This window comes from Myxine glutinosa, chromosome 5, assembly GCF_964187855.1.
Source record: "Myxine glutinosa chromosome 5, kmMyxGlut1.1, whole genome shotgun sequence".
Classification (NCBI taxonomy): Eukaryota; Metazoa; Chordata; class Myxini; order Myxiniformes; family Myxinidae; genus Myxine; species Myxine glutinosa.
Genome location: NC_136265.1, coordinates 58,187,832 through 58,259,920, shown reverse-complemented (window position 1 = coordinate 58,259,920; position 72,089 = coordinate 58,187,832). Strand labels below are relative to the sequence as shown.

The following is a 72,089-nucleotide window of genomic DNA, read 5'->3' as shown; positions in this document are numbered from 1 at the left end:
TGCTCAGAATGCTTGTTCCCGTGAGGGTCCGTGCTGTGCACTGTGCACGTTCATAATCATAGTTTATGTTAGAATCACACCATGTACGGATCGTGCTCCATCGTACAAGATCGTGTTGATCTCCTGATGGGGTTCCATCGTACAAGATCGTGTCGATCTCCTGATGGGGTTTCCTCGTACAAGATCGTGTCGATGTCCTGATCTGGTTCCCTCGCACAAGATCGTGTCGATGTCCTCCTGATCTGGTTCCCTCGTTCAAGATTGTGTCGATATCCTGATGGGCGTCCCTCGTATAAGATCGTGTCGATGTCCTGATCTGGTTCCCTCGCACAAGATCGTGTCGATGTCCTGATCTGGTTCCCTCCTACAATATCGTGTCGATGTCCTGATCTGGTTCCCTCGTACTAGATCGTGTCGATGTCCTGATCTGGTTCCCTCGTACAAGATCGTGTCGATGTCCTGATATGGTTCCCTCGTACAAGATCGCATCGATGTCCTGATCTGGTCCCCTCGTACAAGATCGTGTCGATCTCCTGATCTGGTTCCCTCGTACAAGATCGTGTCGATGTCCTGATATGGTTCCCTCGTACTAGATCGTGTCGATGTCCTGATCTGGTTCCCTCGTACAAGATCGTGTCGATGTCCTGATATGGTTCCCTCGTACAAGATCGCATCGATGTCCTGATCTGGTCCCCTCGAACAAGATCGTGTCGATCTCCTGATCGGGTTCCCTTGTGCAATATTGTGGGGTCATAGTCAGGTTCACTATGTTTTTTCGTTCAAAATTTTGGTAGATTAGCAAAACTATACATTTCTGGAATAGTCAGAGCATGAGGAATCCAAAAATTAATGTTTACATTTGCGTAGACACCTTTGCGAAAATGACGCTCAGGACAGTGATGAAGATCTGTAAAAGCATATTCCTGAACGGTGTAGACCTCGCAGATCCTGTGTATAGGACTTATAGTTCAATCTGATGCTAACAAGGCTGCTTTCTTGCTTTATAAACCCAAACCTATAACTTCAAAGGACTTGCAATATCATGTATTATGCAATAGTTATATCACAAATATAAAGACAATGGTTTTCAATTACCTTTGTTTGTTGCTTTTTTATAATCCTGAGCACTATTTTGAGGCCTTTATTGGATTCCTTGACCCAGAAAACATAGGATTAGCATATTTAATTAACTTTCTAGGTTGACTAGAAGCCGAGATAGCGCAAAATATGTATTTTATGGCGGCCATTTTGAAAATCAAAAATGGCGGCCATGCAGGTGTCTGTGCAAATGCCAACATTGATTTTCGGATTCTCCATGCTCTGATGATTCCAAAAATGTACAGGTTTGCTAATCCCAAAATTTTGAACGAAATTATATTTGTTAACATAGTGAACCTGACTATCTTCATCACTGTCCTGAGTGTCATTTTCGCAAAGGTGTCTACGCAAATGTAAACATTAATTTTTGGATTCCTCATGCTCTGAGTATTCCAGAAATGTATAGTTTTGCTTATCTACCAAAATTTTGAACGAAATTATATTTGTTAACATAGTGAACCTGACTATCTTCATCACTGTCCTGAGTGTCATCTTCCCAAAGGTGTCTACGCAAATGTAAACATTAATTTTTGGATTCCTCATGCTCTGAGTATTCCAGAAATGTATAGTTTTGCTTATCTACCAAAATTTTGAACGAAATTATATTTGTTAACATAGTGAACCTGACTATCTCGTCTCATTGTACATTACAATATATTGAACACACTGTGTCACGTGTGCTGCGGATGACGTGATGACGTGATCACGCAGAGGGAGAGAACGCGACGTGGTTGGCTTGAGTTTGAATGGATTAAACGATCGCTCCAAATATGCTGGTTGGAGTTACGGTGTTTGTCTTGCTCCTTCATACTTCAGAATACAACAAATATCGTGTCCATCTCCTGTGCCGGTTAATCAATTCCGTTCGTTGTAATCGGAGGTCGAACAGACATTTTGATTCCTGAGCAGCTTCGTCAATCCTCTTGGTAAATGTGACGTAATGCGCGCGTCATAATTCTGCTTGTGGGTCCAAACACAAAACCACTGGAGCCAAACACCAGCTGGACTCAGTGAGAAAAGTGCTCGGTCATGCCGCTGTGTTGCGTTCCTGAGTGTGTAAATACATCAGAAACCAACCAAGAACTGTCTTTCTACCGATTTCCTGCTGATAAAAAACAAAGGCTGAAGTGGCAACGTACGACTACTACATACAACATACAACATACTACCACTACTACGACAACATACCACTACTGCAACATACTACATAATACTACTACAACATACTACTACTACAACATACTACTACTACTACTACAACATACTACCACTACTACTACAACATACCACTACTGCAACATACTACATAATACTACTACAACATACTACTACTACTGCTACAACATACTACAACTACAACATACTAATACTACAACATACTACATACTACTACACTTCCCCCCTCCCTCAATGCCATGGGCCTTAAACTTCCTGATAACATTGCGTACGGTGGACACAGGAACATCAAGCAAGGTCTCTGGAGATGGACTTGCAGCCTTGAGATCGTCCATGCTTGGCTACAATCTTGTGTCTGACCTCCTCAGACGATGCTCTGGTTTTGTTTCTTTTCTCCATACTCATTGCGGTACACACAGTGACACAAGACAGCATAATGATTCATTTTCTGTATTCAAACTGGTTGAATGAGTTTTTTTATATTGCATGCACCTGCAACTCACCACAGGTGAGTTCAATTCCAAAGAAAAGGAGAATTACCTGCTTGAAATCTAATTATTTCTAACAACTTCTAAAAGGTGCCAATAATATTGTCTGGGCCATTTTAGGATTTCTGTGTGGAATACGGTAAGATTTGGTACATTTTTCAGCTTTTTTGGTTTTGTTCCACTGCACACCAAAGAAATTCAAATGTGGATACCAAAATATTTTTTTATTTCAATAATTTCTCGAAGAAATGGTGCATTATTTGAAAAAAGTGCAAGGGTGCCAATATTTTTGGCCACGACTGTATCTGCGTAATCCATATTAAACATGTAGCTATTCTTTGTTGTTGTTCTTTGAGCATTGCCACTTCCATTTTCGAAGATGTCCTCGACGATCGTTTCAATCTGAAAAAATCTTACAAAAAATCAGACCTATGTATAGTACGCACCTCTAACTTTAAAAAGATTTTGGTGTTAAAAAAAAGTGCGCGTTATCGTCGAAGGTTTACGGTAATTTTTGTCATGACATCTTCTACCTTCCTCTTGCGGGTGAAAATTACAAAATTTGCACTTGGAACCAGAAATAACGAAGCCCCATTTTTTGGTCCATTGCTTGATCCTGAAAATGTCAGCCTGGATTGATTTGGCTGTGTAAGCTAGATTCCTGCCCTGGGCCCAGATTGCAATGCCGTTTGCAAACAGAGACAACCTGCACAGAGATTCTGAAGAAAAGGCAACATCATTGATCATTATGTAAAAAGACTACCCTGGGGGATGCCATTATCTATGAGAAATACGGAGGACGGGACGACCCCAACTCACACTTGAAAGGATCTGCCAGACAGAAAGTCCCGGATCCACCAATAGATTCTGCCCTTGATACCTAATTAGTGACTTGTCCAGAAGACCTTCCCTCCAGAGTGTCTCATTGGCCTTGTGGATGTCAAGGAACACTCCCAACAGCGACTTGTGATCGGTGAGATATTTCCTGATATCATTGGACTGATAAGCCTGGTGTTGGCTTAGCGGTTAGGGTGGCGGCTTGGGATCCTCGGATATTGGGTTCGAATCCTGGTCGATCGCTGAATTAACGCCACGGGGGGTTCACGCAGCCTGTCATCCATCTAAGGTCGGCAAATTGAGTACCAGCTTGCTGGGATGAATGATCACGGTGTGTACCCCGATTTAGAATCGGTACACCGTATCCCTGCGCATCGTAAGAGCGTGACCAAGGGTTGGCGTCAAGAAGGGCATCTGGCCATAAAAACTGCCTCAAACAGGGAACCATGATTGTCATGGGGCCTGCAAGGCTAACCCCCGCTCTAGCGGGGAAAATGGCCTTAAAACGATCATTCATTCATTCATTGGACAGTGAAGCTCCATGGCCTGTGGAGGAGTGACTCCTCCTGAATCCACTGTGGTACCGATGCAGCACGTTGTTTTTTTCCAAGAAGAAAATCAGCCATTTGTTCACCATAGTCTCCATCAGTTTGCTGATAACAAATGTGTACTTTTGTATGGTATGAGGATGGATGTGTGGGATCTTTACCTGGTTTGAGAATGGGGTTTGAAAGTGGAATGCTTCCAGGCACTGGGGAGAATTCCTGAAGACCAAACCTTATGGATGAGCACAATAACAGACGTCCAAGACCCTATTTTACATGTGCTTGAACATTGAATGAGTTAGGGAATCGGGGGCAGGAGCACTATTCTTGGACCTTGAGATGGCTTGCTTGAGTTCTCGCAGCGAGAAGTCCTGGTTAAGTGGGGAGCTAGCAGGACCAACATCACTGAGAATGGATTTTTGCTGGATGGCGAAATGAGACTTATCCTCCTTGGACTCCGAGTCAAATAGCATGTCTCCTACTAGATTGGAAAAATGGACTCCAAGGCCTTGTCCCGGTTCGAGTGGACTAACTCGTTACAGACAAGTTGGGGGATGGATCTCCCTCCACTTTTGCTTCCATACATGCTTTAGCCCTTCTCCGGACAGAGCGGAGAGAGGCGTCCTGATAAATGAGCAGAAGGAATGCCAAGAAGCTGTCTTGGCACGTTTAATTACCCACTGGGCTTGAGCTCTTCTCCTTTTGAACTCGACAGCATCTTGGGGCAGCAGAGATTTTTCTTACTCTTTTGAAGGTGGCCCTCCTGGCCCAGATGGCCTGCTTACATTCATCATTTCACCAGGGGACTTTAATTGTCTGACCGACCAAACTTTTACAAATAGGGATAGACCCATGAGCAATGTGGTGCATTGAAAACGTTAATTTTAATTTATATCAATATATATATTTTAATGGATATCACCCCAGACATGGCATACAGCCACTGTAGGTAAGGGGCTAAGAGAAGGTTAGAAAAAGATAAGGATAAAGCAATACAAAATAAAAATAAATAATAACAAGAACACATCTTGAGACACAGGAAGACACAATAACAAGAGACACAGGAAGTAGCAGAGGTTGGGTAAAATGCAATTGAACCTCAAAAATGGAGGAAGTATGAACTGACATTCCTCTTAAAACCATGTCGATCGTAGGATAATGGGAAGCATGTTGCAGGTAGTGAATTCCCGAGTGAAACAGCATGAAGGATAAAACTATCTGCATCGCCTTTCGTTCTGCATCTTGGATGGGCTATAGTGTATGTGTGTGCGGAGATGATGGCAAATCGAGCCTTACGTCCAAACACTCGAATGGCAGGAATCAAGTCAGAAAGTCCAACAGAACATTTGCCATGAAAATATCTGCAGAACAAACCAAGAGTGGCAATGGACCTACGGTCAGAGCGTGGTTGAAGAGTTGAGCACATCTCCACACCAATCCAAGTTGACTGCGTTTCTGGAGCCTATCAAGTAAAGATAAGTGGCAGGCTGGTGCTCCAGCTTGCCACATTTGGTTTTGCACCAAAAAATAAGGTTTTGGGCCCCCACAAGTAGAGTGCAGAAGGTACATACGATTATTGAATTTAAAAAAATATTTTCATTCACATCAGGGTATTTTGAGTGGGTCTCCCAGACCTCCCTTGATTTTTTGTTTAATTTAAAAAAATACAGATGCTGAGATCCATTTGGGGGTCCCCCTCCATTGGGGGCCCGGGGGGAATTTTCAAATATCTCCCCCCATCCCCCCTCCCCCCTTAGATACGCCACTGCCAACAGTACTCCATGAGGGGACGTATAGTTGCCTTCTACAGGTACAAAACAGCCTCAGGAGGTAAATACCTCTGTGCTCGATTAAAAACAACCAACTCGCTTGGAAGCACTCTTGGCAAAACCAGAAATGCACTTATCCCAACGGAGGTGAGAAGACATGTCAAGGCCAAGAAGCCGAAGCTCCGATGAATCTGTTAAGGTTGAAGACCCCATGTGCACAGAAGGGAAAGACCTGTTTCTGGAGCTATATATGGACAACAGTTTAGTTTTCTTTGCATTGAAGGTTACCAGCCAGTCGTGCCCCCATTTCAACACATTCTCTCAATTATTGTCCAGAGAAACACCAACCTCATTACGTGTGGCATTCAGTGAATCAGCAGATGTACAGTAGAGTGAGGAATCATCAGCATACATGGCTAGCTGAGATAGAACATTATCAGGAAGATCATTGCTTTCAACAAGGAAAAATGTGGGACCAAGGACAGAACCCTGTGGAACACCAGAATTGATGGAGCAAGTAGGAGAAGATTGACCCTCAAGTCCAACCTTAATCTTGCGATTTGTAATGAAAGCTGAGATGATTGAATATATCACTCCAGATGCACCATATGACTGAAACTTGTGAAGCAGCCCCTTGTGCCAAACTTTATCAAAGGCTTTTGAGACATCCAATGCAACTAATCGAGCTTCACCCTTGAGGTCCAATGCCTTGTTGAGATGAGCTGTAATTAAGGATAGCAGATCACCATCAGAGCGAGAATAGTGAAAGCCAAACTGGCAGTCACTGAGAAGTTCATTGTCCTCCAGATGGCTGAGAAGTTGTTCGTTGATGAAGTATTCAAATACCTTACTTATTACAGGAAGCCTGCTGATGGGGCAATAGTTAATTGGTTCAGAATGCTCACCGGCACCCTTGAAAATAGGGACAAAAGAAGCCACTTTCTCTGATGAAGGAAACACTGAAGCAGACAACACATGTTTATTGGCTTGTCAAGAATCGGTGACAGTTCGGGACGTCCACATGTCCCATCCCTCTCTGTACCCACCGTACCCAGTCATACCCAGCTGCTCCTGGACTCTGTGTCCTTTCCTCCTGACAAGGTGGAAAAGTTTCTGTCAACCCTCGACTCTGATTCTGCAACTGGACCTGACGGAATCAGCCCACGGGTCCTAAAATCCTGTTCTTCCGCTCTTTCACTCCCTCTCTCTGTTCTCTTCACCCTCTCTTTTGCTCAAGGTCATCTGCCATCTGCTTGGAAATCTGCCAACATCACTGCTTTGCACAAAAAAGGTGCAAAAACAGATCCCAGCAACTACAGACCAATCAGCCTTCTCCCAATTATCAGCAAAGTCATGGAATCCATCATTGCTTCAGATATGAAATCTTTCCTCTTCTCCAATGGCTTGATCTCTGATCATCAATTTGGTTTCAGACCTGGTCACTCTACTCTGGACATGCTGCTTCTGCTTTCTCAACAATGGATGGAGGTCCTCAATGCCAAACAGGAAATTAGAGCTGTCTCCCTTGACATATCACGTGCCTTCGATACAGTCTGGCACCCCGCTCTGCTCACCAAACTCTCCTCTTTTGGTATTCATGGAAATCTCCACGCATGGCTGGCGGACTTCCTCTCTAGTCATAGCCAACGTGTGGCCCTGAATGGGTTTCTCTCATCTCCTCTTCCTGTCCAGGCTGGAGTTCCCCAAGGCAGTGTTCTGGGCCCTGTGCTTTTTCTGGTCTTCATCAATGATCTCTCTGACTCTCTTGAAAATTCCCTCTATCTCTTTGCTGATGACTCTACTCTCTGTCGCTCCATTCCTCATCCCTCAGATCGGCAGTCTGCAGCCTCCTCACTCTCTGCAGACCTGGACAAAATCACAGACTGGTCAAACAAGTGGAACATGTCTTTCAATCCTGACAAATCTCACACTCTTACGATATCTCCCCGAAAAGACCGACTGGGCAACCCTCCCATCCACTTTCTGAATAATCCTCTCCAAGAAGTTCTGTCACTCAAGCTTTTGGGTCTCACTCTCTGCCATGATCTTTCCTGGGAAAACCACATTTCAAATCTGGCCTCCAAAGCCAGTAGCCGACTGGGCATCCTCCATTGTGCGATGTCCTTCCTTGGCACACCTGAGCTCCTCACCACATACAAGGCTTTCATCCGCAGCTCAATGGAATACTGCTCTCCCCTCTGGGCTGGTGCTCCTGCCTCACACCTAGCTCGTCTTCACGCTGTTGAAACCAAAGCATTCAGAATCATTGGAATCTCCCGCAATGAAGCTAACTCCAAGGGCCTCTCACTCACTCACCGCAGGCAGGTTGGTGGTCTTTCTGTCTTTTACCGACTCCTCTCCGGCCTTGCTCCTCCAGCTCTCTCTGGGCTCTGTCCCGCAAATATTCCAACAGGTCGCACAAGATCTGCCTGCAACCCTCTTATGGTTAAACTGCCAAAATCAAGACTCTCTGCTCACCTTCACTCCTTCATTCCTCTTTTCTCCCACCTCTGGAACAAACTCCCTCACTCTCTTCAATCCCACTCCACCCTCCAGGTCTTTGAAACAGCTGTTCACCACCATCTCTTATCTTCCCCCATCCAAAACCTTGATCTTTTCTACCCCCGCTAATTTCACCCCAATTCCACTTTTTTGAAATACCAACTTCTGTCCTGGAAGTCCTTGGTGTCCTTGTGTTTTATACTTCCCCCCCCCCCCCCCACTTCCCATGCCTCCTCCCCCCAAGCCCTCTCCCTCCCACACATCTCCCTGCTCTCGAATGTTGTGTTTGTGTGCTTTCCCTTCTCTCCCCATCTTGTCTTCCGCTCCCTCTTTTTATATATTTTGTTTGTCTGGTTGATTTGTTTGTGAAGTAAATGTTAGCTCTTTCACGAGCCTCGATTCAGTATACAAGAAAAAAACAAAAACAAAAAAAAAAAACATCTTCAACACAATCACAGGGATTCCATCAGGACCAGTCACTTTTGAGGCATCTGAAGTACGAATAATTCTGGCAACCCTCTTTGGAGTGATAACTGGAACAAGAATATCAGTGTCTGTTCGAGATGGAAAATCAGAAATAGGGTGTCCCCGATCATTGAGTGTTCAATTGGAAACAAAGCGGTTGATAGCACATGTGCACAAAGTGGTTTAAAGAATATTAAGGTGTCAATATTCTCGTGATTGAGCTCACATTTGACTACCTCGGAGCAACGCCTTGGAAAATTTGTCCATTTAGCCTTGGAAAGATTCCATGAGGGGGGCCCATCCATATCGTCTTGCTCCCTTTCCAATTTGAATTGGGTGACCACTGGCAGCTGGTCGCTACCCAAGCTGTCCGGAAGGACCTATCATTCACACCTTGCTGCCAGAGAAGCGGAGACAAAGGTGAGATTGAGGGTGGAGGACTGCCCAGAGGATGAATTCACAAATGTCCCGCTGCCATCATTTAAAAGCACCAAACCAAACTCATCAATTATGTTCTCAATACAAACCCCATTGCTGTCCATACATTTGGAACCCCGAAGAGGGTTGTGACTGTTAAAAGCATTGTATCAGAGTGTTGGCCCTTCACACCTGCGTAAAACCTCCTGTGGAGAATCGGAGTTCAGTGGCTCGCAAGGCTTGTAGAAATTAACAATGGTGAAGGTCTCGCTCGAGCAGGGAATTGCGATCACATTGCATTCCAATTCAACATATGATTGTCAGTTACGCTGTGAGAAATACCAAACCTGACAAACACCCCGCATCCACCTCCTACCCCACAAGATCTATCCTTGCAAATGAAAGTGTAACCAGGAATCCTAAATTGGATATGTCCTTTAAACCAGGTGTCTGGTATGATATCTGGTTATTTACATTGATATCTGTCTGTGATATCTATCTGGTATTAACACATATGATATCTGGTTTAACAGTGAGATCACTTAAGAATTTAATAAATTCGGCTCCATGGCCCGAGGCATATTCAGCGCCCCTCGGTCCTATCCCCAGCACCGATGCTGAGGCCGGTGATCCAGATCCGCCCCCGAAACAGATTCGCCCCCTTCGAAATAGATTCGCCCCCCCCCCCTGCCACGAAATAGACTCTCCCCCGTGACAAAATCGCCCCCTAATAATATATATGTACATGTTTCAGCAGATATTCAAACTTGGAAAAAAGTGTAACAATTGTCTGGCTCTTGGTGATTGTGGAAGAGTAAGTTCTTTTACAAATAATCTACAACTAGAGCAACTGAATAATGGTGTAAACTTGTTCAACTAAACAATAGAGGACGACCTTATGAATGTTATGACATGTTAAAATATAGTCAGGTTCACTATGTTTTTTCGTTCAAAATCATGGTAGATTAGCAAACCTATACATTTTTGGAAACGTTATTACATGGAAAATCAGACAATCAATGTTTACATTTGCCAATTCCGACCAATTCGATTCGACCAATCGACCAATTCCATTCGACCATTCGACCATTCGACCAATCGCTTCGATCGACCATTCGACCATTCGACCAATTCGATCGATTCGATTCGATTCATCGAATTCGATTCGATCGACCATTCGACCAATTCGATTTGCCAATCAATTTGACCGACCGTTGCTTGTGTGGAACGGACTGTGAAAACGATGCGGACTATATTGTCGGATACGACACACAGGACAGTGATGACGAACTCTAAATGGCATATTCTGTAATCGTGTATGTTTGATGCCATTGACTGCCTGTGTATATTTTGTCATTGACTGCCTGTGTAGATGTGAAGTTATACTGACTGCATGTGTATATATGATTTTGCTGACTGCCTGTGTATGTTTGGTGATATGAATTATTGTGACACATTTTGATGTTATTAACTGCCTGTACAAAATGATAACATGTATTTGATTATGCAACTTATCGCGAATATAAAGACAGTATTTTGCAATTCAAAACCTTTGATTCGTGTCTTACCATTCCCCATAGCACTAATTTGATACTTTCATTGGATTCCTTGTCCCTGAAAATATAGGTTTAGTATATTTTAAAAAGTTTTTAGGGTAATTAGAGGCAGAAATAGAACAAAATATGTATTTTACAGTGGCCATTTTGAAAATCCAAAATGGCCGCCATTCAGGTATCTCTCCAAATGTAAACATTGATTTTTAGTTTCCTTATGCTATAACCTTTCCAAAAATGTATAGGTTTGCTAATCTACCATGATTTTGAACGAAATATAATTTATTGACATAGTGAACCTGACTAATATCTTGATGATGCTGGTGGGGTTGCATGGGCGCCTCATATAAAAACGATATTATATCAGTGTGGATTTGGCTTTGTGTGGTTGTCACAAGAATTTGGAGATGTCAATGTTTGTTGCAACTTTTAGACAAAGACTTATGATAATCGTTTTTGAATGTGGTCAGCATCTGTTGATAACATATCTCAGAGTTTTACGATGAAGTCATTATTAAATGTTGAATCTCATTTATCTATCACTGTTCCTACTTATTTTAGAAATATTTCTTATTTCTTATTTCTGTTCTTATTCGTTCGTTCGTTCTTCGACCACGTGTTGCTCCCCCATTTCCCCAGATAGTTTTCACTGTTAAACTTTAAAATGTTTAAACTTTCCCCTGAAGTTCTGTATTCTGTCGTATATTATAACACCTTTTTCTTCTTCTTCTTTAAAAGGCTGCTTTCGACTTGCTCACCAAATCTATTCATCCCCAAAAAATTCCATCTCTTACAGTGCCTCTTTTCTACATTCCCGAAACTCACCTGCACTCCACCCCCCATCCAGCATCCTTAAACGTATTTTTGACTCGAAGGTCACAAGAAACTCATTTTGCAATAATTGTTCGTTTCCCATTAATCGTACACTTTCCAAAATCCAATCTCACCCCTCCCCTCCAAATCTTCCCCATCACCCCTCCCCTCCAAAACTTCCCCATCACCCCTCCCCTCCAAAACTTCCCCATCACCCCTCCCCTCCAAAACTTCCCCATCACCCCTCCCCTCCAAATCTTCCGCATCACTCATCCTTTTCAAATCTTCCCCCTTGCCCCGCCCCTCCAAATCCTCCCCATCACCCATCCCTTTCAAATCTCCCCCCTTGCCCCTTCTCTCCTAAACTCCCCCCACACCCCTCCCCTCCAAGACCCCCCCTCGCCCCTCCCCTCTTCAACTCCCCCCTCACCCCTCCCCTTCAAATCTCTCCCATCTCCCATCCCTTTCAAATCCCTGCCCTTGTCCCTTCCCTCCTAAACTCCCCCCTAACCTCTCACCTCATAAACTCCCCCCTCACCCCTCCCCTTCAAATCTCCCCACCCTCATTTCTTCTCCATTTCCCCCCTCACCCCTCCTCCTCAAAGCGTCCTCCCCGCTTCTTCCCCCTTCCAACTCTCACCTCCATCTCCCCCAACCTCCTGCTTCGCTCTTCCCCCTCCTCAAATAACACCTCATTGTGCCTCACCCAATCACCATCAAACCTTTTGTCCGCCCCATCCTTCCCTTTCTCAGAGCTATTCTGAAATATCGGACACACCTTCAACAGCTCTCCCTACCTCTTCCTCCTCTTCCACATCTTACTTTCCACATCTTCAACAACTAGGTACTCGTCCCCCCCTGTTCTGTATCCGATGCTCCCCCTTCCTCTTCATTAACGGCATGGACCTCAAACATCCGGGGCCTTCGTTCAAACTTAACTGATCTCTCCATACAGGTGGCTTCTGTCAAACCAGACGTGATCTGCTTCACAGAAATTTTCCTCCTTCATGATGTCTCTGATTCCTTAGTATCTCTCCCGGGTTACTCCCTCCTCCGGTATGATAGACCTGAGCCTCGTCCTGGAGGTGGGGTTGCTATCTTTATCAAAAACTCTCTTCCTCACTCGCCCTGCACTGCCCTCTCTCCACCTCACCCCCAAGAATACCTCTCGCTATGGCTTCCCCTTCGCTCCCACCTCTTGTTCATATGTGTGCTGTGCCGTCCACCAAACAGTGATGACTCCATCTACATCTCGCTGTCTGATAATATGGACCAACTTCTATCTACTCATCCCAACTCTCTCTTCCTCATACATATGTGGTGATTTAAATTGTCACCATGCTAGTTTGCTGGGTGTGGGTTACCTCTCTCACCAGCCATGGCTCCTCAGCAAAGGACTTCTGCGACTCACTGGGACTGACACAATCTGTCAATTTCCCGACCCGGATCTCAGTCAACGGAGCATCTTCTCTTCTGGACTTGGTTATGACAAACTTCCCTGAAAATGTCTGCTGCTCTTCTTCTGCTCCAATCGGCTCATCTGATCATGTGCTTGTTGAAGTGGACATCTCTCTGACCATTTTCAGGGAGCCTCCTCAGCGTTGATGAGTCTGGCATTTCACTCAGGCCAACTGGCACGGTCTTCAAGCATCATCTGGACTGGTCTCCCATCTCCACCACGGGGGAGGCGGCGTGGGAAGGGGGGAGAGGGTGGGAGAATTATAAACACAAGGACACCAAGGACTTCCAGGAAAAGTTGGTATTTCAAAAAAGAGGATTTGGGGTGAAATTAGCGGGGGTAGAAAATATCAAGATTTTGGAAGGGGGAAGATAGATCGTGGTGAACAGCTGTTTTGAAGACCTGGAGGGAGGAGTGGGATTGAAGGGAGTGGGGGAGTTTGTTCCAGAGGCGGGAGAAAAGAGGAATGAAAGAGTGAAGGTGAGCAGAGACTTTTGATTTTGGCAGTTTAAACATAAGAGGGTTGCAGGCAGATCTTGTGCGACCTTCAGGAATATTTGGGGGACAGAGCCCAGGGACAGCTGGAGGAGCAAGGCTGGAGAGGAGTCGGTAAAAGACAGAAAGACCACCAACCTGCCTGTGGTGAGTAAGTGAAAGGCCCTCGGAGGTAGCTTCATCACGGGAGATTCCAATGATTCTGAACGCTTTGGTTTCAACAGCATGAAGACGAGCTAGGTATGAGGCAGGAGCACCAGCCCAGAGGGGAGAGCAGTATTCCATTGCGCTGTGGATGAAAGCCTTGTATGTGTTGAGGAGCTCAGGTGTGCCAAGGAAGGACTTCGCACGACGGAGGATGCCCAGTTGGCGACTGGCTTTGGAGGCCAGATTTGAAATGTGGTTTTCCCAGGAAAGATCATGGCAAATAGTGAGACCCAAAAGCTTGAGTGACAGAACTTCTTGGAGAGGATTATTCAGAAAGTGGATGGGAGGGTTTGCCCAGTCGGTCTTTTCGGAGAGACATCGTAAGAGTGTGAGATTTGTCAGGATTGAAAGACATGTGCCGCTTGCTTGCCCAGTCAGTGATTTTGTCCAGGTCTGCAGAGAGTGAGGAGGCTGCAGACTGCCGATCTGAGGGAAGAATGGAGCGGCAGAGAGTGGATTCATCAGCAAAGAGATAGAGAGGATTATCAAGAGAGTCGGAGAGATCATTGATGAAGACCAGAAAAAGCACAGGGCCCAGAACACTGCCTTGGGGAACTCCAGCCTGAAGAGGAGATGAGAGAACCCCATTCAGGGCCACACGTTGACTACGATTATAGAGGAAGTCCGCCAGCCATGCGTGGAGATTTCCATGGATACCAAAGGAGGAGAGTTTGGTGGGCAGAGCGGGGTGCCAGACCATAACGAAGGCACGTGATATGTCGAGGGAGACAGCTCTAATTTCCTGTTTGGCATTGAGGACCTCCATCCATTGTTGAGACAGCAGAAGCAGCATGTCCAGAGTAGAGTGACCTGGTCTGAAACCAAATTGATGATCAGAGATAAAGCCATTGGAGAAGAGGAAAGATTTCATATCTGAAGCAATGATGGATTCAATGACTTTGCTGGTAATTGGGAGAAGGCTGATTGGTCTGTAGTTGCTAGGATCTGTTTTTGCACCTTCTTGTGTAAAGCGGTGATGTTGGCTAATTTCCAAGTAGATGGCAGTTGACCTTGAGCAAAACATCGGGTGAAGAGAACAGAGAGAGGGAGTGAAAGAGCAGAAGAACAGGATTTTAGAACCCGTGGGCTGATGCCGTCAGGTCCAGTTGCAGAATCAGAGTCGAGGGTTGACAGAAACTTTTCCACCTTGTCAGGAGGAAAGGACACAGTCCAGGAGCAGCTGAGTACGACTGGGTATGGTGGGTACAGAGATGGATGGGTTTGGGACACAAGATTTAGAGGCAAACACAGAGTTGAGACATTCAGCTTTTTCACGTGCGGAGTCAGCTGTGTAGCCATTTGAGGTAAGGGAGGGGATGGAGGGGGAACAAACACCAGAAACAGATTTGACCAGACTCCACCAGGATTTGGAAGAGGGAGACAGATAAGAGAGTTCACACACTTGTTTCAGGCTTCGTGAAAGGAAATGAGATTTCCTTCCGTTGGATTTACTTTCCATGAGACGAAGGCAAGTTGTTTCTGGGCAACAGCCTCACCACATGATTCTGTGTACCATGGATGGGAGGAAGGGTATGACACCTGAAGATGAGATGGGATAAATTTGTGCATGAGAGAGAGCAATTTACTTTGGAAGAATTCCCAGGATGAGTTGATGTCAGAGGTGGAGCTGAATGTCTCTGTGCTCTGTCCCCCAAATATTCCTGAAGGTCACACAAGATCTGCCGGCAACCCTCTTATTGTTAAACTGCCAAAATCATGACTCTCTGCTCACCTTTACTCTTTCATGCCTCTTTTCTCCTGCCTCTGGAACAAACTCCCCCACTCCCTTCAATCCCACTCCTCCCTCCAGGTCTTCAAAACAGCTGTTCACCACCATCTCTTATCTTGCCCCATCCAAAACCTTGATCTTTTCTACCCCCGCTAATTTCACCCCAAATCCTCTTTTTTGAAATACCAACTTTTCCTGGAAGTCCTTGGTGTCCTTGTGTTTATAATTCTTCCACCCCCTTCCCCCTTCCCACGCCGTCTCCCCCCAGCCCTCTCCCTCCCACACATTCCCGATGTCCCTCACAAATGTTGTGTTTATGTGCTTCCCCTTCTCTCCCCATTTTGTCTACTGCTCCCCTTTTTATATACTTTGTTTGTTTGTCTGTTTAATTTGTTTGTGTGATAAATGTTAGCTCTTTTACGAGCCTCGATTATGTATACATAAAAAGAAAAAAAAGAAAAAAAAAAGCATATTGCTCGTTTCAGATGTAGTAATTTTAAAGTACATGTCACATAAGTACATTCGATTTGAAGCTCGAGTGTCTCAGTGTTGCCATGCCATACATGATGTATTTAATACTGAACAAGAGTTCCATGTCCTTTTCATGTGCAAGTTTCATTCTGATATCCGTGTTAAATATATTGGTGTACTTGTATACAAGTGTAACTAATTTGAAAATTTCAACAGTATGATGTCAAGTAATGATATTATTGTTTTGAAGGGTCTCGGGACGTATTTATACGATGTACAGAAAAGGAAAAAACAGTTACTCATGTAAATGTGACATGTACAAACACTATATATTTTGAAATAGATGTATGTTTTATCCTCCGTTTCTATGTTAAAATCCTTCCTTCATTGCATCGTTCGTCCCATTCTGGGTGTCAGATTGCCCATTCTCTGTTTAGGACATTTTATAACGTGTGTTTTTCAAATTTAAGCACAAATGTAGTGGGTTGGGGCACAAAAATGCAGTGATATGGAAGTATGTTCTTCGCCATTTAAAATATAAGTGTCTGAGGTCAATTAGAATTTCGTCCAAAATGATAGATTGAATGCGTCCAAAATTGAGTAGGACGTTGCATGAAACTACTACACAAGGGGATGATTGCACTTTACCGGGTGCGCTTTTCTTAACCTTCTGACCCGAACGTAACCCTAAAACCCTCGGTAATCTGCTATCTACCCTGATACAAAAGACGTACATAACAATATTGGTGATATGAATGCACTTACCTTCAATAGGTGATTAGATTAGTTTGATTATAAGTTCAATCTTATGTACTTCAACTCTCCCGTGCTCTGTAATAATTTGTGTGATTTTATTTTAAATGGCGTCACAGCTTGTAATTGATTTTGCATGACAAATGTGGCACACACACACATGGCTAGAATAACACTTCAACATAACAAGTCATTCCTAAAGGAGTTAATATTCCTCATTAGTAGTGAAGCTATCTGTAGCTCTCTGCACTGACATGGTCCCAGTGAATAATGCACACACGTCATGATCAGAATATTTCGACAAACATTGTGTGATGAATATTTTGATAAATATTTGATCAGTTCATGCATAAGTATATATTTCACACACAAACATAATGTGGATCATATTCTCTTGAATGAAAAGGACATCGATTTCGACAAACTTAATACCCAGATATCTACATTCATGTGAAAAAGTAAGTACACCCCATGTAAAGTTTTGACTTTTTCAACATATTTCAACATACAGCTATTTGATCTTCATTTCAACAATATTGATAGTTAAAGGTGATATAATATAACAAATATCATGAAACATTTACATTTTGTAGTCCATTGTATAATTTAAATAAACATAAATGCAAATTTCGCATGTGGAAAAAGTAAGTACACCCCTACATTTATCACTGCTTCAAATACCTAAAATTCGAATCAGGAGCACCAGCTCAGGTGCAAATGATTAGAACATCGTTAGAGAGGATCTTGGAGGAATCTATCTTATTTAAACCTCAGACATTTAGTTTTGGTTTGCTCTTTGTTGTTGAAGTGTGCGGCATCCCCATGCCTAGATCAAAAGAGCTCTCTGAGGCCTTCAGAAAGAAGGTTATAGATGCCTACGAGTCTGGGAAGGGATTTAAAAAGATCTCCAAACAATTTGAAATCAATCATTCGACTGTCCGGGAGATCATCTACAAGTGGAGGAGATTCCAAACAACAGCCAACTTGTTCAGGCCAGGCCGCCACAGCAAGTTCAGCCCGGGAGCAGACTGCAAGATGCTGAAATAAGTCTCTAAGAACCCCAGAATGTCATCACAGGACTTACAGGTAGCTCTTGCCACTGTGTTGATGTCAAAGTGCATGAGTCTACCATTAGAAGGAGGCTGCACAAATTTGATCTACATGGGAGGTGTGCCAGGAGGAAACCTTTGCTGTCCAGAAAGAACATCAGGGCAAGACTAAAGTTTGCCAATGAACACCGAGGCAAAGAGCAGCACTTCTGGAACAATGTGCTCTGGGCAGATGAGTCAAAGGTAGTGCTATTTGGCCGCAGTATCAGAAGACATGTTTGGCGAAAACCAAAGATAGCAGTTGACCACAAGAACCTGATACCAACTGAAAAGCATGGTGGTGGAAATATTATGGTTTGGGGCAGCTTTGCTGCATCAGGGCCTGGGCAGCTCACCATCATAGAATCCACGATGAATTCTTCATTGTACCAGAGGGAGCTTGAGGATAATGTGAGGCCAACTGTCGGAAAGTTGAAGCTCAACCGAAGGTGGACCTTGCAACATGACAATGACCCTAAACATACCAGTAAATCCACCAAGGAATGGCTGAAAATAAAGAAATGGAGGGTTCTGGAATGGCCAAGTCAAAGCCCGGATCTAAATCCCATCGAGATGTTGTGGGGGGATTTGAAACGAGCTGTGCATGTAAGAAACCCCTCAAACATCGCACAGCTGAAAGAATTCTGCATGGAGGAGGGGGCAAAAATTTCTCCCAGTCGATGTCAGAGACTGGTAGACAGTTATAAGAAACGCCTACTTGAGGTTGTTTCTGCCAAAGGGGGCAATACCACCTACCTATTAGAGCGAAGGGTGTACTTACTTTTTCCACATGCGAAATTTGCATTTATGTTTATTTAAATTATACAATGGACTACAAAATGTAAATGTTTCATGATATTTGTTATATTATATCACCTTTATCTATCAATATTGTTGAAATGAAGATCAAATAGCTGTATGTTGAAATTTGTTGAAAAAGTCAAAATTTTACATGGGGTGTACTTACTTTTTCATGTGGCTGCATCTATATTATACAAAGTACTGAACGCTGGAAATTAATATATTATAGATGCCAACATTCAGTAATGATTTCGATGTGACACACACACACACACACACACACACACACACACACACACACACACACACACACACACACACACACACACATACACACACCATTACTATACTAACAGAAATTAATGATGTCAATCAATCCCCCCCCCCCGCTCCCTCCCCCTCCCCTTCCCACGCCTCCTGCCCCCAAGCCCTCTCCCTCCCACACTTCTCCCTGCTCTCAAATGTTGTGGTTGTGTGCTTCCCCTTCTCTCCCCATCTTGTCTTCCGCTCCCTCTTTTTGTATATTTTGTTTGTCTGGTTGATTTGTTTGTGAAATAAATGTTAGCTCTTTCACGAGCCTCGATTCAGTATACAAAAAAAAGAAGAAAAAAAGAAGTTTTTACATGGTAAAAACTTTCTACGAAGGTCTTATGGAAACTGACCATAATATACCAAACAATGATCGACATTTACTCGATCACTTAGTCCTCCTCAAAAGACTGCACCTTCAAACATTTGTGTAAAATGCAAATGGTAGTTTTTAGAACAAAAAAACAAACACGTTTCTCACAAGCCTCAATGTCCCAGATACCCATGGGTTCTATTTAATTCGCCTTAATGTAGGTACATGCAAGTATATCTGGCATCTGCCAAATGATTCAAACCTGATTCTCACACATGCTTCACTGATTCCGTAATTTAAACGTCAATAACACAATTAAAGTGTTCATGGTAGTTAGTCAGGTAAATCATGCATGTAAAGTCACTTTCACTCACAGGTGGGACGACACACAAGCGATCATATCTCATCCATCTTCTTTGGCCACGCCTGTCTTCAGTGTGTATGGTGATCGCTGTATTCAACAGGGAAGCAGCAGTGACTATTTCTACATCTGTTGCCCAGACAGAGTTTTTCTCCATACCACTGGATGGCAAATACTGGTATGGGTCATATCAGGATGTCCAGAGTATCCTTCAAAGTGATGTCGATATTTAGCATCAGCGAGAATGTCCACGACCTTCGATCTGATGACACCATTTTGGGATTCGCTTCCACAAATCTCCTTGGAGATGGCCCGAAAGAGACAGTTTCCGTCACCAACTATGTGATCTATTTTTTGGGACTGCCATCCAGGACACCTGGCTTTCAAACTGGCCATCGACCATGTGATTTTGGAATATCCAGTTTTTTGCAGTTGAATCTTCGCCACGAGGCATTCGTCGGGATGAACTGGATCTCTCGTTCTTCAATGTTTGTGATATTCACTTCTTGTGAGGATCGGGCGCATTTCCGAAGGCACTGATGAGGAGGATGGTTGTGATGTCGTTGGGGAGGATGGTTCCAATGGTTGGGATGGTGAACTCGGTCCATGATTCGGAGATGTCAAGGATGGCAGTGAGTCAGATGGAGATGTTGCAGAAGGAGTCGGCGCAGACTGGTGGATACTGGAAGAGATGGTGGCATCTGCTTTTTCTCCGTTGTACCATCTCTTGAGGTTCGCGGCGTTGTACTTCTCCTTCAGAACAGAAGACCCCTTCTGTAGATTATACAATCCTTTGCCAAGGACTTGGTGGATGACATAAGGTCCCTGGAAGCGGGCTGCTAGCTTATCACCCATCCGTGTCTCTCGTCAACGATTGACACAGGCAACCTGATAGCCGACCTAGAAAAAAAAAGAATTAGTTACCCATCTGTGTAAATATGTGTCGAAAGATTACCGTATGCATGCCCAAGATGTCAAACCAATCAGATACCTCATCACGATGTACATGTTAAAACATGTTATATTTCATTTATATAATTTGCAATAACTCAATTGTTCATATTCATCCGTTCACGACGGATCTGTTGCGAGATTTCCATTTCAACACAATGACTTACTGACGATTACATAGTTAGATTGCAAATTTCAATTATGCATTGCTTCCTGTTTACCTTAAGCATGGGACCACTGTGCTTGATATCATAACGTTGCTTCTGTTTGGCCTGGGCTGCTTCAATGTTGCTTCGGGCAGTAGCACGTCGACGTGGAATGGCATCAGCCAACTGCTTAATCCGGGTTGCGACAGTATCTGGGTCAGGTTGTGACGGCAGCGATGAGTCCTCTGCGTCAGTGGGGGTCTGCAGATCAACAGGTAATCGGGCCTTCTGACCATAGAGGAGTTCAAAAGGTGACATCTTCGTTGAGGCTTGTGGGTTTGTCCGGTAGGCAAATGCAATGGGCTGCAGGTACTTGTCCCAATCGTCACATTCGTCGTTGATAATCTTCATAAGCTGCGTTATCATAGTCTTATTGAAACATTCTGTCAAACCGTTCGTTTGTGGATGATAAGCAGTTGTCATTGCTTGGTCTGTATCAAGGATGTCACACAACTGCTTCACCAAAGAGTTACAAAATTCGCGACCTTGGTCGTGAAGGAGAACCTTACTTGCGCCGAACCTAAACACCAGTCCCATCAGAAAAGCATGAACACTGTCAGCAGATTTGTCGCTTAATGAATCAACCTCAACCCATCTGGTCAGATACTCAGTGGCAACGATGACATAACGCTTCTCGTCGGCCGTCTCCTTCAATGGTCCAATAAGGTCAACTCCCCAGCGATGGAAAAGGTCTTTTACCGGAACAGGGTGTGACATAGCAACATGAGGTCTGTTGTTGGTGTTCGCTTTTTGACATCTCTGGCATTTCTTACAAAATTCACGTATGTCGTTGGTCATCTTGTTCCACCAAAATCTCTCGCTGATCTTCACTATAGTTGCGTTCTGGCCAAAATGTCATCCCCCAACGAGGTCGGAGTGAAGGGATTCCATGACTTTCTGCTTCTCGTCATCTCCGATGACAACCTTCTGCTTCTTGCCATCTTTGCCTTTGTGGTACAGGACCCTGTCGATTGTCGTAAAAGATGCTGCCTTCTCTCTTAACCGCCGCTTATCTTCCTTGTCAAAATCAGTAGGATAGGTACCAGATTCAAGATAGTCTGTCAGATATGTCACCTCTGGAGCATCCATGGTGATGAAATAACTTGTGATAGCAGTGACTTCTCAAGCAAGGATGAGAGGACAGTGGTATGAATGATATTTAAATACTGTTGGGGGGTCCTTCCCTATCCTCTGGTCTCGGTAAACCTCTGAACACCGAGGAAGTCCCTGGCAGAAAGATGTGTTGTCCTTGGTTGAAAACAAGCCAATCAATAATGAGTCCACACCAAGGGTTACGAACAAACCACAATATATTATAAATCCCACACAGGAATCACGACCCCAATTAGTACAGCACTTCACCATATAATTCCTATCTGCAGGTGGCACCACCTTATCGGGTCCCTTAACCCCCAAACTCACGGCCCTTTCCCCAATGTCTCTGGACTCCTCCCAGGCGACGTCGATTCCCTCCAGCGATCGTGGAATCAATTTCCGATTCCAATCAGTGGAGGCGTAGACGATCGAACCAACCCGCAGGTCACGTGGTCCAATCCCCAGCACGATAGCGGTAGAATGGGTACCTCCCAAAGCCGATTTCTGGTACGTACACGGTTGCGGTTCAATCCGCGAGTCTCCTCAATAACCCTCCAAAAGCCACTGCCTTGTACAGCCGTCCCCGGCAAGCCACCGGAGAATTACGCCCGGCCGACACGACACAAAAACCTGGTCACTGCCGGTTGTGCGCTGGCGAAGATGGCGGACGGCTTTCTCTCGCACCCGGGTTTGGAGGTAAGGATACTCGGCAACCTCAGTGAGGATACCCGACTACGCAGGCTACGCAGCAATCCGGCGATCTCCTATCGCGTGGACTTCTTTTCCAAGGAGGCAAAGTTCCCTTGTACTGTACGTTTGACTGCTCGGTCTGGAGCTGCAATCAGAAACGTCGGCTCACGATCCTCTGCCGCTTCTTCCCTCCCCCCTCCTTCTCTTCCGGGTCACGATCCGATTTCCGGCGACATTTTACCAGCCACAATAAGCATCATCTAGAATCAACATTTTCTTTGCTGATGACTCCACTCTCTGCCGCTCCATTCCTCTTCACTCAGATCGGCAGTCTGCAGCCTCCTCACTCTCTGAAGACCTGGACAAAATCACAGACTGGTCAAACAAGTGGAACATGTCTTTCAATCCTGACAAATCTCACACTCTTACTATGTCTCTCCGAAAAGATCGACTGGACAACCCTCCCATCTACTTTCTCAACAATTCTCTCCAAGAATTTTTGTCGCTCAAGCTTTTGGGTCTCACTATCTGCCATGATCTTTCTTGGGAAAACCACATTTCCAAGCTGGCCTCCAAAGCCAGTCGCCGACTGGGCATCCTCCGTCGTGCGAAGTCCTTCCTAGGCACACCTGAGCTCCTCACCACATACAAGGCTTTCATCCGCAGCTCAATGGAATACTGTTCTCCCCTATGGGCTGGTGCTCCTGCCTCACACCTGGCTCGGCTTCACGCTGTTGAATCCAAAGCTTTCAGAATCATTGGAATCTCCCGCGATGAAGCTATCTCTGAGGGCCTTTCACTCACTCACCGCAGGCAGGTAGGTGGTCTTTCTGTCTTCTACCGACTCCTCTCCGGCCTTGCTCCCCCCGCTCTCTCTGTGCTCTGTCCCCCAAATATTCCTACAGGTCGCACAAGATCTGCCAGCAACCCTCTGATGGTTAAACTGCCGAAATCTCGGCTCTCTGCTCACCTTCACTCTTTCATTTCTCTTTTCTCCCGCCTCTGGAACAAACTCCCTCACTCTCTTCAATCCCACTCCACCCTCCAGGTCTTTAAAACAGCTGTTCACCACCATCTCTTATCTTCCCCCATCCAAAACCTTGATCTTTTCTATCCCCGATAATTTCACCCCAATGCCACTTTTTGAAATACCAACTTCTGACCTGGAAGTCCTTGGTGTCCTTGTGTTTTATACTTCTCCCACCCCCCAACCCCCCCACCCATTCCCACGCCTCCTCCCCCCGAGCCCTCTCCCTCCCACACATCTCCCTGCTCTCAAATGTTGTGCGCTCTCAAGTGTTTGTGTGCTTCCCATTCTCTTGTCTTCTGCTCCCTCTTTTTATATATTTTGTTTGTCTGGTTGATTTGTTTGTGAAGTAAATGTCATGGGGGGGGGGGGGGGGGGGGTTCTGGAATGTCAGCTCTTTCACGAGCCTCGATTCAGTATACAAATCCAAAACCTTGATCTTTTCTACCCCCCACTAATTCACCCCAGATCCACCATGTTTGAAATTCCAACTTCTTTCCTGGAAGTCCTGGCAGCGTCCATATGTTTTATACCTCTCCCACCCCACACCCCTTCCCATGCCTCCCCCCCAAAGCCCTCTCCCTCCCACAGATCTCTCGATGTCTCCATGTCTCGTTGTGTTTGTGTCCTTCCCCCTCTCTCCCCATCTTGTCTACCGCTCCCGATGTTATTTGTTTTATGTGTCTGTTTGTCTTTCTGTGTGATTAATGTTGGCTCTTTCACGAGCCTCGATCTTGTATACAAAAAAACCCAAAAAAAAACCATGATAACAAGAACCACCATAATTAGGGCCGGTATCCGTAACAATACTGAAATACAAAAAAGCCCCAAGCATGTCAGATTAATTAAATGGTAGTCATTTAAATACCTCTGCCCCTCTCCCACCTACATCAAACTTTCATGCACATATGCTGGGGCACAGTTTTAAGTGACATTGATTACCAGATTATCAACTGATTATCCGTTTCGGAGATCGTAATGTGTGCGTTTATCAGAATTTATTTCTTGTTCTTGAGTATGTAGTTTTCTTACTCATTGCACTGCGAACCAGTTAATCTAATCTAGTCTAACATTAATCTAAACGTATTTTCAAACCAGAAGGTCTCATTCTAAAGTCTAATCGTTTTGATTTATATTGTGTCCCTGTATTGTATACTACGACTATTAGTATGCACATTTTGAGTATTGTACTAAATATGTAACATATAATATGACGAATACCACTTCTGTTCATATCGATATTTAAAATTTCCATGTACGCGCGTTTTGTAATGTATGTCAGTATTTGTATCGTTATGGGAGAGCTATATAACACAACATAATAATTCCTATTCCTGTTTATCGATCATATACGTAAGTATGTGAATTGTTGAAACTAGGGCGTGCCCGTAAGTGCGTGATGTGACCGTACAATGAATGTATCGTCCCGACGCCGCAGCTCGGATGGCGCTGCAGTTAATCGGGCCTGTATCGGCAGAGTTATTATAAACGCGTACTACAATCGATCGTACCTTACAACAATCAACACAGATTGCAACGTCAAATAAATGAATACGCTCTCAAATGTGCCGTCCGAGGCAGCGTCTGCTCGCCACGTTCAGCATCAGTACGTCGTCACTATGACTATCCGTAAGTCCGGAAGTGACGTCCTCATTTGACTGTCCGGAAGGTCGCATATCGCAGTTACGATGAATCGCAAATTAGTTTTAATTAGTTTTAAAACATAGTTTAACGCCAACATAGCGCCAACATAGTTTGCCAACGTGAAATAAATGAATACGCTCTCAAATGTGCCGTCCGAGGCAGAGTCTGTTCGCCACGTTCGGCACACGTGATAGCTCGCTGCTCTCTGATTGGTTGAATCGTTTTTTGGACATAGCTCGGTAACTACTTCTCCGATTAATATGAAACCTTGAAAAGGCACATCCTCAGGTCCCCAGCAATATATCTGGCAAGTTTCAATTAGATCGGACCCGTGGTTGTCGAGAAACAGCGGTCACAGACAAACACACACACACACACACACATACACACAGAGATTACTGGAATTATAGATAGATGTGACAATTTCTAAAATAAAATATAGTTTAAAATAAATGTCACCCAGTGTTTATAAATATTTGAAATATCTCCATTAGCTTTTGCGTAAACTTCATTAAAACCGCCAACTCTGAGTTGGGATTGAGACCAAAACCACTTCGTCATTGTAAAGAAAGCAAACTTGTGTAATCTCATTTATTTACATCTTCTTCGAAATTTCATCCGCAAAAATAAGCACCACAAAAATGAATGGGTGATGCACATCATAACTTGCGGGGTTTATTCGAAAATTTTGATTTACGCTATCATGATGTATGATTACAACAATGTGATATTGATATTGTTACGGTCCGCAGATTAGATGTTATTTACCGAGCGGAGGTACCGCGGCCGAACAGTTTTTCCCCGACTCACCCGATTCACCCAGACGTTGGCCGTATCGCGCCACAGCTATTCAATAGGGAAACGACTAAGACGACGAATGCAAAGAGGAAGAAGAAGACGTACAGAAGAGTAACGGGGTTTATTATTTACACACACATCAGCAAAAAGAGCAGTCACGATTATTTACAGGGGACATGAAAAAGCAGGTAACACAGTGCAAATTACTAGCTTATACAGACTTGGTTTACTACCCAGGACAGCACGACAGAACAAATTCACGTACACGAATGGGGAACTTGCTGGCAGGAATGGCTGGAAAGGAGAGGAAGGTCCGGAGCTGGCAGCACGATCGGCGCGTTCGGCAGCCGCCGTCCTTTCGCGGCCCTGCTCCAAACTGCCGTCCAGGCCTCAAATGGCTGTCGAGTCTTGTTGCTGCTGTAGACACTACTGCTGCTGCTGCTGTAGACGCTGCCGCTGGCGAGCAAGGTGACGAATAGCAGGCTGTTGCGCTTCCCCGGATGATCTCTGCTTTTGGACCTCACAACTCAGCTCTTGTCGTAGCTCGTCTCAGATCTCCGCTCATCTCAGCCTTGGACCTTTTTGCAACTCTCTCGCAACTCTCTTTGTCATGTACCTCTCCACGCAGCTCAGCTCAGCCCTGGACCTTTTTGCAACTCAGCTCTCTTCTGACGACCCAGCTCTTTCCTTTTGCACCTCACCACGCAGCTCAGCTCAGCCTTTGACCTTTTTGCCACTCTCTTTGGGGAACGTCCCGCCGCGGGTTATATAGGCCCCGCCCCTCAACCTTTGCGAACCTCCTTGATCTTTCTCTCCACCCCCTCTCCAAGTCCAACCCCTTGTTCGTGGTTGGTTGAGTGGGGCTGACTCAATCCTCCCCTCTATGACGAGGTGGGGACCCGCCTTTCTTCCCCAACCCTGCCTCGTGGTCAATGGCGGCTTTGGAGGGGATGTAATTGCCAATCGACGAAAGGGGGAATGGAGGTTTTTGGGAATGGGAATGAAGGGAATCTATCTCTTTCACTTGGTGCAATGGAGTGTCATTCTAATGGAAGACAAGGCCTTACTCTAAAACACATAATAAAGATATAAGCTACTGAACAAGGGTCTTATAGTGTCCTGCAATGTGGTGTTTCATGGAATTAACTACCGGGACGCCCTTTTTACCTTTACACAACTCTGGAGGCAGGAGGGGCCACATCCAAACAATGTTACACAACAATTTGCCACAATACAATACACACAATCAAAAAAATGCAATCCTCATATTCGCAACAATATCAAATCTCAAGAAAAGAAAATATACACTCTAGCTATAGATTTCACGAGTCGTTTCTTCAAACATGGTCTGACACATGTAACGTCTTCACGGTGAGCATCAAAATCTATCAATAATTACTATATCAAGTGTTCAAGTATGTCTTTAAAAGATTGAGAATATGTGTGAGTCTGCACTCAATATGTGTGAGTCTTCAATAATTATATTGTAATTATATTTCAATTCGGAGTAACAGGTTCATGTTAAACAACTGAAATAATCATTATTTATATTTAAAAATCACGCAATGCCTTATCTGCTTTCTGTATACTAGGGCATTGCCCGTACGTGGGTGCCCGTTCCTTGCCAAAAAAAAAAAAAAACGCTACCCGTACGCTCTACCCCGCCCGTACGCCCGTAAACAAAAAAAACAACGCTCTTCGCTTCCGCCCTTCGCTCTGACTGAATTGGGAGAAATAATGCGCATAAGAAATCGAATTACGTACCGTAATGGCGGTCAGCTCGTAACGCGCTCAGCTCCGCTCGTCTCACATCGGCCACGCCTACGCAACAAAGCGTTCTGTGATTGGCTGCCGGAAGTGAAGTCGTCACTGTCCGGAAGTTCGCAAATCGCAGTTACGATGAATCGTTTTAATTTAATCGCAGTTTGAATTCGTTTTAAAACATAGTTTAACGGCAACATAGTTTTCCAACGTGAAATAAATGAATACGCTGTCAAATGTGCCGTCCGAGGCAGAGTCTGATCGCCACGTTCGGCACACGTGATAGCTCGCTGCTCTCTGATTGGTTGAAGCGTTTTTTGGACATAGCTCGGTAAGTACTTGTCCGATTAATTACAAACCTTGAAAAGGCACATCCTCGGGTCCCCAGCAATTTACCTGGCAAGTTTAAAGTATATCGGACCCGTGGTTGTCGAGAAACAGCGGTCACAGACACACAGACACACAGACACACAGACACACAGACACACAGACACACAGACACACAGAGATTGCTGGAATTATAGATAGATTATATAAATTGTGAGAATACGATAAATAATGCGCGTATTGAAACGCCAAGAGCTTATTTGTTGAGAAAATGCTCAGCAAATATGTTTTATTTAATGGAAATGTAAACGAGAATGGGGGGCGATTCTATTATGATGGGGGCGAGAAACGTATCCGCGGGGGGGGGGGGGGGGGGCGAGTTTATACCGGTGCAGATTCGCCGGGGGGGAGAGTTTATACGGGGACGGATTTATTTCGCGACACCGGCAAGCTGACCAAGCAGTTTTGGGGAACTTGAACTTTTGTTTTTATGCAAGCAGTGGAGGCTCTAGAGTTTAGACTGCCACAATGCAGCTCAGGGGAGCTTGCAACCTGATTAGAAAAATGTCAAGCAAACAAAATGAAATACAAACAATTTACTTCAAAGAATGCAAAACGATACAATAAGCAAATCATATAAGTGCGATGACGGACTTAATTTATGAATCATGACAGACTGAAACAAGAACGGCACTCAGTCGAGAGCATACCTCCGCCTGGTTGGCCATGTCACTCAGTGGTGAAGAATCACTGACAAAATTCAACAATTCTCATATCCGAATCCATATTCAGATCTTCACCAAAACCGATTCTATTTGTCCTTGTCAGACACCCTCCGGTCCACCAAGTTTCGTCCAAATCCGTCCACAACTTTTTGAGATATTCTGCAATGTATCGTTTTTGGCCCTGTCTCCCAATGATGAAAAATCGCTGCAAAAAATTCGAATAGCCTGATCCAAATCCGGTTCTTCACCAAAATATCATCATTTCGTCCTGGTAACATACGCTCCATCTCTGCCAAATTTCATCCGAATCCATCCACAACTTTGAGATATTTTGTTCATAAACAAACAGACAGACAGGGGTTAAAACATAACATCCATCCACCTTTGGTGGCAGAGGTAACAACTAACACAGGCCACATACATCCGATACGAAAGGCCGACACAACATCACACACACAGACCCTCTATCTAACCCAAGAAGGGAAAGGGAAGCAAAAGAAAAAAGAAAAAAAATATTCGCATGGAATTCAAATAAAATGAGATATGAGGATGGGAATGGAATGGGGTTCAGGCTTGTTTGAAGGTCAGATTCATCGATGCTCGTCAGAGCGGGGCTTGGTGGGAACAAAGTGAATGGACCAGTCATCACGCTCTGCGATTCCTTTCTCCAACCTCCTTCATGCAACACATCAAATCCCTCAGCTCAGGAAGTTCATCGAGTTCGACTCCCTCGTAAAGCACACGTCGAGCCCGTTCACAGCATGAGGCACCGATTGTCCCCGCAGAGACCCAAAGAAGTGCCCTTTTCCACGGAATAACCCCTTTTCCTTTTTGTCCACCTGCTTCTTGCACACTGCATCCTTCAGAACGTTCGTAGAGATGCAGTCCCTCACACCAACATGCTTAAGCCGTTCACGCCACGAGCAAGGATTCTCTTTGTAACGTGCCGCCAAGACCCGCTCTTCTTCGTCCTCTTCTTCTGCCTATCTCCTCCCACACGTTCTTGCTTCAAAGAAAAAGAGTTGAATCCTTTCCAAAGCTGTTTTGTGTTCCACCACCAACAGTCAAAATCACGTGGAGTAAAGGGAGTGGATATGGGGTAAACCTTTAGAAAAAGTAAAAATAATTACGAAAAGGTCCTATTTGGGATCCACAGTTGACCTGGCATTTCTTGCGCAATCCACCCAAAACAACACCAATCGTCGTCTGTGCATGCTTTGTAAACGATTGACAGTCCCACAAATGTAACAATATGAATCATGAAACGACGTCACCCCGACGAGATGTTATCATTCCTCAATACAGGACAAGGGTTGTTGTGACCATATAGTCAGGTTCACTATGTCAATAAATTCTATTTCGTTCAAAATCATGGTAGATTAGCAAACCTATACATTTTTGGAAAGGTTATCGCATAAGGAAACTAAAAATCAATGTTTACATTTGGAGAGATACCTGTATGGAGGCCATTTTGGATTTTCAAAATGGCCACTGTAAAATACATATTTTGTTCTATTTCTGCCTCTAATTACCCTAAAAACTTTTAAAAATATACTAAACCTATATTTTCAGGGACAAGGAATCCAATGAAAGTATCAAATTAGTGTTATGGGGAATGGTAAGACACGAATCAAAGGTTTTGAATTGCAAAATACTGTCTTTATATTCGCGATAAGTTGCATAATCAAATACATGTTATCATTTTGTACAGGCAGTTAATAACATCAAAATGTGTCACAATAATTCATATCACCAAACATACACAGGCAGTCAGCAAAATCAGATATACACAAGCAGTCAGTATAACTTCACATCTACACAGGCAGTCAATGACAAAATATACACAGGCAGTCAATGGCATCAAACATACACGATTACAGAATATGCCATTTAGAGTTCGTCATCACTGTCCTGTGTGTCGTATCCGACAATATAGTCCGCATCGTTTTCACAGTCCGTTCCACACAAGCAAAGGTCGGTCAAATTGATTGGCAAATCGAATTGGTCGAATGGTCGAGCGAATCGAATTCGATGAATCGAATCGAATCGAATCGATCGAATTGGTCGAATGGTCGAATGGTCGATCGAAGCGATTGGTCGAATGGAATTGGTCGATTGGTCGAATCGAATTGGTCGGAATTGGCAAATGTAAACATTGATTTTCAGATTTTCCATGTAATAACGTTTCCAAAAATGTATAGGTTTGCTAATCTACCATGATTTTGAACGAAAAAACATAGTGAACCTGACTAATAAACCAACTCCACACATCCTTCCACAAATGTTTCACGCGGGAGAGCCGGCTGGCTTCCCCCCACATCCCCATCATGGCACGGCTGTTCTCAACACTGCACTGAACAGTTCAATTAATTTTAACACAGTGTAGTTTCTACCACATTATAACTTTCACCATGTGATTGACGACTTAAATGGTATTTATTTTGTAACATCCTCGCATCCAGTCGTGTGTATCTTCTTTTTGTTATAAAAGAGCAAACGTATATGGTTACGTCGCTCTGCATGTGTTCAGATGCGACTAAAACGTCTTCTTCTTCTTCTTCAAATAAAATTACCACCCTCTTGATTAACCCTCTTAATTGCGTGAAGACTGCTGAGAACCCTCAGACCTTTGATGACCCTTTAATTTCCCCAAGACCCTTCAGACCACCAAAACCCCTGAAGACCCAAAACACCCCGAAGACCCAAAACATCCCGAACACCCAAAACACCCCGAAGACCCAAAACACCCCGAAGACCCAAAACACCCCGAAGACCCAAAACACCCCAAAGACCCAAAACTCCCCGAAGACCCAAAAGACCCCGAGACCCAAAACACCCCAAAGACCCAAAAGACCCCGAAGACCCAAAACACACCGAAGACCCAAAACTCCCCGAAGACCCAAAACTCCCCGAAGACCCAAAACTCCCCGAAGACCCAAAACACCCCAAAGACCCAAAACACCCCAAAAACCCAATACACCCCGAAGACCCAAAACACCCCGAAGACCCAAAACACACCAAAGACCCAAAATACCCGAAGACCCAAAACACCCCGAAGACCCAAAACACCCCGAAGACCAAAAATACCCGGATGACCCAAAAAGTCCCAAAGACCCTTAAAGACACCGAAGACCCTTAAGACCCAAAAGCCTCTGAAGACCCAGAAGACCCAAAACACCTCAAAGACCCAAAATACCATTGAAGGCCCAGAGGATCCAAAAGATCCTGAAGACCTAAATGGCCCTGAAGACCCAAAACATCATGAAACCCAAAAGACACCGAAATGGTCAAAGATGCCCACCCCTCTGAAACGACGTGTGGTGAGGTGCGCGGAGCGCGCCGAGTCACGCTAGTATGTATAATCACGCAAGCGTAATATATAAAACAAAGTGTGTGTATGTGTGGTGTCCAAATGTAAGTGTTAAATTTAACTTCCACGCCCCGCACGACACTCCGACAAGCTAAGATGACTAATAAACAAGGGATCTCGGAAAGTCAGACCTGATGGGATACAAGATACTGACACAGACAGAGCAGCGCCGACTCGGACGTGCGTTCTCGAGCTTGCCCCGCAAGAGACCTCCCCTTCCCCCGATGCTGAAATAATCAGAATCACTACAATTTAACACAGGTGGAGGCTAATGAACTTGGTGTGTGATTTTGAAGGTGCTTGGTTACACCTGAGCGAATTTATAATTGCTATTATATGGGGGTGGACACTTATCCAACTAAGAAATTCTAGTTTTGTATTTTTTATTAATTTTCTGAAATTTGCATAATTTGTTTTTCACTTGGAAGTTGTGGGTTGCGATATGTAAATAAATTGGAAAACGTCTGATTTAATGCAATTTAATTCCAGGCTAAAGAGCAACATAAGGTGAAAAACTTTGAAAGGGGGTGTAGACTTTCTATACAATATTCTGATAATGACTGTTGAGAAATGCTCCTTAAAATTGAGTTCGAGTGTGATGTTTTATTTTCAGATTTTATTGTGGCTGTGAAGGTGGAGTCCGAGTGGCTGGACCAGTCTTCCTCGTTCGACAAAGGTTTGAACGACAACAATCTTCATGTTGTAGTTCTTTTTAGTTATTTTTTACGATAAAATGAGAACGCTATGTTTTTTTTTTTGCCAATTGAAGTTTCTGGTTGATGCGAATCAGGGGGCAGTCATAATTGCTTTATGAGTGACTGTTGGGCAGTGTATTGGTTCAATGCAATGTTCATGTGAATTATTATTGATCATTTATTATTATTAATGATTTTGTGTTGTTGAGATGGTGTTGATTGCAAAAGTTAGAGTAAAAAATGGAAGGGTATATTGTAGTTGGATTTGCAAACCATGGAATTATTTATTTATTTTTAAATTTAACTTTATTTTTGTTTGTTTGTTTTTCCTGCAATGTCAAGGCTCATGAAAGAGCGAGAACACTGAACAGATGAAGACGCAGCAGTATATAGAGGGGGGAAACACCAACAGCAGGGTTGAAGGAAAAAATAGAGCAAGACCTGGACAAATAATGGGTGTGGAGAGGAATGGGGGGCAGGAGAGGATGCATGGAGTGGACAAGATGGATACAGAAGCAAACTGTCATGAAGGAAAAACTGGAAGTTTGGAGGGAGATGGGGTTGTGGATGGCCGGTTGGTTGCGGGTTGGGGGGTCAGGAGGTTAGCCGGTGTGGAAAATATCATGGTTTTGGATGGGGTATGATCTGAGATGGTGGTGAACAGCTGTCTTGAAGACTTGGAGAGGACAATGCGATTGAAGAAAATGTGGAAGTTGGTTCCAGAGGTGGGGAAAAAAGAACAAACTAGAATGGCACTCAGCAGAGAGCATACCTCCGCCTTGTTGGCCATATCACTCAATGGTGAAGAATCACTTAAAAATAATTTTTTAAATCATATCTGAATCCATATTCAGGTCTTCACCAAAATCGAATCGATTCTTCCTTGTCACACATGCACACCCTGTCCACCAAGTTTCGTCCAAATCCATCCATAACATTTTGAGATATTCTGCAATGTATAGTTTTTGGCCCTATCTCCCAATGGTGAAGCAACACTGAAAAAAATTAAATCATTCTCATATCCGAATCCATGTTTAGAACTTCACCAAAATCGAATTGATCCTTGTCACACATCCAACGGCTCCACCAAGTTTCGTCCAAATCCGTCCACTCCTTTTTGAGATATCCTACTTTGTATCGTTTCTGGCCCCACCTCCCAATGGTGAAGAATCACTTAAAAAATTCTAGTAGCCGAATCTGGATCTTCACCTAAATCTAATCATTTCGTCCTTGTGACATACGCTACGTCGCTACATCTCTGCCAAATTTCGTCCGAATCCATCCACAATTTTTTGAGATATTTTGTTCACAAACAAACAAACAAACAAGCAGACAGGGGTGAAAACATAACCTCCATGCACCCTTGGTGGTGGAGATAATGAGCAGGGGTGAATCATGATCTTGATTAATGTAGTTTCACCAGCAGGGGGTTTATGGTGGACTGCGTGTACCCTGCAGAAACCTGGGGGGAACAAAGCACGGAAAGAGCAGAGGGTGCAAGACCAGAAAGGAGACCCTAGAAGACAGAGAGACGACCAAGCTGTCTGCGATTGGAAAGCGATAGGCACACTGACTCATCTTCGTCACAGTAGATTCCAATAATATTGAAGGTCTTGGTTCTATTGGCGTCAAGCTTAGCAAGGTGTGAGGCAGGGGCACCGATTTCCCAGGGGGAGAGCAGTACTCCATCAAGCCTCAGATGAAGGCCGAGTTTGTGGATATGAGTGCAGGTGTGCCAAGAAAGGATGTTGCATGATGCAGGAAGCCCAATCGGCTGCTGGCTTTGGAAACCAACTTTGAAATGTGGTTTGCCCACTGACAATCATGCCTGAAAGTGAGACACAGGAATATGAATGACTTATTTACACCACTTGACTTTTTCACATTTTCTTGTGTTTCACCTTGAATTCAAAATTGATTAAATGGAGATATCTTTTGTCACTGATCTGCACATAAAACCCCTCAATGTCAAAGTGCAATTTTTGGGGGAATTTTTTTTATAAACAAATTAAAAATGAAAACTTTAAATGTCTTGCATCAATAAGTATTCTTGGGAAAATGCCAGGGGCATAGAAAAGGCCCCTTTATGTAGTATGCTCCATGTGGCAAAGTACATTATAGAAAAGAAGGGACATTCCATAGCTTGTAGAAAATGCCAAACAAAACAAAATAAGGGGCATTCAAAAATCTTGTGTGCATGCTGGACTCCCTGTGTGTTCTGAGGAGGAACCAAGTAATGCTCTGGAAAAGTTCATATTAGGGTGTGCCCTACATCTGGCAAATAAAATTCATTTACTTCTTCATGCAGGTGTATGAATCAAATTAGCACCTCTTTGTATGAACTGGTGTCTATTTACTTCTGTCATGTCTCTGTTTATACAAGTGCACATTCGCATAAATAAATTTAAAACAATTAACAGACATTTGAACACAAATAATCATAAAAATTCCGGAAGCGGTCAAAGTTGGTGGTAAGGCTTCTTCCTCTTCCTGAACGTCATCATACTTTACTCAGAAACGTGATCAACTTTGATTGATCAACATTCAGCAGCACATATTCAACGAAAAGGTAAAATGATGATTTGACATTTGTGATGGATTCTGATTTGGATGTAAATGCTTTTCCATTATATTTGCCCTCATTTCAAATATGTTCATGTGTCTTTTCGCTTTGCATCGCGGGGTACTCATGCAAGTACCACATATGAAGGGGCCTTTTCTGTGCTGCCGGCATTTTTCCCAAGAATGTCCCTTCTTTTCTATAGTTTGCCACATGGCACATACCAGATAAAGGGGCCTTTTTATGCCCCTGGCATTTTTCACAAGATATATTTTAAATACGAACAAAATGCATTTGTTCATTGTACAAGACTTTATTCAAGACAAAACAAAAGACTTGAAGAAGGAAGGGGAAAAAAAGATTCAACCCAGATGGGATTTTAACCGACAATCCGAGCTTGGGAGTCTGATGCTTTATCCATTAGGCCATTGAGCAAGCATGTTCGAATTTTTTTTTAAATATATTGTTATGTCGGAGGGTAAAGGAATATCTAGGGCCAGGTAGATCTGTGTAGGTAACATGCTTCGACTGTCGCGATAGGGAATCTACCCTGTAATTTCTATGTGTAGTCCGGTTTGTCGGGATAAGCTGTATTGATGTCCCTGCTACGATGGAGCAGGGCGTGCTAAATAGTACAGGGATTATGGAAAAGATTCCTTTGTTCATCGTCCCCTCTGTTGTCAAACCTGTGTCCCTTATGGCAACGCACTCATTTAATCACTTAGATAGGTCCTCAGTGCACTCATTAAATAATTCCCCTCCCTTACCACAACGACTTTGGAAAACGGGCAGGAAGCCAGGCCGGGGCACCGCCAATGGGGCCGCAACCAGCCACACCACCAGCTGGCCTCGCAATCAGCCTCGTGGCAGGATAGCCACGCCCAGGGAGCGGGTAATTGGTTGGAGCGGGAGGCACTCGACAAATGGGAGAAAGCCAGCAAGTGCGAACGTTCTGGAGGTCGAGTGACGAGGCTCTGGTTGGAGAAAGAAAGACCTGACGTCACAGGGCGAACAGTAAAACTGCCGGCTCGCCGGGATTGCGCTCTCATCTCTGCTGGCCTGGGCTGATTCGTGTCCTTCCTTCCTCCCGTGCTTTTGGTGCTGGTGCTGCTTTTGGTCTCGGTGCTTTTGGTGCTGGGAGCGAACGGACCTCGTGGGCAGTCGATGAGGGGCCTGGAGTGGGGTGTTGGCTCGGGCCTGGTGGAGCGCGTGGGCGAAGCGGACGGGGGATTTCCTCGCGCCGGAACTTGGAGCCATGTTGAATGGTGGACAAGACTGCAGACAGTTAAGACGCACCACATTTCACACGTACATGACGGACAGTTATTTTTGCAATTCATTCCCCTGTCTCGTATTTGGAAGACAGTGTGCAGGATCCCGATTTAGGACATTTTATTACCGGCGCGTATTTCCCTCTCCCGTGATTCCTTGTAAATAAACTCTTGCACAATTTTCCCTTTCCATTCAACATCTTGTGTTCGTTGAGTTAATTCCCCTGCAGGATCGGAGCTGCGGTTGGATCGCTATCGGTAAGTGCTTCCGCCTCTTCCTCTTCACTTCTGCCTCCCGTGGTTTGTAGCCGAATCCGTATTTGGTCGTCGCCTCAATTAAAGCTGTTTGGTCATTCGCGAGCCCTGGTATTAACCGGCGGGTATTCGCACGACAACTGGTAGTCATGAGTGGGATAGAACCATGTTATAAATTTGGTGTCAAGAGTGCGGAGAATTTGGAAAGAAAATTTTCGTAGTCTGAGGCGATAAATTTGCATCATCGCTCGGTGCGCGGGACGCGAACAGGGCGTCAGTTAAAATTTAAATTTTATACCTGGTAAAAGCCGCGTGGGAAAGCGACCTCTTCTTAACGGATGGAGGAGGTGGGCAATATGGAAGAAAGGATGAAAGATGTGGGAAGCATTTGGGGTGAGTCAGATGTAGATGGGGGGGGGGGGGGGTTGAGCATAGTGATGGAACTTCCCCCGCCGTAGGGATGGCCCCCATAGACAACCAGGCCTTAATGCAATTTATGGCGCGATTGGAAAATAAAATTGATGGAATGAAATGTGAATTGAAGGGAGAGATGGGAGAAATGAACAATAAAATGGAGGCTCAGAGTGAGTAAATGGAGGGAATGAAAAATGAATTGAAGGGCTTCCACCTGATCCCGATAAACCTCCAGCCCAGCATGTGGGAAACATCCTCCATTTACCTCTTGGCACTCCCCATCTTCCTGTAGGCATTCCCCATTCACCTCTAAATTAGCAGTCTCCCGTTTTAATTTGCTTGCCATTCTCGGTGCAATTCCCAATTTGAGTTCCCCCCATTTCCGATTCAAATTCTGCCACCCTTGGCTCCTCCTGGGCCCCATTGGCACCGTTCATCCGTCCTTCCTCCAATTCCTTCGTCCATCCTTCAATTTTGTTTTCCATTCCCTTCATGTCCCCCTTCAATTCATTTTTCATTCCCTCCATTTGCTCACTCTGAGCCTCCATTTTATTGTTCATTTCTCCCATCTCTCCCTTCAATTCGCATTTCATTCCATCAATTTTATTTTCCAATCGCGCCATAAATTGCATTAAGGCCTGGTTGTCTATGGGGCCCGTCACTACAGCGGGGGAAGTTACATCACTATGCTCAACCCCCCCATCTACAGTCACGTGAAAAAGTAAGTACACTCCATGTAAAGTTTTAACTTTTTCAACATATTTCAACATACAGCTATTTGATCTTCATTTCAACAATATTGATGGATAAAGGTGATATAATATAACAAATATCATGAAACATTTACATTTTGTAGTCCATTGCATAATTTAAATAAACATAAATACAAATTTTGCATGTGGAAAAAGTAAGTACACCCTTGGCTCTAATCAGTGGTATTGCCCCCTTTGGCAGAAACAACCTCAAGTAGGCGTTTCTTATAACTGTCGACCAGTCTCTGACATCGACTGGGAGAATTTTTTGCCCACTCCTCCATGCAGAATTCTTTCAGGTGTTCGATGTTTGAGGAGTTTCTTGCATGCATAGCTCGTTTCAAATCCCCCCACAACATCTCGATGGAATTTAGACCCGGGCTTTGACTTGGCCATTCCAGAACCCTCCATTTCTTTCTTTTCAGCCATGCCTTGGTGGATTTACTGGTATGTTTAGGGTCATCGTCATGTTGCAAGGTCCACCTTCGGTTGAGCTTCAACTTTCCGACAGATGGCCTCACATTATCCTCAAGCACCCTCTGGTACAATGAGGAATTCATAGTGGATTCTTTGATGGTGAGCTGCCCAGGCCCTGATTCAGCAAAGCTGCCGCAAACCATAATATTTCCCCCACCATGCTTTACAGTTGGTATCAGGTTCTTGTGGTCAAATGCTGTCTTTAGTTTTCGCCAAACATGTCTTCTGGTACTGTGGCCAAATAGCTCCACCTTTGACTCATCTGTCCAGAGCACATTGCTCCAGACGTGCTGGTCTTTGCCTCGGTGTTCATTGGCAAACTTTAGTCTTCCCCTGATGTTCTTTCTGGACAGCAAAGGTTTCCTCCTGGAACACCTCCCATGTAGATCAAATTTGTGCAGCCTCTTTCTCATGGTAGACACGTGCACTTTGACATCAACAGTGGCAAGAGCTACCTGTGGGTCCCGTGATGACATTCTGGGGTTATTAGACTTCTTTCAGCATCTTGCGGTCTGCTCTCGGGCTGAACTTGCTGGGGCGGCCTGGCCTGAACAAGTTGGCAGTTGTTTGGAATCTTCTCCACTTGTAGATGATCTTCCGGACAGTCAAATGATTGATTTCAAATTGTTTGGAGATCTTTTTAAATCCCTTCCCAGACTCATAGGCATCTATAGCCTTCTTTCTGAAGGCCTCAGAGAGCTCTTTTGATCTAGGCATGGTGATGCTGCACACTTCAACAACAAAGAGCAAACCAAACTGAATGTCAGAGGTTTAAATAAGACAGGTTCCTCCAAGATCCTCTCTAAAGATGTTCTAATCATTTGCACCTGAGCTGGTGCACCTGATTCAAATTTTAGGTATTTGAAGTAGTGATAAATGTAGGTGTGTACTTACTTTTTCCACATGCGAAATTTGCATTTATGTTTGTTTAAATTATACAATGGACTACAAAATGTAAATGTTTCATGATATTTGTTATATAAAATCACCTTTGCCGGTCAATATTGTTGAAATGAACATCAAATAGCTGTATGTTGAAATATGTTGAAAAAGTCAAAACTTTACATGGGGTGTACTTACTTTTTCACGTGACTGCACACCCGACTCACCCCAAATGCTTCCCGCATCTTCCATCCTTTCTTCCATATTTCCCACCTCCTCCATCCGTTAGGAAGAGGTTGCTTTCCCACGCGGTTTTTACCAGGAATAAAATTTAAATTTTAACTGACGCCCTGTTTGCGTCCCGCACACCGATCGACGATGCAAATTTATCGCCTCCGACTACGAAAATTTTGTTTCCAAATTCTCCACACTCTTGACACCAAATTTATAACAGCGTTCTATCCCACTCCTGACTACCAATTGTCGTGCGAATACCCTCCGGTAAATACCAGGGCTCGCGAATGACCAACCGGCTTTAATTGAGGCGAGGACCAAATATGGATTCGGCCATAAACCGCGGGAGGAAGAAGTGAAGAGGAAGAGGCGGAAGCGCTTACCTATAGCGATCCAACCACAGCTCCGATCCAGCAGGGGAATTAACTCAACGATCACAACATGTTGAATGGAAAGGGAAAATAATGCAAGGATTTATTTACAAGGAATCTTGGGACAGGGAAATACGCGCCAGTAATAAAATGTCCTAAATCGGGATCCCGCACACCGACTTCCAAATACGAGACAGGGGAATGAATTGCAAAAATAACTGTCCGCTGTGGACGTGTGAAATGTGGTGCGTCTTAACTGTGTGCAGTCTTGTTCACCATCCAACGCGGCTCCAAGCTCCGGCGCGAGGAAACCCTCCGTCCGCTTCGCCCATGCGCTCTGCCAGGCCTGAGCCAACGCCCCACTCCAGGCTCCTCGTCAACCGCCCATGAGGTGAGTTTGCTCCCAGCACCAAAAGCACCAAGAAGGACCGAGCACCGCTCCAAGCACCAACGCCGGGCTAGCGATCTCCACACGAGGTGGATCTCCAACACGAGACACAAAGAGACAGGAACGGCAAGAGCGTGGGAGGAAGGAAGGACACGAATCAGACCAGGCCAGCAGAGAAGAGAGCGCAATCCCGGCGAGCTGGCAGTTTTACTGCTCGCCCTGTGACGTCCGGCCTTTCTTTCTCCAACCGGAGCCTCGTCTCTCGACCTCTAGAACGTTCGCACCTGCTGGCTTTCTCCCATTTGTCGAGTGCCTCCCGCTCCAACCAATCCCCCGCTCCCTGGGCGTGGCTATCCTGCCACGAGGCTGGTTGCTAGGCCAGCTGGTGGTGTGGCTGGTTGCGGCCCCATTGGCGGTGCCCCGGCCTGGCCGCCTGCCCATTTTCCAAAGTCTTTGTGGTAAGGGAGGGGAATTATTTAATGAGTGCACTGAGGACCTATCTAAGTGTTCAAATGAGTGCGTTGCCATAAGGGACACAGGTTTGACGACAGAGGGGACGACGAACAAAGGAATCTTATCCATAATCCCTGTACCATTTGGCACGCCCTGCTCCCTCGTAGCGGGGACATCAATACAGCTCATCCCGACAAACCGGACTACACATAGAACTTATTATAGGGTAGATTCCCTGTCGCGACAGTCGAAGCATGTTACCTATACAGATCTACCTGGCCCTAGATATTCCTTTACCCTCCGACATAACAATATTAAAGGGGTATAAAGTGTGTATACACTGTATATTTCGTTACATTTATTTTTCTATATATCTTTATTATATTCTCCGGAGGTGATTCTGTCTGTTGAACATCTGTCCGGGGGTGTGGCTTCCTTCTTTGAGAGAGTAGCTCCACCCATTCTGGAAGAGGCTTCAAAAACAAATATCCACCATTTTATTTACTCACATAGCTTTGAAGCCTGTTTTGTTCGGCCCATGGTGTCTTGCTCTCTCTCACAGTTTTATTTCAACTCTAATTCGATATCTCATTTCATTTTTCACAGTCGCTAACATGGTTTTGGACTCGGTTGAAAAAAACCGGAATAAAATCCGATTAAAGTTTCCGTTTATAGAACGAAATGCATTTTCAAAGGCCTATAACATAAAGTCCATTGACACTCTCTCACACCTTTATCTCCACTATAACTCACCATCTGATTTCATTTTTATCGATGGTTTTAGATTCGGTGTCAGCAATAATTGATAACATTCACGCACACCTGGGGAATTGCCGAGATATATGAAAAAAAAATCACGGCACGGGCTGTCATACACCGCTTAAAATAACCGACGGGAAAATGGCGAGATATTTTCAAAATTTGTGGTGGACTTTTCCATTTGATGACAGTCGTCACGATGAAATATTTAATTTATACGTCATCACAATAATGTGGAGAAAGGGGTGAAGCTTTGTTCACGTATCATCACAGACAGCAAATTGCCGAGATATCTATCTATAATTCCATTAATCTCTGTGTGTATGTGTGTATGTGTGTATGTGTGTTTGTATGTTTGTCTGTGACCGCTGTTTCTCGACAACCACGGGTCCGATATACTTTAAACTTGCCAGGTATATTGCTGGGGACCCGAGGATGTGCCTTTTCAAGGTTTGAAATTAATCGGACAAGTACTTACCGAGCTATGGCGATTTAGCCGTTCGCCGTTCGCTTTGGCGTTGCGAATGGACCAAACCATTGCATGTAAATAGAGGGGGGGGGGGGGGTTCTGTGGTCGTTGCGAATGGACCAAACCATTCATGTAAATAGAGGGGGGGGGGGGGGGGGGTTCTGTGGTCGTTACTGCCACGTGGTTTCAAAGTTTTTTTTTGTTGTTGTTGTTTGCACGCATGTTTTTTTGCACCCACGTACGGGCACGCCCTAGGATGTTTACACACACACACCCCTACACAAATTTTTTTTTTTTTTTTTTTTTGGCAAGGAACGGGCACCCACGTACGGGCACGTCCTAGCTTATATATAGTACGGGCATGCGTTACCGAGCTATGGCGATTTATTTACCCGTACTCGCAAGCCGTTCGCTATGGCTTTGCGAATGGACCAAACCATTTCATGTAAATAGAGGGGGGGGGGGGGTTCTGTGGTCGTTACTGCCACGTGGTTTCAAAGTTTTTTTTTGTTGTTGTTGTTTGCACGCATGTTTTTTTGCACCCACGTACGGGCACGCCCTAGTATTAAATAATTGCGGCTTTTCACGGAACGATATATCTTACACCGCCCAAGTACAAAGACAGGAAATTGCCGAGATTTATGAAGAAATCGCGTCGGACGTTTCCATCGTCACGATGAAATGTTTAACTTATACGTAGTCAACAATGTTGGGAGAGGGGCGAAGCTTCGTTCACGTATCGCCACAGACGGCAAATTGCCGAGATTGTGTGTGTGTGTGTGTGTGTGTGTGTACATGTGTGTGTGTGTATATATGCATGTGTATATATGTGTGTGTATGTGCATATGTGTATATGTGTGGATGTGTATATGTGTGTGTGTGTATGTGTGACCCACTCCCATGTGTGTGTGTGTGTGACCCACTACCCCATGTGTGTGTGTGACCCACTACCCCATGTGTGTGTGTGACCCACTCCCGCGTGTGTGTGTGTGTGTGTGTGTGTGTGTGTGTGTGTGTGTGTGTGTGTGTGTGTGCACGCGTGTCGAAGAGAGACACAGAAATGTGAGTAACAGAAATGAAAAAAAGAGGTGTGTGTGTGTGTTTGTGTGACACACTCCCCCTCCCCCCCCCCACCCCCCCTCCCCGTGTGTGTGACCCACTCCCCTGTGGGTGATCCACTCCCTGGTGCAGTGTGCATGATGGGGGCGGGGAGGGAGAGGATTTGAGCTCTTGAAGTCACATTTTACATGAGATGTAATCACACATTTCAAACTGTATTTCCCATTTGCACGCACATGCATTCACATGTTATCAGAAGTAAATACATTGTGGAGATTACATCATTTTTGGTCTCTAATAAATTGCCAGTAATCATTTTGTAAAACGGAATGTGCAGCATCAAACTCAAGATGTCCAAATATCACACACATCCATGCCCGTGGGATTCCCACGGGTGACCCCACTAGTCATATTATAACAGAGCAAACGTATATGGTTATGTATGGACCAAAAGGTCTTCTTCTTCAAAATAAATTATTAACACCCTCTTCACCCTCTTAATTACGTTTAGACTACTGAGACCCTCAGACTTTTGATGACCCTTTAATTCCCCCAAGACCCTTAATACCACCAAGACCCCTGAAGACCCAAAATACCCTGAAAGACCCATAATGCCCTCAAAGACCCCAAATACCCTGAAGACCCAAAACACCCCAAAGACCAAAAATACCCTTGAAAGCCCTGGGGATCAAAAAGACCCTGAAGACCCAAATGGCCCCGAATACACAAAAGACCCCAAAGACCCAAAATACCCAAAATACGCCGAAGACGCAAAACACCCCGAAGACCCAAAACACCCCCGAAGACCCAAAACATCCCAAAGACCCAAAACACCATGAAGACCACAAAGACCCTTGAAGACCCTGAAGACCCCGAAGACTCAAAACACCCCAAAGCCCCAAAACACCATGAAGACCCAAAAGACACTGAAATGGTCAAAGATTCCCATCCCTCTGAAACGACACGTGGTGAGGCACGCGGAGCGCGCCGAGTCACGCTTGTATATAAAAATATTTAATGAAGCAAAAACTATAACACTCAGGTGGAATTTGTTTCGAACACCATTAACGAGACCTATTGGCCAATGTATATTCCAAGTTCGAGCTAGTTTTAATGTGGAGCCCTTGAGATATGAGTGCCAACATATTTTGGGTGGACGGACGGGTGGACGGATGAACAGACACCAACGTGATTTCGACGGTTTTCAAAATAACACTCAAGAATGCGGAAACAAGCCGTTGATGAAATTTGGAACCCATTACCTGGATGTATAAAACAATTTCTAGTGTTTAAAGTTCCCAAGAGCATAATGAGCTCCATCATTGGGAAATGCAAGAATATAAGATTGGAGAACCCCAACCTCGCCCTCTCCCAGGGAGCGCAACTGTTTCTCCGGTTTTGATCGGATTAAAAAAGTCTGATGTGTATGTTTGCAAGTTTGTAGCAGATGCTCCATAAGCCTTAGAAACTTGAAAAATATAAAGTTCAGTTTTAATGTGATGTTTTTCTTTTCAGAATTGATTGTGAAAGTGAAGGTGGAATCTGAGTTTGAGGATGACTCACGATCTCAAGAGAAAGGTCTGAACCACAACAACATTCTGCTTGTTCCAGTTACAGAAAGTCATGTGTGTGTGTGTGTGTGTGTGTGTGTGTGCATTGCACAGGAGGTTGTGAGAGATGCTGTTGCACTTGTCTTTTAAGGCCACATGGTGACTTTTGGCCATGTTAAAATGACCCAGCTCATTAATAACGGATTCCTCTCTGCATATTGAAGCATCACTATATTTGTTTGAGATGTTCAGGGTAAACGTGTGTTTCAGAGGAGGAATTAATCTGTAAAACTATTCGGGTCAAATACATCATCATTCACAATGCATGTTCCTCTTGAACCAAACCAAATAAGGAGAGAGGCTAGATGCTAGAGCTTCGTCACTGCCACGCATTCGTAAATCCCCACAATTCCCACCTCAAGCAAAGTTAAAATATAGCAAAAAGCAAGGTGTTGACACCTGGAAAAGTATTGCCTCTCTACTCACAGTACCTCTCTGAATGGATAAACCAGCCAACTTGCGTATTTATTTCGTAAATTAACATTTTAAAGAGTCTCACCATCCCGAATGACATGCCCACGAGAGATGGCAAACAGGAGCATGTACACTGGGCATTCGCCAACAGGCCTCGCCATGCCTTGATTCTTCTTCATATTGCCAATGAACACTTTTCAGAGAAAAGCAGAGTATTGTTTCTCCGAGAGGGCTGGTACCCCTTTGTCCTTCGTCTCTTTTCCAGATATTACAGACAGAAAAGTTATGAAAGTCATTCTGTGTTGGGGGACATGGAGAACAATGGATGGATTCAACAGAATGTTCATCAAAGTATGTTAACCACCATAGGAAGCAAGGAGAAACTGATGCCACAACCATTAACACATGGTGGGAGCAAGCCTCTGATTGCGACACACTGTCCAGAATGATCGGAGCAACCTCTGAAAAGATCGTTTGTGTGTGATCAGTAAATGTCTGATTCATTTGGGGAGATGCGCAATTCCTCTATTTTTGAATCTTTCCTGTTCAATCTTATTGAGCATATTTGGGGCCAATCTTCAATCTAATTTGAGTGAAATATATGTCAATTTTGTAAAGTTGGTGCGAATTAATGATGATTTTTGTGACTTGTCTTTGCAGGGAAACAAACGAAACTGGTTTCTTGTTCAAACTGTTCCCAGTGGTTTGACACGGAAGTTTTCAATCGGCCCCCGACTCGGAGTGTTTGTCAAGAAACTGACGAACCTGGCGGCGTGTCTTTCACACGCAGATGTAAGCGTTGTACAGAGCCCCTCAAGAATATCCGAGGAAATGAGAGACAACACAAGTGTTCCTTGTGTGACAAATCATTTATAACATTGTCATCTTTAAAACGACATCAAGCAATCCACACGGGCAAGAAGCCGTACAAGTGTTCGTTTTGCAGCAAGGCATTTTCTGATTCATCACATTTGCGTCAACATCAAAAACGTCACACAGGAGAGAAGCCGGACAAGTGTTCGTTTTGCAGCAAGGCATTTGCTGATTCGTCATATGTCCGTCAACATGAAAAGATTCACACAGGAGAAAAGCCCCATCAGTGTTCTTTATGCAGCAAGGCTTTTACTACTTCATCACTTTTGCGTCGACATCAAACGATTCACACAGGAGAAAAGCCCCATCAGTGTTCTTTATGCAGCAAGGCTTTTACTATTTCATCACTTTTGCGTCGACATCAAATGATTCACACAGGAGAAAAGCCCCATCAGTGTTCTTTATGCAGCAAGGCTTTTACGACTTCATCACTTTTGCGTCGACATCAAACGATTCACACAGTAGAAAAGCCCCATCAGTGTTCTGTATGCAGCAAGGCTTTTGGCACTTCATCATACTTGCGTCTACATCAAATGATTCACACAGGAGAACAGCCCTATCAGTGTTCTTTATGCAGCAAGGCTTTTATTACTCCATCACAGTTGCGTCAACATCAAACGATTCACACAGGAGAAAAGCCCCATCAGTGTTCTTTATGCAGCAAGGCTTTTACGACGTCATCATACTTGCGTCTACATCAAACGATTCACACAGGAGAAAAGCCCCATCAGTGTTCTTTATGCAGCAAGGCTTTTACGACGTCATCATACTTGCGTCAACATCAAACGATTCACACAGGAGAAAAGCCCTATCAGTGTTCTTTATGCAGCAAGGCTTTTATTACTCCATCACTTTTGCGTCGACATCAAACGATTCACACAGGAGAAAAGCCCCATCAGTGTTCCTTATGCAGCAAGGCTTTTGCTACTTCATCATACTTGCGTCTCCATCAAACGATTCACACAGGAGAAAAGCCCTATCAGTGTTCTTTATGCAGCAAGGCTTTTATTACTCCATCACATTTGCGTCAACATCAAACGGTTCACACAGGAGAAAAGCCCCATCAGTGTTCTTTATGCAGCAAGGCTTTTATAAGTCCAGCACGTTTGCGTCAACATCAAACGATTCACACAGGAGAAAAGCCACATCAGTGTTCTTTATGCAGCAAGGCTTTTACGACTTATTCATACTTGCTTCAACATCAGAAACATTCACACAGGAGACCAATAGTAAGAACAGCAAATGATAACGAGGAGAAAGATTAGGCAAACAGCAGAGGAAGAAGAGGAAGGTGACAAAAAATTAAAAATGAGCCGCAACAACTGGAATAAGATCAAAATAGAGGGATGAGGTGAAAGACCATGACTCCCTGGAATAGAAAAACAACAAACGGAGAAAGTTTTTTTTTTCACTTTTTTTTCTTTTCTTATTTTGGATACGGGATCGAGGCTCGTGAAAGACCTAACATTAATCACACAAAAAAATCAAAGAGACACGTAAAACATATAATAAGGGGAGTGGTAGACATGATGGGGAGAGAGGGGTAAGCACACAAATACAACATTTGAGAGCAGGGATATCGGGAGATCTGTGGGAGGTTGAGGACTTGTGGGGAGGAGGCGTGTAAAAGGGGGGGGGAGAAGCATAAAACACTTGGACACTGCAAGGACTTCCAGGAAAGAAGTTGGTATTTCAAAAAAGTGGATCTCGGGTGAATTTGCAGGGGTAGAAAAGATCAAGGTTTTGGATGGGTGAAGATAAGAGATGGTGGTGAACAGCTGTTTTAAAGACCTGGAGGGAGGGGAGGGATTGAAGAGAGTGAGGGAGTTTGTTCCAGAGGCGGGAAAAAAGAGGAATGAAGGAGTGAAGGTGAGCAGAGACTCTTGATTTTGGCAGTTTAACCAGAAGAGGGATGCTGGCAGATCTTGTGCGACCTGTGGGAATATTTGGGGGACAGAGCACAGAGAGAGTTGGGGGAGCAAAGCCGGGGAGGAGTCGGTAGAAGACAGAAAGACCACCAACCTAACCTGCCTGTGGTGAGTGAGTGAAAGGCCCTCGGAGTTAGCTTCATCGCGGGAGATTCCAAAGATTCTGAAAGTTTTGGTTTCAACAGCCCTTCAGAACCATTTAGAATTAAACAGTGTGTTAGAAAGTTTTGTCTACTTTATTTTTAACGGACGGATGGAAGGAAAGACATCGGCTGATATTGAAATGGCTTCACAGCTTAAAATGAACACTGAAATATATGTGATATGAATGAAAAATATGTGAAAGATATGTATTTGTAAATGACGATCCGAAAGATTTGTGACATTAAACGACCCAAAACCAATTATATTCCTCTTTTCTTCTTTTCCTCACCCTTCTCTTCCCATTATAAGGGATGAGGTCCAACCAAGCTGCCTCGACCACAATACTCCACCTCTTCCTCCTGCCCTCAACCATCTTTTTCCACTCTCCAACCACCCCACCTCATTGATATCCCTGCTGACACAATCCTCCCATCTCAAACAGCCAATCTCTTCATTCCTCCTACTTTACTCCCTTAACATACCCGCTCTCTTTGCCATTCTCTCTTCCTCCGTACACATCAAGTGTCCAGTGCACTTCAGCCGGCTTTTCATCAATCTCTCCGTCAAGCTCAACTGCACACCAATCTCCTTCCTCAGTTCATCCACCCACCTTCTGTCCACCCTCTTCACTTCTGCAATCAATTTTCATGATATCTTTAGGGCTGCCATCAAGCCTCCACCCTTCTCCACGCATTCGCACCCACCAGAAATCCTGCCTCCAACTTTCCATCCAACTTTCCGAAACTGCCTCCAACCTACCATCACCGGTCTCTGTTGCCCCCAGATACTCAAACCAATTTCCCTGTCTGATCTCCTTCACCTCTCACCTGATACTGATTTATTTATTCTGCTGCCTGACCCACATCACCTGAGTCTTTGCATTGCTTCAGCCCATGCTTCCCAAATGCCCCTTTCCACTCCCCCAGTACTTCCTACATCACCCGTCTTATCTTATTGCATCTCCATTGCACATTCACTCCACCAACATAACTTCTGCTTCCAGCAATCCTATCCATCTCAGTGTCGCCATCACCATGGTTCTCAGGACAGTGTCATAGGCCATTTGCAGGTCCACAAATCCCAATGCCAATTAACCTTGCACCTCCAACTTCTTCTTCCTCAGCGATGTCAGCATGAACATCCCATGCGTTGTCCCTCTTCCCTTTCTCAACCCCTGCTGCTCTTTGCCGATCTCCAACTCCACACTTCTTTTTTTCTTTTTTTTTGTATACAGAGTCGAGGCTTGTGAAAGAGCTAGCATTTATCAAACAAACAAATCAAACAAACAAGCAAACAAAGTATTGAAGGAACTGCGCTCCAACCCGAGTCAAAAGAATTGACGCGACCAAAGACGGAATTCGCCCGAGTTGCTTTATTGAAACAAAACAGCTCAGGTATTCTCACAAGCCCGTTTATCGGGCAGCAATATATATACACATTTATGTCGGGAAGTTTGCCCGGTAAAAGCTATACCGGGCATGCCCGTGTGTCAAGGGCGAGCCTTGGAAAGGCGAGTCTGGACCTGCCTGGGCGTGTTTGGCTGCGGCCTGGCAAGTCGAGGCTGGGCGTGCCCGGGCGCTCTGGACGAGCACTGGAAAAGCGAGAGCGGGCATGCCCGCACGCTCTGGGCGAGCCCTGGAAAGGCGATAGCGGGCATGCCCGGACGCTCTGGGCGAGCCCTGAAAAGGCGAGAGCGGGCATGCCCGGGAAAGACGAGACCGGGCGTGCCCGGGAGGTTCGGGCGTGCCCGGGAACAGTGAGTCCGGGCATGCCCGGGAGAGGCGCGTCTGGCCGTGTTCTGGCCGGTGCAAGGCGATTGTGTGCATCCAGCGGTAACCGCCACACACGCCCCTCCAGAATCGACCTGCACCAGCAGGGTCAATTTAAGGGGGGTCCGGATGACCCGGCCGAAGCGACCCCTGGAGGGTCGTGGGGAGGGGTCCGACGTGGTGGTGGGTGGTCGAGCGGGGGGAACTGTGGACGGGGGGTGGCCTCGCCGCGGAGGAAGGGCCAACCGTGGTGGTCGGTCGACATCCATGTGCGCCGGTTTGAGGCGGTCCACAGAAATCCGGTCCGGCCGGCCGCCGAAGTCGACGATGAAAGACTTGTCGCCCCGTCGCAGGACCCGGAAGGGCCCATCGTACGGCGGCCGGAGTGGCCCCCGGTGCGCGTCATGACGCACAAAGACGTACTCCGCTGTGCGAAGCGCCGGGGGGACGTAGGACTGGGGGCCACCGTGGCGGGACGTCGGCACGGGGGCAAATCGTCGGGCGGCCTCCTGGAGGTCCGAGCGCTGGCGAGCGGCGGACCAGGGACTGGTAGCGTCGGGCACGAATTCGCCCGGGACGCGGAGCGGCTGGCCGTAGACGAGCTCGGCGGCGGACGCCTGGAGGTCTTCCTTGGGGGCCGTGCGAAGGCCCAAAAGGACCCACGGCAGCCGGTCGGCCCAACCGTCGTCCTGAAGGCCGGCCATGAGTGCGGCCTTCATGGAACGGTGAAACCGCTCACACAACCCGTTGGCTTGGGGGTGGTAGGCCGTGGTGCGGTGCAGCGTGACCCCCAACGAACGGACCACCGTGCCCCAAAGCTCAGACGTGAACTGTGAGCCGCGGTCGGACGAGATGTCCGCTGGTGCGCCGAAGCGCGCGACCCAGGTGGCGATGAACGCCTGCGCCACGTCGGCGGTGGTGGTGGAGGCGAGGGGCACGGCCTCCGGCCACCTGGTGGTCCTGTCCACCATGGTGAGCAGGTGGGTGAACCCCCGCGAGGGGGGCAGGGGACCCACCAGGTCCACGTGGACGTGGTCGAAACGCCGTTCAGGCACGGCGATGCCCGGGAGAGGGCTCACCGAGCAACGAGAGCATATAGTCCATGCGCTCGGACGGGTGCGTGTCGCCGAGCTCGGGCAGAGCGAGCAGGCGCCGTGCGCATGCTGCCGGTGAGAGGGCGAAAGCGTCGAGGAGGAGTGTCTTCAGCGCGTCGTATTTGTCAGCAGCCGGCGGGTGCTCGAGGAGGCTCAAGGCGCGGGCCGCGGTGGCGGAACCGAGCGCCGCCACAACATGGTAGCAGCGTGTGTCGTCCGCGGTGATGCCTCGCAGGGCGAACTGAGAGTCCGCCTGAGCGAACCAAACAGCCGCGTGAGCCTCCCAGAAGGTAGGCAGTTTAAGCGTCACTGCCGTATCCATGTCGGTAGGTCACCAATGAAGGAACTGCGCTCCAACGCGAGTCGAAAGAATTGACGCGACCAAAGACGGAATTCGTCCGAGTTGCTTTATTGAAACAAAACAGCTCAGGTATTCTCACAAGCCCGTTTATCGGGCAGCAATATATATACACATTTATGTCGGGAAGTTTGCCCGGCAAAAGCTATACCGGGCATGCCCGGGTGTCAAGGGCGAGCCTTGGAAAGGCGAGTCTGGACCTGCCCGGGCGTGTTTGGCTGCGGCCTGGCAAGTCGAGGCTGGGCGTGCCTGGGCGCTCTGGACGAGCACTGGAAAAGCGAGAGCGGGCATGCCCGGACGCTCTGGGCGAGCCCTGGAAAGGCGATAGCGGGCATGCCCGGACGCTCTGGGCGAGCCCTGGAAAGGCGATAGCGGGCATGCCCGGACGCTCTGGGCGAGCCCTGAAAAAGCGATAGCGGGCATGCCCGGACGCTCTGGGCGAGCCCTGGAAAGGCGAGAGCTGGCATGCCCGGGAAAGACGAGAACGGGCGTGCCCGGGAGGTTCGGGCGTGCCCGGGAACAGTGAGTCCGGGCATGCCCGGGAGAGGCGCGTCTGGCCGTGTTCTGGTCGATGCAAGGCGATTGTGTGCATCCAGCGGTAACAGCTACAGTATATAAAAAGGGGAGCAGTCGACAAGATGGGGAGGGAAGGGGAGGAAGCACACAAACACAACATTTGAGAGCAGGGACATCGGGAGATGTGTTGGAGGGAGAGGGCCTGTGGGGGCGGGGGGGGGGCAGGATAGGTATAAAACGCAAGGACACCAAGAACTTCCAGGAAAGAAGTCGGCACTTAAAAAAGTGGATTTGGGGTGAAATTATCGGGGGTAGAAAAGATCAAGGTTTTGGATTGGGGAAGATAAGAGATGGTGGTGAACAGCCGTTTTAAAGACCTGGAGGGATGAGTGGGAGTTTGTTCCAGAGGTGGGAGAAAAGAGGAATGAAGGAGTTAAAGTGACCAGACAGTCTTGATTTTGGCAGTTTAACCATAAGAGGGTTGCAGGCAGATCTTGTGCGACCTGGAGGAATATTTGGGAGTCAGAGCCCAGAGAGAGCTGGGGGAGCAAGGCTGGAGAGGAGTCGGTAGAAGACGGAAAGACCACCAACCTGCCTGCGGTGAGTAAGTGAAAGGCCCTCGGAGATAGCGTCATCGCGGGAGATTCCAATGATTCTGAATGCTTTGGTTTCAACAGCGTGAAGACGAGCTAGGTGTGAGGCAGGAGCACCAGCCCAGAGGGGAGAGCAGTACTCCATTGAGCTGCGGATGAAAGCCTTGTATGTGGTGAGGAGCTCAGGTGTGCCATGGAAGGACTTCGCACGATGGAGGATGCCCAGTCGGCGACTGGCTTTGGAGGCCAGCTTGGAAATGTGGTTTTCCCAGGAAAGATCATGGCAGATAGTGAGACCCAAAAGCTTGAGTGACAGAACTTCTTGGAGAGGATTATTCAGAAAGTAGATGGGAGGGTTGTCCAGTCGGTCTTTTCGGAGAGACATCGTAAGAGTGTGAGATTTGTCAGGATTGAAAGACATGTTCCACTTGTTTGCCCAATCTGTGATTTTGTCCAGGTCTGCAGAGAGTGAGGAGGCTGCAGACTGCCGATCTGAGGGATGAGGAATGGAGCGGCAGAGAGTGGAGTCATCAGCAAAGAGATAGAGAGGATTTTCAAGAGAGTCAGAGAGATCATTGATGAAGACCAGAAAAAGCACAGGGTCCAGAACACTGCCTTGGGGAACTCCAGCCTGAACAGGAAGAGGAGATGAGAGAAACCCATTCAGGGCCACACGTTGACTACAACTGGAGAGGAAGTCCGCCAGCCATGCATGGAGATTTCCATGGATACCAAAGGAGTAGAGTTTGGTGAGCAGAGCGGGGTGCCAGACCGTATCGAAGGCACGTGATATGTCGAGGGAGACAGCTCTAATTTCCTGTTTGGCATTGAGGACCTCCATCCATTGTTGAGACAGCAGAAGCAGCATGTCCAGAGTAGAGTGACCTGGTCTGAAACCAAATAGATGATCAGAGATCAAGCCATTGGAGAAGAGGAAAGATTTCATATCCGAAGCAATGATGGATTCCATGACTTTGCTGATAATTGGGAGAAGGCTGATTGGTCTGTAGTTGCTAGGATCTGTTTTTGCACCTTTTTTGTGCAAAGCGGTGATGTTGGCTGATTTCCAAGCAGATGGCAGTTGACCTTGAGAAAAAGAGAGGGTGAAGAGAACAGAGAGAGGGAGTGAAAGAGCAGAAGAACAGGATTTTAGGACCCGTGGGCTTATGCCGTCAGGTCCAGTTGCAGAATCAGAGTCGAGGGTTGACATAAACTTTTCCACCTTGTCAGGAGGAAAGGACACGGAGTCCAGGAGCAGCTGGGTACGACTGGGTATGGTGGGTACAGAGAGGGATGGGTTTGGGACACAAGATTTCGAGGCAAACACAGAGTTGAGGCATTCAGCTTTTTCACGTGCGGAGTCAGCTGTGTAGCCGTTTGAGGTAAGGGAGGGGATGGAGGGGGAACAAACACCAGAAACAGATTTGACCAGACGCCACCAGGATTTGGAAGAGGGAGACAGATAAGAGAGTTCGGTCTTGAGAATGGAGAGATATTGTTTCCTGGCTCTCCTGAGGGTGGACACACACTTGTTTCGGGCTTTGTGAAAGGAAATGAGATTTCCTTCCGTTGGATTTGCTTTCCAGGAGACAAAGGCAAGTTGTTTCTGGGCAACAGCCTCACCACAAAATCCGTGTCCCATGGACGGGAGGAAGGGTATGACAACTGAAGACGAGATGGGATAAATCTGTGCATGAGAGAGAGAGCAATTTACTTTGGAAGAATTCCCAGGATGAGTTGATGTCAGAGGTGGCAGAGATGGGAGACCAGTCCAGATGATTGATGGCTGCTTGAAGATGGCTGCCAGTTGGCCTGAGTGAAATGCCAGACTCATCGACGCTGAGCAGGCTCCCTGAGAATGGTCAGAGAGATGTCCACTTTAACAAGCACATGATCAGATGAGCCGATTGGAGCAGAAGAAGAGCAGCAGACATTTTCAGCGAAGTTAGTCATAATCAAGTCCAGAAGAGAAGATGCTCCGTTGACTGAGATCCGGGTCAGGAAATTGACAGATTGTGTCAGTCCCAGTGAGTCGCAGAAGTCCTTTGCTGTGGAGCCTTGGCTGGTGAGAGAGGTACCCACACCCAGCCAACTGGCATGGTGACAATTGAAATCACCACATATGAGGAAGAGAGAGTTGGGATGAGTAGATAGAAGTTGGTCCATATTATCAGACAGCGAGATGTAGATGGAGTCATCACTGTTTGGTGGACGGTACAACACACATATGAACAAGAGGTGGGAGTGAAGGGGAAGCCGTAGCCAGAGGTATTCCTGGGGTGAGGTGGAGAGAGTGCAGTGCAGGGCGAGTGAGGAAGAGAGTTTTTGATAAAGATAGCAACCCCACCTCCAGGACGAGGCTCAGGTCTATCATACCGGAGGAAGGAGTAACCCGGGAGAGATACTAAGGAATCAGAGACGTCATGAAGGAGGAAAGTTTCTGTTAAGCAGATCACGTCTGGTTCATCAGAAGCAACCTGTATGGAGAGATCAGTTAAGTTTGAACGAAGGCCCCGGATGTTTGAGGTCCATACCATTAATGAAGAGGAAGGGGGAGCATCGGATACAGCACAGGGGGGAGGAGGGGTAGGGTAAGATGTGGAAGAGGTGGAAGAGGTAGGGAGAGCTGTTGAAGGTGTGTCAGAGATTTCAGAATAGCTCGGAGAAAGGGAAGGATGGGGCGGACAAAAGGTTTGATGGTGATTGGGTGAGGCACAATGAGGTGTTATTTGAGGAGGGGGAAGAGCGAGGCAAAAGGTTGGGGGAGATGGAGGTGAGAGCTGGAAGGGGGAAGAAGTGGGGAGGATGCTTTGAGGAGGGGAGTGAGAGGGGGGAAATTGAGAAGAAATGAGGGTTGTGAGATTTGAAGGGGAGGGGCGAGGGGGGAGTTTAGGAGGGAAGGGACACGGGGAGGGATTTGAAAGGGATGGGATATGGGGGAGATTTGGAGGGGAGGGGTGAGCGGGGATTCTAGGAGGGGAGGGGCGAGGGGGAGTCTTGGAGGGGAGGGGTGTGGGAGGAGATTTGAAAGGGATGGGTGATGGGAAGGATTTGGAGGGGAGGGGCAAGGGGGAAGATTTGAAAGGGATGGGTGATGGGGAAGATTTGGAGGGGAGGGGTGATGGGGAAGATTTGGAGGGGAGGGGTTATGGGGAAGATTTGGAGGGGAGGGGTGAGATTGGATTTTAGAAAGTGTACGATTCATGGGAAACGAACATTTATTGCAAAATGAGTTTCTTGTGACCTTTGAGTCAAAAATACGTTTAAGGATGCTGGAGGGAGGATGGAGTGCAGGAGAGTTTAGGGAATGTAGAAAAGAGGCACTGGAAGAGATGGAATTTTTTTCGGGATGAATAGATTTGGTGAGCAAGTCGAAAGCAGCCTTTGAAAGAAGAAGAAGAAAAAGGTGTTATAATATACGACGGAATACAGAACTTGAGGGGAAAGTGTCAACATTTTAAAGTTTAACAGTGAAAACTATCTGGGGAAATAGGGGAGAAACACGTGGTTGAAGAATGAACGAACGAATAAGAACGAAAAAACGAATGAGAACAACAAATAAGAACAGAGAAGGAAATGGTTTTTTTTTTGTTTTGTTTTTTTTTCAGTTGAGATTTTAAACAACGAAGTAGGCTATGGGGTGAAAAGACTGGGAAAACAGAGAACGAAAGTTATTGGAGCACAAATGACGGACCGCTGAGAGAAAAACAAAGCCTCAAGGTTGGACACTGTACAAGGCCTCAAAAGACACGACACGAATTAACACGATTTTCTATACAGGTATGAAAGATTTGCACCGAAAATCTTCCTCGGGACACACTATACGTAGAACACCATAAAATAAATACAGTTATAACGAAAATACAAATGGGAACAATGACAACTTCGATTTCGATGGAGAGTGTGGAGAGCTGCGAATAAACGAAACCGGCAAGACCGGAAGCGGGTCATCCTTGTCCTTCCATCCTTGTCACACTTCCTTGTCCTTCCATCCAGAATCCTCTCCAGTACAGTTTTCATGACATGACTAAGGCGTGTAATGCCTCTGCACTTCCCCAGATCTTGAACATCACCTTTTCTCTTCCATATCTGCACAATTAAGCCTGCCCTCCAATCCTCCAGTTGAACCCTCTCATACGTACATTCATCAGCCTCCTCGTCCAACTGACTCCAACTTTTCCCACAGCATCTGTCATCTCTGCACACATCTCGTCAATGCCTGACTCGCTTCCCCCTCTTCATCCTCTTTATTGCTGTCCTTGCTTCCTCCTCCGTGATCTCCACTACCTCCACTTCCCCTCTTCATAACAAGGAAGCACCAGCTCACTATTGCTTCCTCCTCAGTTCATCAGCTCCTTCAATTATCCTTCCCATACATTCACCACTAACCCCCTCCCTTCTCTGTCACTAACCTCCCGGCACCATTCAAAATCAGCACCCACCCCCAATTAATGTCCTTACTGTCCTCATCCCTGTCCTCATCCTCATCCTTACTATCCCCAATTTATAGATGATCTTCTTCCCACCATCCTCTTCCAACTTGTACACCTCCCTTCCATATATTTCCCCACCTTATCCACATCTCTCCTTACTGCTTTCTTATTGTGCCCGTACATGTGCAGCAATCCTGCATACAGTTGAACCCTATATCCTCAATCTTCTCTGTGCGCCGATTCCACATCCTCCTTAAAATGAGAAATCTAGAAAAGGTAACAAAATAATTGTTTTCAATATACAGTGCCTTCAGAAAGTATTCACACCCCTTGACTTCTTCACAATTTGTTGTTACATCCTGTATTTAAAATGGATTAAATCGGGATTTTTTCCACTGATCGACACCTAATACCCCGTAAAGTCAAAGTGGAATTTATTGTTTGGAATTATTTTCCAAATTAATTAAAAATGAAAATCTGAAATGTCAATTAATCCCCTTTGCTATGGCACTCAATTTGAGCTCAGGTGCATACAATTTCCTTTGATCATCTTTGAGATGTCTCTACAACCTGCTTGGAGGCTACCTGTGGCCAATTCAATTGATGATCTCCGAAAGTGCTGCATCAAAAAAATTGAGACATGGCACATTGTAAAGAACTCTCCAAAGGGGAATAACATATTGTTGCGGGGGCCAGAGGTACGAAGGGCCGCGGCGGTGAGAGCGTCGAATCCTAACCACGAGACCATACCTTATTCAATTGTGTGCCGAGCAGTTTTGCACGGTGTGGAAAGCGGCATTACCCCCACGAGATTTATGGACCTGAATCCAGCCAAATTCGGTCTCGGATAATGCTCCGCGAATTGATGAAAGGACGTACCGAACAGGTTGGAAAGGAATCAAATGTGCAACCTTTTATTCAGAAGGCACAGAGAACAGAGACGAAGATACACCTCAACAATGGTTACCTATCATAATAAACCCCATTGGCGCCTTTACTCTCTGACACATACACTCAGGGAATAACACTGGTTAAAGGGCGTACCGATGTACGTGCTGGGATTCCTCCAATTGGCCACGGGGTCTGGTGTGCACGGCTCACAGTTCGATGACGTCAGGCCCACAGGACGAACCGCTGCCTCGAAGTTGGCACGGACGAACTCAGCACAGGCAGATGAACTTCAGCGCAGGTGAGTCGTGTAGAAATTGCCAACGCTTGCGGGTCAGCCGGATGGCGCAAAAGATCGGCGCAGACGCGATGGGTGTCGGGCATCGAACAAAGGCCAAACACGTGTCGTGGAAGAAACGAAAAGGCAAGCGAGGTCTCGTCGTAGACGTGGCGAAAAGGGCAAGAGCTCAGGTGTGTCCTTGAAGAAGTCCAAAAAGCAAGAGAATCGTGTCGTCCATGAGGCAAAGAGAGAACAGAGCAGGAGGTCGTCGACGTGGCGAAATCCCAGGCAAAAGAGAATGAAATTGTGATCCGCGTGGGCTTTTACCAAATCCGCCCACGCCCCTCAAAATGTTCTATAGCCTCCCATTGGCTGAGGCTTGTCGCATCATGGCGAGGTGTTCCCGCCCCCTCACGAGTCACGTGGGCCTGTGCTTCTGGCCACGCCTTTCTGCTTATTAAAAACATGGCTTCCCTTAACCACACAAGGGTGTGACACTGTGACATTCTGCCTAACTCAATGCATATTTGGTCTTTTTTTACTACTCAATGGGAAAGGGCTAATCTTTACATTCAATAAGACATAACTGACTAATGCAGGCTGCATGTTGTCATGCAACGAACCATAGGGGGTTTGCCTTTATTTCACAACCGCAACAACATGTTAACGACATGGTATTCATGGAATACTTACCTGCGCAGTCAACTTGTTGCGAGCCAACTCTTCTGTTTTTGAACATTGTTTTGCTTTGATCCAATATGGCTGCCAGACCACATGAGTGATGACATCATAAATTTATATTCTCTAATATAATTGTTGCATCGATCATGCTTAATACATTTCAAACTGATCAGACTAAGCATTGTCCCTGTCGAATTATGACGTCATAATTATGGCACCAATGACGTCATCGTTAACAACACCTATCCCCCATATGGAGTTCTTCACAATGAGCCATGTTTCAATTTTTTCCATGCAGCGGTTTTGGAGATTTTGAGGTGCAACATTTTTCGGTTTTTCCAAGATAGCGCCTGTACCACATGACGTCATGATTTATCATTAAAATATTCTGAAGGAGGAGGCTCTCCTATGGTGAAAATGTTGTGTCCATCAGACCAACAGTTGTTGAATTTTTAAAATAATGATCGGATAAGTGTTGTATTTGTCGAATTATGACGTCATAACAAAGGCACCAATGACATCATCATTAACATATCTTATTCCCCATGGGGAGTAGTTGACAATGAGGAAGGTGTCAATTTTTTTTCCATGGAGTGGTTTCAGAGATATCGAGGTGCGAAGTTTTTCGATTTTTTCCAAGTTGGCGTCTGTACCACGTGACTTATGACGTTATAATCATCATTATAAAATTCTACAGGAGCAGCTGCATATATTCTGAAAATTTCGTGTCCATCGGTCCACACGATTTCGTGTCCACTGAAACAGTTTCAGAGGAATTTTTGTTTTATTCATGCTGATCAGATCAAGCATTGTACTTGTTGAATTATGACGTCATAATTTAGGCACCGATGACATCACCATCAACATATCTTATTGCCCATGGGGAGTACTTGACAATGAGCCATATTTCAATTTTTTCCATTGAGTGGTTTGGGAGATGGAGAGGTGCAACGTTGTTCCAAGATGGCGTTTCTTACCACGTGACCTATAACATCATAATTATGAATAAAAATATTACACAGGTGGAAGCAAACACTTGTTCTGTGAAGTTCAGGCCTACAACCTTCATTGATTGCCCCTGCGCCCTGTTGATGGACATAGCAAAACATAGCCTGATGGGGAACTGAATCCTCTTGAAGGAGAATGGAAGGTCAGGTGGAATAAGTGGTATCCTTGGAATTAATACTTTCTCTCCTCTGTATTGTCCTGAGAGGATGGTTGCCTCTAGAACATGCGGCATCATTTGCTGGATTGTCAATCATGTTCCATTACACAGCTTTGGTTGATCAAGATTCCTTAGAAGCATGATTGGTGCTCCCACCTTGAGAATCAACCTGTGTGTTGGGAGTCCTTGAGGCTGACGACTGTTGAGAAACTCAGTTGGGTGGTTTACTGCCTGATCTTCATTTGTCACTTTGGCAAGAGAATCATAATTTCTTTCATGACCGGGCAGCGAACGTCATTGTGTGCGACATTACGTCACTCCTACGGACGTGAAAACATTTGTTTTCCTTTAAAATATATTTAAAATAAATTAACAATAAAAGAAGCTAAAAAACAATTTAAAATACAATAAAAAGCACATTAAAAATATATAAATATGTACATACAGTATAATGTACATACGCGCAACTGCTGATTCTCATTCAAAACAGGCGACGTACAGTATTCCTTTACTGTGTCTGTGTTAGCCATGGGTCCGAAGAAGGATAATGCTTGTGTTTCCAAGCATAATGTGGTTACGATGGACGACAAGGTAAATCTGATTAAAAGGTATGGAAAAGGTGGAAAAGTGTCGGTGATAGCGCATAGACCTTATCGCGAATCGGAACCGCAATGCATCATGGGATCGGAAAGGGGCAATAGCGCCGCCACAAACTACACCATGGAATTGCAGCTAGCCCAGTTTTTTAAACCATTGATATTAAAATAAAAAGTAGCCTATAACCACCAGGATTTTATGCTGATTCCGAATCTGTGTCTAAAACTTTTCTCCGATGTGTAGTTCTTGAGTTATAAGCAGACATCCAAACAGACACACAGACACTCCTCCTTGATATATAGAGATTCAAAAATTGATCCAGACGTCTATTCTCTTTCAAACATTCAAACCGACAGAGGTAGTTATTTATCACAGCATCTGTAGAATTTTCACCCTTTCACTCAACTCCGTTTCGCTGTTATTTTGTGGAGCACAACGTCAACTGAGCTTTTCGATATTTATATTCTGCTGGGGGCACTCGAGTTACGGTATGTGGTCGTGATCTATACCCGAGCAACACGCGTGACAAACACGTTTGAAGCGAACCTTGAGTAACATGCCTTAATCCTTGCTTGATGATCTGGACAGCATGCTCTGCCTGGCCATTAGAAGCGGGTTTGAACGGAGCAGAACGGACATGTCTGATGCCATTCAACCTCATGAATTCCTGAAATTCCTGACATGTGAAACATGAACCATTATAGCTTACCAACTCATGTGGTACACCGTGAGTAGCCAACATGACACGTAAATTTATCAATGGTAGCTGCAGAAGTGCTGGTAGACATGATAGAGTATTCAATCTACTTGGAAAATGCATCAATGACAACAAGGAACATTTTCCCAAAGAACGGACCTGCAAAGTCAACATGAATCCTGGACCAAGGTTGGAAAAGCCATGACCACAGGCTCAGTGGCGATTTCGCTGGCGACTTACTGAGCTGCGTACACGTATCACAACGATGAACAAAAGATTCAAGTTCGGAATCAATACCAGGCCACCAAACATGGAACCTTGCAACAGCTTTCATGATATCAATATCAGGATGGGTAATATGTAGTTCAGACACCAATCTCCCTCTCGCCTGTTTTGGCATGATAACACGTCTGCCCCAAACGAGGCAATCTGAATGGAGAGACAGCTCATCTCGATGACGTGAATATGGTTTGTACTCCTCTGAGTCTGGTATGCCGGACCAATCGCCAGTCATAACGCAACGCTTGACTACAGACAACACAGGATCTCTGTAAGACCACAACCTAACTTGAGCAGCAGTGACCGGAGAGCTGTCACTCTCAAACGCATTCATAGCCAATACAAGGTCAGCAGGTTGAGGAGTATTGTTGCGATCAGCAACAGGCACCGGCAGTCAACTCAGTGCATCAGCACAATTCCCAGTGCCAGGCCTGTAACGAATAGTATAATTACAAACAGACAACTTCAAGGCCCACCGCTGAACACTGGGAATGACGCATTGGCGTTGATGCCTTTGTTCTCTGAAAACAAGAAAGTCAGCGGTTTGTGGTCGGTTTCAAGCTCAAATTTATGACCAAACAGATACTGATGCATCTTGGTTACCCCAAACACACAGTCTGAGGCTTCTTTATCAATCATACCATGGGCTCATTCTGCTTTCGTCAAGGTTCTGGAAGGGAACGCAACAGGCTGTAACTTGCCCGACTCATTGGCTTGTTGCAATACACAGCCTACCCCATATGCACTGGCATCACACGACAATACAAGACGTTTGCATGGATCAAAAAGTACAAGCAGCTTGATAGAACACAATAGGCCTTTAGCTTCCTTGAAAGCATCATCCTGGGCCTTGGCCCAAACCCAAATTTTTCCTTTCCGAAGGAGCTGATGCAAGGGTTCCAACACTGTGCTCACCTGTGGCAAGAAACTGCCAAAATGGTTCAGCAAACCCAAGAAGGAATGTAATTGTGACACATTTTCTGGTATGGGCGTGTTCTTGATTGCTTCGACTTTGGAATCACATGGCATGATTCCAGCGGCGGTGACTCTTCTGCCTAAGAACACCACTTCGGGCGCCATAAACACGCATTTCTCACGTTTCATTCTGAGCCCTACTTTATCCAAACGATGCAGAACTTCCTCCAGGTTACTCAGGTGTTCTGTAGTGTTGCAGCCCGTGATCAGGATGTCGTCCTGGAACAGGACAGTTTTTGGCAAAGATTTTAATGGACTCTCCATGTTTCTCTGAAAGATGGCCGCTGCTGAGCGGATTCCAAAAGGACAGTGATTGTAGATGAACAGCCCATTGTGAGTGTTAATGCACATGAGTTTCCTTGAATCCTCATCCAGCGCTTGTGTCATGTAGGCAGACGTTAGATCCAACTTGGTAAATGACTTCCCACCAGCGAATGTCGAAAACAGGTCATCCGCTTTGGGTAGTGGATACTGATCCTGTATTGAGTGGCGATCGATTTATGGTCACCTTGTCGTCCCCGCAGATCCTCACTGCTCCAGAGCTTTTCAACACAGGAACAATTGGACTGGCCCATTCATTGAAATCAACAGGAGAGATGACCCCCTCATTCTGGAGTCTCTCAAGTTCACACTCGATCTTTTCTCTCATCAAGTAGGGAACAGACCGAGCTTTACAATAGATGGGCTGCACTTCCGGATTCAGATGAATTTTAACTTTCATCCCCATGAAGGAACCAATTCCTGGCTCAAATAGAGATGGAAATTTATCCAGCACTTGAGCACAACCAGGAGTCTCCACTGGAGACAGCTCTTTGATCTCATGCCAGTTCAACTTTATGCTCCAAAGCCAGTTCCGCCTGAACAGTGTCGGGCCATAGCCTGGCACAACCCACATGGCCAGTTCATAAATTACACCATCACAAGACACACTGACAGCTGCGCTGCCAAGCACTGGAAGAATTTCCTTCGTGCAAGTCCAAAGTTTGGCTCTCACCATGCTCAATTTAGGCTTCAAGGCCTCACAGCCCCAAAGCTTGTCAAATGTTTCCTTGCTCATAATCGACTGACTCGCCCCTGTGTCAACTTCCATTGACACCTGCTTGCCATTCAGTTGAAGATCAACCGTTATTTGTGCGGGGCCGCCAGAAATCGAATGCAACTCATGCTCATCATGCAGCAATGACTTAGCAGCACCAGCGACATTCTCGCCATCATCCACATGATGGGTGGTGGTGGTATCACCATCACTGCTGGACTTGAGACACCTCTTTTGAAGATGCCCAATCTTGCCACATCCGTTGCATGTGTACCATTTGAAACGGCACTAGTGAGCCACATGATTCTCACCACAACGCCAACACATGTTCTGAGGGCCTCTCGCTACCAAGGAAGCAGGTTTCGAAAACACAACTGGTCTAGGCACAGCCTTGTACGAGGATGGAGCAATCTTATTCACAGTATCTGCACTCGAAGAGTTCTGCCCTTTTGACGAGATCTCCTTCAGGTTTTCAGCAGTTGTCACACACGCCTGTGCAGTCTTCACTGCTCGTCCCAGGTCAAGGTCGTCTTCTTGAGCAATAAGTTTTCGTAAGATGACATCGTGATTTACCCCAATCACAAAGAAATCTCGGAGCATCTCATCAAGTACAGCACCAAATTGACATGGCTGTGCTAAACAGCGCAGATCAGCAACAAAGCCGGGAATGTCCTGATCCCCCCATCGAGTGTGTGTAAAACTTGTACCTTGATATGATGACACCAGCTTTCAGCTTGAAGTGGAGCGTGACAAGCTCACAGAGTTCCTCATCGGAAAGGTCGGTTGGTCGCCGTGGTGACAGCAGGTTTTTGATGAGTCCGTACACCTGCCCGCACACAGTCAACAACACAGCACGATGACGGACGGCATCACCAGCGGCCGCCATGTTGTTGGCCACTGTTACGGATTCGTCACTTCCGTTGTTGTGGTTTTCATCCACTTGAAACATTTCTGGTTCCATGTATTATTATTATTGTTGTTTGAGGGACATAGCAATTATTATTGTCAAAAGGTAAAAAGGTTAATGTTTTAAATGAAACAGGAACCGGACGGCGACGAAGAGGAAGAGGAGAGAAAGAAGGCGGAGCGAGTGAGTCGGACAAGAAAGCCGAGTTGCTCCGAGTTCGGAAGCGAACGTTGTCGAACGGGAGTCACTGTCGAACTTTTGGGTTTCCCGGGAAAGGGATTCCAGCGACAGAGTTGTCATCGCTTTGACCGATCAACCTGCGTGTCAGGTTTTTGGCGGTGGATTCCGAAGAGAATCATCGAAGGGCCGTTACGTCTCGAGAATGTGCCGTCGGCCATTTTGATTCGCGCACTTTGTGCGTCGAGCAAGGTTTCTTTGCTTCGTCAGCCGTTTTCACCGCTTTCAGACGTATCTGGTGTGTGTGTGTGCACCATGGCTTTTGACGATTAATTTGCGGTTCGCCGACTGTGAGCCGTGAAAGTCCATACCCGAGGGTGTGATCTCTCAGTCGCCTGGAGGGCACCTTTGGATTTCCCAGTCGCCTTGAGGGCGACTGTGTGCAGCTTTGGCTGGGTGACTGTACTTGCCATCCGAATGGGATTCTGGTCTCGATCGGACATCGTTCTGGCGATCGCTGGAGCGGATCTACTTTGGTGTGCAGCCGGGATCGACTCTGGGAAAGAGACATTGGGAATGTTCTTGTTTCACTCACTTGATGCACAGTGAGTTATATATTACAAAACTGATGGTACCATCATAGGATATTGATTGTACTTTTGATTCATATTATTGTTGTGCTGTTATTCTTGTGTGATCTTAATACAATATTTGTTTGTGAGTAACAATTGGGGTGGCTTCTCCATTGATCTTTGACATACGGAATAATACATTTTTCTGCCGTGACTCCTCTCGGGGCTCGGAGGTACACCGTGACCAGGGGGTCGGGGAGGAGCACACAACACCACAAAGTACTGGTCCGGCCTCTCGACAAAATCCACCCAATCCTCCCCATCGGAGTATTCATGGAAAATGCCAATAGTCGCCATCGAGACACGAACGGGTCTTCACCTCGTCACCACTTGTGATGTCTGGAAGCACAAACAATCAGACCAATGAAGGCACTCAACTTTATATCCGCTTTATTACCCTGCGCTCGCATAGGGAAAAGCGGGGTTAAGTATTCAGTTGCATACGTGTGCCGTACGTGTGCTGCGTGCCGCCCCTGTGCTGTGTTGTGTGTGCCGTATGGGTCTGCATTTTAAAAATCCATTTTCGCAGCAACCGTTCGTCCGATTGAAATGCAAATTTTCACCATCAGAGCACCTCCTCCTTTAGAATATTTTAATGATAATCATGACGTCATAGGTCATGTGGTACAGGCGCCATCTTGGAGAAAAAACAAAAAATGTTACACCTCTATATCTCCAAAACCGCTGCATGGAAAAAATTGAAACATGGCTCATTGTAAAGAACTCCATATGGGGAGAATAGGTGCTGTTAACGATGACGTCATTGGTGCCATAATTATGACATTGTAGCGGTTGCCGCTGAGCACACACAATCGCCTTACACCTGCCGATGACGCAACCAGGGAGCGATCACTGTACCGGGCTCGCCCAGGCCGCCCGGGCATGCCCAGACTCGCCTTTCCCGGGCTCGCCCAGGCCGCCCGGGCATGCCCAGACTCGCCTTTCCCGGGCAAACGCTCCGATCGGCATGCCGCGCCCGGCTTGGGAGGCGTGGCTTCCGGCATGACGTGTTTGATTGTGCTTATATATATTGCCACCCGATAAACGGGCTTTTCAGAGTACCCGAGTTTTCATTTTACCAATAAAGGAGCTCGGACGAATTCCCGTCTTTTGTCGTGTCAATCCTTTCGACTCCCGTAGGAGAACAGCTCTTCACTGGTGACCCCCGACATGGACACGGCAGTTACCCTTAAACTGCCTACCTTCTGGGAGGCTCATGCGGTGGTTTGGTTCGCCCAGGTAGACTCCCAGTTTGCCCTGCGAGGCATTACCGCAGATGACACCGGCTTCCACCATGTGGTAGTGGCACTCAGCTCCGCCACCGCGGCCCACGCCCTGAGCCTCCTCCAGCACCCGCCAGCCACTGACAAATATAGCGCGATCAAGACGCTCCTCGACGCATTCGCCCTCTCACCGGCAGAACGCGCACGACACCTGCTCGACCTGCCCGAGCTCGGCGACACGCGCCCTTCCGAGCGGATGGAATACATGCTCTCGCTGCTAGGTGAGCACTCCTCGGATTTTCTTTTCCGGGAGCTGTTCCTCCGCCAGCTACCTAGCCAGGTACGCTTCGCCCTGGCAGGCACGCAGATCACGGATCACCGCGCCCTCGCCAGGGAAGCCGACAAGATCTCCTCGGCAGGCCAGCACATCGGGGCAGCTACCTGGAGCCCGCCGCCGCCCGAGGCGACGCCCATGGCGCCCGAGCGCCCAGTGCGGTTGGAGGCCGAACTGCCAGTGCGACTGGCGGCCGCCACGCCGCGCCGACCGATTCCAACACGACGGCCGGGGCCTCCACCTGACCAGGCATGGTGTTATTACCATGCTAGGTTCGGACAAAAGGCTCGTACATGCCGACCCCTGTGCACTTTCGGCGAGTCGGGAAACGGCCGGGCCGGTGTTCATTACCAGCCATGAGCGCCGCCACTCGGGCAACTTGCTTTTCATCAAGGACAAAGCGTCCGGGCGGCGTTTTCTTTGTGACACCGGCGCCCAACTGAGCATCATACCCGCCTCCGAGCAGTACAAGCAGACCGCTGTGTGTGGCCCCTCCTTGGTCGCTGCCAACGGATCGACCATCCGCTCCTTCAGCCCACGCAACGTCACCCTCTGCTTCGGCAGCCAGCGCTTTAATTGGATCTTTGTGACGGCAAGCGTGCCCATGGCTTTGCTAGGTGCCGATTTCCTCTGCACGCACGGGCTGCTAGTCGACGTAAAACGGCGTCACCTCGTCAACGCCGAGACTTTCAGCTCCCTGGCATGCACAATGAGCAGCTCCGCGCCGACCGAACTATCATGCGCCCTCCCGGCGGCGAACGAGTTCGCTTGCCTGCTCGCAGGGTTCCCGGCCCTCACGCGGCCGACGTTTTCGGGCGTCGCAGTGAGACATGGTATCGAGCACCACATACCAACTATGGGCCCGCCGGTCTACGCCAGAGCCCGCCGCCTCGACCTGGCCAAGCTCGCTGTGGCAAAGGCCGAGTTCGATGCGTTGGAGCACCTCGAGATCGTGCGGCGCTCCGATAGCGCGTGGGCCTCACCTCTGCACATCGTGCCGAAGCCGGGGGGCGGCTGGCGCCCATGTGGCGACTACCGCCACCTCAACGACGTTACCACCCCCGACAGGTATCCTGTCCCGCATATCCAGGACTTTTCCGCCCGTTTGGCGGGGCGGGTCATTTTCTCGAAAATTGACTTGATACGGGGATACCACCAGGTACCTGTCAGGCCAGCCGACGTCCCAAAAACGGCCGTCATCACACCTTTCGGCCTGTTCGAATTCCTGAGGATGCCGTTTGGCCTCGAGAACGCGGCCCAGGCGTTCCAGCGCTTGATGGACGGCGTGCTGCGCGACCTGCCGTTCCTCTTCGTCTACTGGACGACATCCTCGTCGCCAGCACTTCCCGGGCCGAGCACCTCCTCCACCTCCGAACACTGTTCGGACGCCTCGGCGAGCATGGCTTAATCGTCAACCCGGCCAAATGCCACTTCGGCACGACGGCCGTTGACTTTTTGGGCCACCACATCACCAAGAACGGGGCCGTGCCGCTGCCAACCAAGGTCGAGGCCATCACCAAGTTCCCACGTCCCCGCTCCATCAAGGCCCTGCAGGAGTTCCTCGGCATGGTGAATTTTTATCACCGTTTCGTGCCCCGCGCTGCTCAGCTCAAGCGGCCCCTTTACGAAGCCCTCCGGGGCAAGCCGGCCAAGCATGACGTCGTCTGGTCTGCAGACATGGACGCGGCATTCACAGGCGCAAAGCTGGCCCTTGCCGACGCAACGCTGCTTGCTCACCCGGTGCTCAACGCTCCCACCGCCCTCACTACGGACACCTCTGACTACGCGGTTGGCGCCGTACATGAACAATGGGTGAATGGGGTTTGGCAGCCACTCGCTTTTTTTATCCGGCAATTCCGACCGAACGAGCTAAAATATAGCACATTTCACCGCGAGCTCCTCGGTCTATACCTGGCCGTTCGCCACTTCCGCCACCTCCTGGAGGGCTGCCCGTTCACGGCTTTCGTCGACAACAAGCCGTTGGTTTACGCGATGGCCAAAGTCACGGAGCCGTGGTCGGCCCGCCAGCAGCGCCACCTCTCCACCGTGTCGGCGTTTACCACGGACATCCGGCACGTCGCCGGAAAAGACAACGCCGTGGCCGACTGTCTTTCTCGGGCCAGCGCGAACGCGGTCCACCTGGGTGTGGACTTCGCGCTTATGGCGGCCGACCAGACCGCCGACACCACGGTGCAAGCCCTCCGGCAGACACGGGCCTCCGCCTGGCCGACGTCCCCTTCGCAGACACTGTCCTACTCTATGACGTCTCCCAAGGCCAGCCTCGCCCCATCGTGCCCGTTACCTGGCAGTGCGCATTTTCGCCTCCCTCCACGGCCTTTCTCACCCGGGCCGGAAAGCTTCCCAGAAGCTGGTGTCGGCGTGTTTCGTCTGGCACGGACTTTGATGGGACGTCCGCGGCTGGGCCAACCCCTGGGCCAACCCCAACCCCCACACCCAGGCACCTTTCACCGTGCCCGAATGGCGTTTCGACCACGTCAATGTGGACCTGGTGGGCCCCCTTCCCCCATCACGAGGTTTCACACACCTGCTCACCATGGTGGACAGGACCACCAGGTGGCCGGAGGCCGTTCCCCTTGCTTCCACCACAACCGCCAACGTGGCGCAGGCTTTCATCGCCACCTGGGTCACCCGTTTCGGCGCACCGGCAGACATCTCTTCGGACCGCGGTCCGCAGTTCACCTCCGAGCTTTGGGGTGCGGTCGCCCGCAACCTGGGGGTCAAGCTCCACCGTACCACGGCCTACCACCCACAAGCCAACGGGTTGTGCGAGCGTTTTCACCGCTCCATGAAGGCCGCGCTCATGGCCGGCCTTCAGGACAGCGGTTGGGCCAACTGGCTGCCGTGGGTCCTTTTGGGCCTCCGCACGGCCCCTCAAAGAGGACCTCCAGGCGTCCACCGCCAAGGTCGTCTACGGCCAGCCGCTACGCGTCCCGGGCGAGTTCGTGCCCGACCCTACCAGTCCCTGGTCCGCGGCTCGCCAGCGCTCGGACCTCCAGGAGGCCGCCCGACGGTTTGCCCCCATGCCAACGTCCCGCCACGGTGGCCCCCAGTCCTACGTCCCCCCCAGCGCTTCGCACAGCGGAGTACGTTTTTGTGCGTCATGACGCACACCGGGGGCCACTCCGGCCACCGTACGACGGGCCCTTCCGGGTCCTGCGACGGGACGACAAGTCCTTAGTCGTCGGCGGCAGGTTGGACTGGATTTCGGTGGACCGCCTCAAGCTGGCGCACTTGGACGTCGACCAACCACCACGGGTGGCCCTTCCTCCGCGGCGAGGCCACCCCCCGTCCACGGTTCCCCCCGCTCAACCACCCACCACCACACCGGACCACCCCCCCCCCCCCCACGACCCTCCAGGGGTCGCTTCGGCCAGGTCATCAGGACCCCCCTTCAATTGACCCTGCCGGTGCAAGTCAATTCTGGGGGGGGCGCGTGTAGCAGTTGCCGCTGAGCATACACAATCGCCTTGCACCTGCCGATGACGCAACCAGGGAGCGATCACTGTACCGGGCTCGCCCAGGCATGCCCAGACTCGCCTTTCCCGGGCTCGCCCAGGCCGCCCGGGCATGCCCAGACTCGCCTTTCCCGGGCAAACGCTCCGATCGGCATGCCGCGCCCGGCTTGGGAGGCGTGGCTTCCGGCATGACGTGTTTGATTGTGCTTATATATATTGCGACCCGATAAACGGGCTTTTCAGAGTACCCGAGTTTTCGTTTTACCAATAAAGGAGCTCGGACGAATTCCCGTCTTTTGTCGCGTCAATCCTTTCGACTCGCGTCGGAGCACAGCTCTTCATCGTCATCATTCGACAGGGACAACGCTTCGTCTGATTAGTTTGAAATGTATTGAGTGTGATCTCTGCAGCAATTATATTAGAGAATATAAATTCATGATGTCATCGCTCATGTGGTCTGGCAGTCATATTGGATCAAAAAAAATGTTCAAAAACAGAAGAGTTGGCTCGCAACAAGTTGACTGCTCAGGGTAAGTATTCTATGAATACCATCAGGTTAACATTGCACTCAGCTCCACGTTCCTGGTCCCGTGTGTCGGGCATGCGTACACCGGACTCACATACATCACACCATGTAATGTCTATATTGTAACACCATGTAATGTCTTTATTGTAACACCATGTAACGTCTTTATTGTAACACCATGTCATGTCTATATTGTAACACCATGTGATGTCTTTATTGTAACACCATGTGACGTCTTTGTTGTAACACCATGTAATGTCTTGATTGAAACACCACGTGATGTCTTTATTGTAACACCATTTGATGTCTTTATTGTAACACCATGTAATGTCTTAATTGTAACACCATGTAATGCCAATATTGTAACACCATGTAATGTCTTTATTGTAACACCATGTGATGTCTTTATCATAACACCATGTAATGTCTTTATTGTAACACCATGTAATGTCTTTATTGTAACACCATGTAACGTCTTTATTGTAACACCATGTAATGTCTTTATTGTAACACCATGTAATGTCTTTATTGTAACACCATGTAATGTCACCATGTAACACCACATAATGTCACCATGTAACACCACGTAATGTCACCACGATTCTTCTGTTTGAGGTCTCAACCCGCTCTGTCTTTATTTCCGTTTCCACTCCGTAGGGGGCGTGGTCATGACCAAAAAGTACAGTGAGTCACAGGAGCAGAGGCTCTTCACTGCCTTGGACTGTACTGTACTGTACTGTACACTACGACACAACACTTTACTCTCCTGTGTCCAATGAACCGAGATCTCTCCGATGGAGAACACGTGGTGAACACTCCGGGATCCACGATGGTCTCCGATGGAAGGAACCTGCTTGATCCGGGAGAATCTCCCGCGGACAAGGAGTTCGGACCCGGTACGTGACGTTCTTATTAGTCCCCTACCGGTGTGCACCTGCAGGGGACTTTCGGTTTGCATTCCGTCCATCCGTCTGTCCGTCTGTCCGTCTGTCAGTCCGTCACGCAAAGAACAGTTTTCCGGACTTTCTTTTCTAAACTCTCAATGCTAACGATTTCAAACTTGGCACATGGTTTCCTCATGATAAGTTACAGATCAAGTAAGAACTTCACGACGTTTCGATCATTTTTGACACAGTTATGGCACTTTGAACTTTGGTAATTTCCCCAACAGTTTTCCGGAGGACAGACTGCCGGTCGGGGAC

The 72,089-nt window shown here is 46.7% G+C and overlaps 1 protein-coding gene across 1 annotated transcript; it reads left to right on the top strand.

Annotated features, from left to right (window-relative positions):
• The first annotated feature begins 22,561 nt into the window (after window positions 1-22,561).
• LOC137411784 (uncharacterized) lies at window positions 22,562-47,444 on the top strand. Its single transcript, XM_078777305.1, has 4 exons — window positions 22,562-22,619; window positions 32,857-32,919; window positions 44,798-44,860; window positions 45,967-47,444. The coding sequence occupies exons 1-4, from the start codon at window positions 22,562-22,564 to the stop codon at window positions 47,442-47,444; spliced, it is 1,662 nt and encodes a 553-aa protein (XP_078633431.1).
• The last annotated feature ends 24,645 nt before the right edge of the window (window positions 47,445-72,089 follow it).

What these genes read in the sequence shown, in the direction of transcription:
- LOC137411784 (XM_078777305.1), top strand. Translation starts at nt 22,562, where the DNA reads ATGGCGGACGGCTTTCTCTCGCACCCGGGTTTGGAGGTAAGGATACTC. An exon ending in GTCTTCCTCGTTCGACAAAG is followed by an intron (nt 32,920 to 44,797) that starts GTTTGAACGACA and finishes TTTTCTTTTCAG; the next exon opens with AATTGATTGTGAAAGTGAAG. An exon ending in CTCACGATCTCAAGAGAAAG is followed by an intron (nt 44,861 to 45,966) that starts GTCTGAACCACA and finishes TTGTCTTTGCAG; the next exon opens with GGAAACAAACGAAACTGGTT.